Source organism: Astatotilapia calliptera, chromosome 23, assembly GCF_964374335.1.
Source record: "Astatotilapia calliptera chromosome 23, fAstCal68.1, whole genome shotgun sequence".
In the NCBI taxonomy this organism is placed as follows: domain Eukaryota; kingdom Metazoa; phylum Chordata; class Actinopteri; order Cichliformes; family Cichlidae; genus Astatotilapia; species Astatotilapia calliptera.
In genome coordinates, this window is record NC_137443.1 from 40,327,087 (window position 1) to 40,397,145 (window position 70,059).

Sequence of the window (70,059 nt, forward strand, 5' to 3'; positions counted from 1 at the left end):
ACATTTTTACAAACTTTTTTTTTGTCCTTGTCTCTAATATTCGAGTAATGATATCTGGTTCAATGCTGTAATTTTTTTTTTTTACTGTAAAATAAATATTGACATTTTCACAAATAAGGACAAACGTGATGAAATCTTCAAGCAAACAAATTTTTGAGGTAAGTTCTGGAGTTTAGCATATAATTACCACCACTTCATGGGTGATAGGTTTATGAGTTTGTCTCCATATGTGTCTACAGAGGAAGTCTTATGACTAATTTAATTATGTGGAAAAATTTGTTTAATTTCACATTTCTTTACATGTGCAAAATAACACCATGTTTGATAAAATATGTATACTGAAAACAAAGATATACATTTTTTTAAAGTTATTTAAACATATTTGTCACCATCTGTGATTTTAATAATTAATTTTACCTTTCTAGTATATCTGAGATTCTTAGAAGTAGACATATCCGTAGAATTTGGATGTTAACTAAAGTTTCAATTAGGATGCCTGAAATGTTAGAAGAGTTGTAGGTATCTACAGCAGTTCAATTGCTGATAGTAATTATTAATAACAATCGAACTTTGACTAATAAAAACTGGATTCTAGATGCTAAAATTGCATTTTAGCTTTTTCAACGTGGAGTTCTAAGATAAGCCATAAAATCTTTGTTCATACAGAGGAAAATTCTGATGCCACTCTGCTTGGTGCAATGAAAACAGCAACTGGGTGTAGAGTCATGTTGAAAACACGCAGTTCTTTGAATCTTTGGGCTGAAGGAGGGACAATACTCGGTGTATAAATGCTCAATCAACAATCATTTATTTGCATACAATTCAACAATAAGAGCATTAGAACGTCCGGATGGGAGAGATGCTACCAGAGGGTCAGGCACATGTCTCAAAATGGTGACGGGTTGCTCAGCTTTTTATAGTCTCTAGTGGCCCCCAGCTAGTCGTAAAAGCCAAAACATCACATTTTTTCTCTGTTACAGCGCCTAAGTTATGACCTCGGCAGTTGTTTCTCTGCTTTCTGTAAGGTGGGGGTGTGGAATGTGGTCTGTCTATCTCCCCTGTCTTAGACACAGAGTCTCCTGCTTACAACCTTCTCTTCATGATTCAACAATTAAGCATGTCAAGAAAACAGTGTAACACATTCCCAGCAGATCAAGGATACAGAGTGATGCACATTTATCTAATGAACTAATATGTGAATATGTTCTGTTAACTCAAAAGTATAATGAGAACTAAACTACATACAGATCACACACTCTATTTTAAAGGGTATAATATGATCTACAACAATATCCTAATTCAACTATTTTGATTACATCTATAAGGTAACATATAATAACAGAATAATATCACAATACCCTCTTTTGATCTCTCATTAAAGAGATCACTAATAACATGCACTTCAGCGTTGCAAGGTCCAGGTTTTCTTGATCCTGAGGCCCTCTGTCCCCTTTTGACGGGTGGACCATATGGGGGATGACCTCTGTGTTCACGCAGTTCAGATGCAAGCAAAGTTAGATTTACAACCATACCAGCAGTTACAGATGGCACTCCCATCATTCCCAATTTTCCCACAGCTTTATTTTGGTGCTCCAGTTTTCCACTCCCATTTTAATGCCCCCTTATACCTTTCAAATGTACTTAGACTAGAACCTCTGTCTAAGGAGCTTTTAACCTTTATTTTTATTGCTGCAGCTACCAGTGTCTTCCAGTTGGGTGATTCTCAGCTTCTTTCTTCGTCCTCCGGGGTTAGACCACCCTTTAGTCATTGCACAGTTCTGGGGATTATTGCGATTTCAAACAAGGATCTGTGTGTTTTGGGGTCACCGCCGTGTCCCCCTTTTTGCCAAGAGCCTCTCGAACCTCGTTGGTCTGGTGTTCCTGGTTTTCGCCAACCCCTTCATGGTTATTGCTGTGTTTGTGGGATCCATCTTCTCCAGGAGCCCAAACGTCATGACACTTGACCCCAGTTGCTGTCTCGGCAGTCCCTACATCTGTCCCTGCTGTGAAGGGTCCTCACATCTCCGGGTCCCCGTCTGGTGTCTGTTCCTTTCTCTGCAAGAGACAGAAAACCAAAACACCTCTCTCCCTAGCCTTGATAATCTAATATTGTTATCCATTGTTGTTCTAATGATTCAAATTTGGTTTAAAATATTATGTTCAGGACCTATTCTAATCATAATCTATGTGTGTGTAAAAGAAATCAAAAATTAGTGAACCCTTTCTAAGTCTAACACATTATAAGCTTAAGTTTTACCATAGCTAAATTATTAAACACAGAAATAACGTCATAAGATGTTCATAAAACCATTGTTTGATGTTCGGACTCAACTTCCCCCTTTTTGACACACTCCCATGTGTCACTTCATTGGAGCTAGACAATTAAAAGAGAAGGTTAGTGACATCATATCTGGTAACTGGTCCATCCAGAGCTGTAACATTTTGAAATGTACATACAACAAGCCAAACCACACCTTGGTCACACCAAACCCTTTCTGCCCCGAAGATGTCCAACACCATCTTAGTCTGGACCAGGGTTGTAATAGTTTTGCAATTTTCATCAGTTTTTACCAATTCTTTGCTAGTTTAGTGTAGTTTTTATTTTCTGAAAATCCTTAGTTTCAATTTAGTTTTATTTGTGTTTTGCAAAAATTAAGTGTAACAAAATCCCAGTTCCATCATATCAGTCATGCTCTTCTGGTTATCCTTGGGTGTTGAGACTAATAACTATTAACTCTTGCCGCACTGAGTGGTCCTAATTTTGGTTAAATTTAATTGATAACCTTTTGAAGGCGATTGTTTCACACCTTTATTTAGATGTCCCAGTCCTGTTGTCTCGGGATCCATCACGCTGCCTTATCTGGGGTTAGCTGTTTTCTGGGGATGCGGGTTGAGTGGGTGAGCTCTTCAAGGAGGGGGAGTGTGCTCCCCCTGATGAGGTCTTCTAGGTAAGCTAGGTTAACCTTCTTGTGTGAGCTTTTCAAGTGCACTTTAAGGTTAGTGGGACTTTTAGTTTTATAAATGTCCCTCATGTCCCCCTGATGACCCAGTATTTCATTTTTTGCACACTGTAGTACACATTTTAGTTTTTGCTTGTAGCTCGCATACTCTACTTGCCACTCCTCTAAGTCCTGATGTTTCTTAGAGAGGGCAACAGTACCTTTAAAATTATATCACACGTGTGGGGGTGTGGCCTTGCCAATTGTTTTGCCCACCTTTTCAAAATGGCTGGCGTGCCCACAAGGATATTTCATGGAAAAAGAAAGGTAAGCTTGATATTTATATTTAAAATGTTTTGTTAAACTCAGATTTTTATTTTATTCTTTTTGCAAGTACCCCTCCTCGGTGGCGAGAAACTGTTGGTGTGGTCAAGTGGGTGCTCTAGAAACAAACGCTCAGGACAGAACAGTTATCAGTCATGTACTTCCTACAAATTTTGCATATGTTTTATTTCATATTGATCCTCTGAGTGTAATGGTACATTTTAATTTGAATTTATCCAAACTAAACACAATATTTTCTTTATTTACTTTGCTCTTGTTCTTTTGCAGTGCCACATCCTATCAAATGTCCCTGTCGATTATATTCTACATTTAATAACTTACTATTTCAAGTGAGAACCTAAATCATGTGGACCAATGTTTATTATTGCATATCTCTATTCTGAATGTGGCCAGTCATTCATAGGTATTGTTCAATTTTGGCGATTTTCCTCTATAAAATTTAATTGACTTTTTACAGTGGCCTGCTATGGTTAATAATGACATGTTCCAGTCATGAGTGGTATCAAAAGTCTTCTCCACTGTAGCATTTGGCATTCCCAATAATATAACATGATACCTTAATCAAAACACAGCTAATATAGCACAGTTTTCTTAATGCAAACATCAGTAACTCAAAATCAGCAACCACAGTGTTAAGTCTGCAGTTCATACTTATGTGAAGCTAGAGTCTCCTCCTCCAGTCTCTCTTATCCTCCTGCTCCTGAAAAAACAAAACAAAACAAAGCGAAGCATCCACCCTTCTCTTGTCGCCCGGGTGAATTGTTTATGAATTGTTTATTGGCATTTACTAATCCTAAAGTGGGTGCAGTCATTGTCTCAGTATCAAGTCAGTCAAAACTTTTAGTCGTCAGTCCATCACAGTCCATTCACATGCATACCTCCATACACATTCATACCAGATGTTGCTGATAATGGAGTCTCACGCGCAACCTATTCAAGCCTCCATCACCAGCAAGATGACGTCATCATTTTAAAGGAAAACAATTCCTTGTTGTTTTTTGGGCCGGATTGACTCGGTGCAATCCTTTTAGACTCAGAACTTCTCAGTGTTCCCTATAAGTGAATTTCTCCCAAGCCAATTACAATCATGGAGAAGCACACTTTGCAACTGTTTTTGTAAGAATATTTCATAGCGCTTTAAATTTCAATCTTTCAGGCCTTGTTTAAAGAGCTGATTGTTAAATCATGAACTCACAAAATATCAACATATCACCACCGGTGGATCACACCTCTCAGATGTTTTTTCTCCAGTGCACTGTAACAAAAACGAAAACAGACGTAACCAACAAAACACTAATAACAATAACATAAACTAGGGCCCGTTGCAGACATGTCCAAGCATAAAACTATCCCTCTCTCGCTTACGAGAAAGAACACAAGCCAAAGCTCACTGATAAAATCAAGCTAGCGCTAAACAAAACCAAACAATCAACCAGAAATTCACAGGAAAATTTTGCTTCCTGCCGGGACAATATTGTGTGGGAATGAGAACCTCAGGTGCCGTAACTCCTTTTGTTCCTCCTTGAATTAAAACTCAATCACAGAAAATGCGGTACTCCGACCTAAAACTTACACTATTAATTCATCAATTTCACTCTGTGCCACTGTTCCTCATCAGGGCTGTGTGAAGCACAGCAAAGAATTCAGTCAAGGCCTTGAGCCATAAACAGACATCACGCACAGACATTGTTTTCATAACCAAACCGTTTTAGAGCTTATTCCTAAAATCTACATAAATGCCTTCTAGGTGACATATAACACATTCTAAGTCATCAATGGCTCCTCATAATAATTATGCATTGGGATGTTTGTGTGCAGCATTTTGCATATCAGCATAAGCAAAGCATTCTTCATTGCATCAGCGTGTATGTGTGTGTGCGTGTGGATCACTCTTTATTGCACAAGCGTGTGCATGTGTATGTGTGTGCATCACTTCTCAGTGAATCAACATTCCCGTGTGTGTGTGTGTGTGTGTGTGTGTGTGTGTGTGTGTGTGTGTGTGTGTGTTTGTGTTCATCACTTTCCTGTTCTGGTGTTCTGGGTAAACCACGGCCTGAAGCGTGCCCTGGGGTCCTGCCCCCCCCTCCTTTTTCAGTTTGTTTGCGACCATTGCTGCTGCTGCTCAAAATTCAGTCCGTCCTGGTTCTGACCCCAATTGGGGCAGTCCTTTCTCCAGTGTCGATGTTCACCGCAGGTGAAACCTGCATCTTCTTCTGTGTTTTTGTCCATTCTGAGGTGCCTTCTGTCCTCAGTTACTCCTCTTGTCTCGGTCACGCCCTTTTTCGCCACCCGATCATCCGTGTTGGTCCATCACTGTCCTGCACAGTGTGAATGCAAAGTTATCAAGGTCAGCATTCTTTCGCTCGGCCTTACTTTTCATTCGGGCTTGGCGGGCGTCTCGTCACAGCTCTGTCAGCTGACGCAGTCTGGGAATTTTCCCCCGTGTAGTGAAACGGGCCTTAGGTTTAGTGCTCTCCGTCTCGGCTGCATGAGATCACATTCCTGCAGGTCTGTTGACATTCTCAGGTCGTTGTTGTGGGTCCAGCTGTTGCAGCATTTGGTCAGTGTCACGTATGGGGGAGAGCAGGAGTCCAGTCAGCCTCGGCTTTCAGGGCCGGCAAAGCAGCCTGTAATTAAATATGTATAGAAAAAACAAAAACAAAACAAAACAAAAACAAACAAAAAACAAAAACAAACGAACAGGAAAATGTTGTTGTGTTGGCTGTGTTATTCAGAGGGGAGGCACACCGGGACCAGGCCCTGTGTCAGCCTTCTCTCCCCCTTTTTTTTGTTTTTTCTCTCCCGATATAATCAACTCCTAACCCACCAAGTTGACAGGACAACACAAGTACATATTAAAATTCTTAAGATCATGTTTAAAAACCCAAAAAGGAACTTTCTTTCATTCAGTAATCACTTTTATTAATCAATCAACAGAAAACATGTCACAATTTGAATCTTTTAACCACTAAATTTGTTGTGTCTTGCCTGGTTGGTTAGACCAGTGTTCCTTTTTTTTTTTTTTTTAGTTAAATTGTTGTCCTGCAACCCAGAGGGTTTCTTTGTCAGTAATGTATAGACTTCATCATTTAAGTATGTTAATTTTTCTTTAACCTTGCTGGAAAATCTTCACGTGTTCATGAGTGTAAGCTGTTCCTTCATTGCGTGTATGTGCATTTGTATAAAAGCAGGTTAATTTTATCTTTTCTCAAACTACGCGTTACCTTAAAAGGAGCCTTTCTCTCAGATTTCTCTGCTTGTGTGTGTTTTTGTTTCACCTTTTTGTTGTGATGCTCCGGACGCCTTCCCAACCTCCACAAGTCTGTTGGCCCCAGTTTTATGTGTTAAAACTTCTCTTAATTTCTCCTCTAATTCTCTCCTCGCTGCTGTCTGTTTCACAGCTGCTGATTCGTGCTGGGTGTGGTTCCCATTACCTATAATTTTGCTTCGGCCGCTGTGCTTGTGGGGGCAGTTGGTCCAGGTCCGCAGCTTCCTGTATTAACACACTAAGAGATTTATTTAATTTCATTTTCATCACTGTTAAACAGATACGCAGGCAACACGCCTACCTTGACAGCGTAAACTGTACGCCAGTCTCCCAACACATTCCTCTCTGTACTCCTCCATAATTCTCCACTGCACACCTCTTACTATCTCTCCTTTTTATTTTTATTACACCACAGAGTAATACACCCAATTATGCCCATCTATCTCTATGTGGCTCCAAATTCCCTCTTTATTTTAATTTCACACTCGTCAGGGGACAGGCACACAACAATTTCAACCACTGAAACGAGGAATTCAACCTTTTTATATTTCTTTACTAATCTAGACTCAACGTTTGTTCGCAAAAATGTGTCTTGTTCTAGTCCGGAATAAATGAGAACCCGTGATTACACGGCCGTTCCAGTGTTATATCCGTAGCTATGCGGGGGCCCTCACCTCCCCAAGTCACCACCTCGGCACCCGGACGCCGCCGGTCCTGGCCAAGCGTCCCTGGACAGGAGGGTCGCCACTCCTAGGGCAAAGGTCCACAGGTACACTAGGCATCAACGTTTGATCCTAAAAATGTGTCTTTGCTCTAATGTCCTCCTAATCAAACACATTAACCGTCACTGTCACTGTGTTCACGCTTCACACTCCACACAAAACACACTCAGAGCGCGTCTCGCTCACACTCTCACTCAGTGCGCGCTTCACCCACAAGACAGCACCCAGAGCGCGCCTCGCAGCTTCACACACACTCTCACCCAGAGCGCGCTTTGACACTCACACACAACACTTTTCCTCAGCGGGAATTTTACACAGAAACCTCTGAGCTCAACTATTAGATCTTCTTAAAGCACACTGCACCATAGACCAAAATACCCTTTTCTCTGCGATTATGACCGCCACCACGGGGCAAAGTCGCATCATAAACGTGATGCTTGCATCCCCGAAGTTATACCTGACATCATAAACCAGGTGTTGCTCTGTACTTAATTTTTACTTTGTATTATGGCCGCAGCCCTTTATACTCGACTGACGCCACAAACCACCGTCAAAACCTCTCTCAAATGTACTAAAATTAGCACCAACCACTACTGCACTTCACGGCCGCACCACCGGAACACGCCGTATCATAAACCAAACCTACGGACGTGTTTCACTCTCGCGTTGCCAGCGTCCAACTGCACCGTGAAGCCAGCATCTGCTTGTCCTTAAATCAACTTCTATTTCATAGCCGGCAAAAGCCAGGACGTCACTGACACCATAAACAAAATAAACAAACCTCGACTTCAATGTACTGAACTTATGGCCGCGTCTTCAGAAGAAATTCTAACGTATTATTGCTACAGAAGCCAGTATTAGACAAAATTAAATGTGGAAGGTAAAGTGGCTGCAACTAGCTCAACGTAGTATCTTATTAGTTTCTCGGTAGAAGCAGTTTACTGCAACTAGCTCAACGTAGTGTCTTATTAGTTTCTCGGTAGAAGCAGTTTATTTAACACACTGGAATTCAGCCTCAACTTATGTTGTTAGTATCTTGCGCCAAAAACCAGACACCGACAAATTTACTGTGAAAATACATGTGACTCAGTGAACAGATTAATTTGGAAAGCCCAATATGCACATTTGGTATTTATAATACAACAGGCTGTGCTTACCTTTTTATATTTGGACCGGTCCTCTGTTCACCTCGCCTCACGATCTCACCAAAGGCCAAATCTACACCTCCTCAGCACACCAAAGATCCGGGTCACACGGCACCAAGTTGTTGAAAACACGCAGTTCTTTGAATCTTTGGGCTGAAGGAGGGACAATACTCGGTGTATAAATGCTCAATCAACAATCATTTATTTGCATACAATTCAACAATAAGAGCATTAGAACGTCCGGACGGGAGAGATGCTACCAGAGGGTCAGGCACATGTCTCAAAATGGTGACGGGTTGCTCAGCTTTTTATAGTCTCTAGTGGCCCCCAGCTAGTCGTAAAAGCCAAAACATCACATTTTTTCTCTGTTACAGCGCCTAAGTTATGACCTCGGCAGTTGTTTCTCTGCTTTCTGTAAGGTGGGGGTGTGGAATGTGGTCTGTCTATCTCCCCTGTCTTAGACACAGAGTCTCCTGCTTACAACCTTCTCTTCATGATTCAACAATTAAGCATGTCAAGAAAACAGTGTAACACATTCCCAGCAGATCAAGGATACAGAGTGATGCACATTTATCTAATGAACTAATATGTGAATATGTTCTGTTAACTCAAAAGTATAATGAGAACTAAACTACATACAGATCACACACTCTATTTTAAAGGGTATAATATGATCTACAACAATATCCTAATTCAACTATTTTGATTACATCTATAAGGTAACATATAATAACAGAATAATATCACAGTCACAAACATCAAAAATTATATAAAAGGTATACACTTAAAACAATTATCAACATACAAGGAATATATACAGAAAGAAACAGTTGGGAGTATGATTACAAACAAATATTAATGGTAAAGCGACTGATACTTGCACGTTTCTACTAAACACTGAAAGGACTTGTCATAGTTATCCACGTACATATTTTCTACACCTGTGCTTTCAGTGTTAAATTCACACTTCAATTTTGAAGAACCCGTAATTCAATGCCCAAGGGCACTTAAGCATGCAGACTGGAGCAGCCAGGGATCAATCCACCAACCTTCTGATTGGGCAATGACCGGTCACCGGCTCTACTTCCTGAGCCACCTCGGGAATACTATATGGTAGCTAATACATATGTGAACAGTAGTGCAAATAGGTTGAGAGTGAAATAATAATTTACCGGCAAAAGTGATGACAGAAAAAGTATTAGAGTTAATGTGGTAAGGAACAGTTAGAATATTATAAGAACACCGTGTTGTGCGTTTGCTTTCAAATGTATTGAAAAACATAACATGTATTAAAATTTTCTTGAAATGCACTCAAAACACGACCGATTGAAATGTAGAAACGTTCTAATAGAAACGTATTGTAATAATAGCTGACAAAGTTACAGGACTCTTACAGTGGAGTTTCCAGTGATAAGTAAGGAGCTATTCATATCAATGATTAATACTTTTGCTAATATGATGCGAATCGTAGATATCTTTAATAAGAACTGTTAGTCATTACTCGACAGAAGACAAATGTTACAGCCAACAATTTCCATAAAAGCTACTTCTTTAAAGTTATACGGATTTTTCATGCTAGGAACCATTAGCTCTACGTTTGTTGTTAACGGGCCTCATTCGAAACGGACCGGCTTCCTTTACCCACAACCCTCCACCTTAGCTCAGTCCTTCCGACTTCCGCCTCAGCTAAGAGCCGAGGTGAGTAATTTTTTCAGAAACTATAATTCTACAATCCAGCACCATCCTATGCTATTAAAGCCACAGAAACGTTCATCCATCGTGTAATAATGTTTATTAGTACTGTATTTGCTGTTATGTGACCATTTTGATGTTGCTGAATGTTTGTAAAGACACTTTAAAGCGACGAAGGAGAAGCACTGGAGCGGTTTCTAGCTGCATGGCTGTCCATGTTCTCCACACACTGCTGGAGTGTTTGTCACTCAGAGCTCAAACATAATACCAGCACTACAGTTATTCTTGTAACGTTTATGTCATTAATTTTCTTATTTAAGCTACATGTTGGCTTGAGTAAGTAACGCTAGCGCGAGCTGTATGCTAGCGTCAGGCTTTTCTTCGGGTGTCGAGCTTAAGTTGTGTTGAAAGCGGACTCAAACTTAAGTATGCGTGTCTTTTCCCCCCTTCTTTCTAGATGGCCCCAACAAAGAAAGGAGAGAAAAAGAAGGGGCGTTCAGCCATCAACGAGGTGGTGACCAGAGAGTACACCATCAATGTCCACAAGCGCATCCATGGAGTGTAAGTACTGCTGGTGTTATGCCAAAAAACGATTTCCGATATATCTGTTTGTATGTTTAAAATATTTGCTTATGGTGGTAGGCTGTATAAAGCTGCATTAAAGAAGGGGGTCATACAATAAATAAAGAAATTACCTTACTCTTTTATGAAGCCAGGCCTTTTGGGCCACTGAAAACAACTTTATAGATCTGTTATGTTGTATTTGTTGCAGTTTCTGCAGTCCTCTTGGTCACATCTGTTGAAAAAGACACTTTTAATCTCAATGAGAGTTTTTACCCAGATCAACAACGGATACCTAAAAATCACTTTGCCAAAAAGCTGATCTGCTTCTATCTTGTGACAGGAATATTGTTCCTGGCTCAAAATGACTTTTATTGTTAATGATATAATGTTAGAAAGCTCAGTAAGTTATTAACAACAGTTTAAATACCGATTGAAGATTAGATTAAAATATATTAAAGCGACTGCAGTGTGGCTTTGTTGTGTGAGACGGCTGTGCACATGAGCACATTTTGTTTGGATGCACTAAAAGCAATCAGTCCTTTAACTTATTTTACATAAATCTGAGCATTTTAGTAATTCATGAAATGTGTTATATAAGAGAAGACAGAAGGATCAACGTTAGAAATTCAAATTATATTGGGTCCCCTTGTTTTCCTGAGCACACAATAAAGCAGCGCACATAAAAACGAATAATGCCTCTCTATTAAAAAACAAAATGACATAAAAGCTAGAGACAAAGGTAGTTCAGTGAATAGACAGTGCTTCTGAGTGCTAATCTACAGTGAAAGGGAGAAAATGATCAATGAAAGAATTTCATTTTTGAAAAAAAAACTTCCACAAACCAAAATACCCTTTACCTGTTAATCTTGTCTGAGAAATGACAGATCCTTCAGCCACAAAGAAAAAGGGGACATGAGGATTGGGTGAATTTGAGTATTTTGTGCTCTACAGAAGATAACATCAGGGGAACGGACGGATCTTCAAATTCCAAATTAAAGTGTCTGATTTGTTTGATGAAAATCATTTAAAAAATAATAATAATCACACTAACACTTGGACAGCCTGGGTCATTTTTAAATTATTTTACCTAGAATAGGTCTAATAGGAATAAGTCACATACATTTAATTTGTCAGTGACTGTTATCTGTCGCTCAGTGCTGCTGTTCACCCAGTGTTGGCATGCTGAGAAATACTAATCAGGCTCTTTTCTGTTGTATTCATATTAAAGTTGTCCCTTTTTCATTTGCAGGAGCTTCAAGAAGCGTGCTCCCCGCGCCATCAAGGAGATCCGCAAGTTCGCAGTGAAGGAAATGGGAACTCCTGATGTCCGCATTGACACTCGTCTCAACAAGGCAGTGTGGAGTAAGGGTGTGAGGTGAGCTGGTGCCCTCTTCAGATTTCAGCAGCTTCACCCTATTTGCTTTTATGGGTGGTTTGCACTGTGTCCGTGTTTATTCTTACCTTAAAGTCATTTTTTACTTTCCTGCGTATTTATATGAAGGGTTAAAGTGTGCAGTACTGGCTGTCAGTAAGCTCCTGTCACCACAGTGACTTTAGGAACTGCTATATGTCAGCGTGTGCTTTAACAAGTTAGGTTTGTACAAAAAAAAACAAAGAAAGCTGTAAGAAACATTCAATTAAAATTCTATGCTCAGGTGTGCTGTTGCCATTTTTCAGTCATTTTTTTTTTTTTTACTGGTTAGTTGAACTAGTGGAGGTGTTGGTCAGCCTTCTGTGTGCACACAACTGAGATTTATTGGACATAGAGCAAAAGTTGTGCTTAGAAATACAAGATTGTCGGGGAACTTGTTGATGGCTCCATTGCTTTCAGCTATTTGTGATTCACTTACGTCTATGTGGGAAAAATCGAATTTACCATATTTCTGTCTGTGCTGAAAGTAGGATATCTGAAGGTTTTCTAGTCTGTTTCTCAGCATATGAACAAAAGAAGAGAGGGGAGGTGTTTTTCACTGTTGTGGTTTGCTGTCATTTAATATCTCGATGCATTGCTTAAGATTACACAGGAATTAAAACTGCATGAAATAAGAGTGGCAACATCCTGTGACTGTAGCAGTTAGTAATGTCCCAGCTAATCATTTAGCTTCCTGGTGTTCTTATGTGTGCGTGCGTGTGTCACAGGAACGTCCCGTACAGGATACGCGTACGGCTGTCCAGGAAGCGTAACGAGGACGAGGATTCCCCCAACAAACTGTACACCCTGGTCACATACGTTCCTGTCACCACATGCAAAGGTAAGCATGTTTCTCACTCACTCTCAGGTACCCGTGGAAGTAATGATGACATTTTCTTAATCGTGTCCTCTCTTTTCCCCACAGGTCTGCAGACAGTCAATGTTGATGAAAACTAAAAGTTGTCTCCAAGTCGAATAAATGGAAATAAAAGGACATCTAGTGTTTCCTCTTGCATTTCTTTCTTTTGTCTTTTTTTTTTTTTTTTTGCTCATAACTGAAGGTTTGATTTGAGATTTGTTATGGATTAACGATGATAATTTTAGGCTAGCAAAACAGTCAAAGTTTGCAAAAATTAAATGAATCTTTACCTTGTTAATATAACTATTTATAATTAGATGTTTTTAACCTCCTAGGACCTGGTGTCCACATAGGTGGACGTCACATTTTGGGTTGTCTAGACCAGAATACTAAATTTTGCTCTACGAGGGCTCGATATCCACTTGCGAGGACATTATACATATGTGCATCTCATTTTTGTCACAAACAAAAATCGGTAAAAAAAAAAATCTGTCAATTCTTTGTTTTTTACACTCATCAGTGTCCCAATATGCCCCCAAATCAAAGAGAAATTAAAAATGCATGCCATGAAATAGTTTGGGTCTTAGGAGATTAAGTATAAGTAAGAACTGTCTTTGGGGTTTGATGCCCTCTGTTTTCAAGTAAAGCAAAATTACTTTACTATTATTTGGTTTTTTAGATAGTAAAGCTCCTGATTGGTCATTGAACGCTACCACTATGACAATACAGTGCTGATAGTTTATAGGGGGAAAAAACGGCTGGATTTATTGGAGCGTGCTGGGTGGTGTTAAGAATATTGTTATGATATTTAATGGAAAATGAATTAGGTGTTCAATTTCTCTGAACAATGGAGTCCACCTGCTTGATGGAGTGGAATATATTTGATTTAATTCGAATGTAGAGATATCAACAAAGTAAACCAAGTCGTCTCTTGAGGACGGTTCTTTTGACAGCTCCCTTTGGACTTCACAACAGCAGATTATCTGCCTCCATCTCACCTTATCTTCATGTCCTTCATTACATCCCTGAACCTCTGTGCACTTTCTCTTTTCCACCTGCGTGGCAGCTCCACATTCAACATCCTTTGTTTGGACAGGCGCACAGAAGGGATCGTGGATATATGGAACAATCTCAGTCTTGTCTCTCTTTGTCTCCAAACTGCTCAGTCTGAGCTTTGATGTAATCACTAGGGGTGGGTTTTGATTATCGATTAAAACTGATTCTGGCTTGGATAACGTAATAACGATTCATTAAAATCCTGAATCGATTTTTAAATATAAATTTATTTTGCCCAAAACGCCAGAATTTCTACAACCACCAAACAGCTAAAACAGTAAATGAGTGCACAAAACGCGGACCCGACGCATCCGAATCGGTGAGAATCCGCGGCCTTTCTCACCCGACGGCACATATGCGGACACGGTCATGCCGCCTAAGAATGACCGTCGGGGCTCACTGATTTCGAAGCGTTTGTGGCAGAATTATTGGAACAAGTCTGCCAGAGATCAGTAATATCTTCCCCACTCGCTGTCTGAGGAGGGTGCACAGTATCCTGCGGGACCAACATCACCCTGCGCGCCACCTTTTCCATCTGCTGCCCTCAGGGAGAAGGTACAGGTCTATACAGGCCAGAACATCCAGACTGGCCAACAGCCTGTATCCACAGGCTGTGAGGCTCCTGAACTCTCTGCCCCCCTCTCACGGACAATAACCATATCCAACTTCTTAATAGCAATGAACTGGTCTGCATTGGTGCATCATATCTTTATTCTCTTCCCCCTCCTGCCCCCCCCCCCCCTCTTTCTTAAATAGATAACTATCATATCTGATATCATATCTCACAGTACAATAATATTGAATGGGTGCATTGTTGTATTTTGTCATGTTTCTCAGGTCTTTGTCTGAATTTCTACGAACATTATTGCTAAGGATTGTCTTATTGCATTGGAGTCACACTGGGTTAAATATGTACACTTGGGTTTTAAGAGGTATTTATTATTTTCTTCTTTTTTTGGGGTTGTATGGAAGCCCCAAACGCAATTTCATTGTTCTTGACAATGACAATAAATAAATAAATACTAAAATAAATACTAAAAATACTGATTCTGGTCATTACCAATGTAAACTGTAGCCTCTTCATCTCTGCTACCTCCAAGGACCTGTTCCTCTATATTTGATATAACAGGTGGTTCTGAAACTATGGAGCATGGACAACCTGGGGAAAAATAATGTAATTAACCTAAAAAAAAAATATATATATATATATATTAATAAGAGTTTGTTTATGCTCTCGCGTCATTATATAAATTAAAATGTGGTGTTTCGGGTGTGCTCACGTCAGATCATCATGGCAGCGCTGCCATGCTGCCGCTAAGGGGAGCTCCATTATTTTGTCAGCAGTTGGACGTGGAGAGGACTGGACGCATCAGCGGAGACGTTTCTATGGGATCGTCTAACGGGTTCTCTGGAGTTTGTGCAGCTGCGAAGTAGAACTACAACTTATCAAAAAGGTAAAGCCACGAGGCTGATTTCGATTTTGGGCCGTGTGTGTGTCTGTGCGGTGAGATTTAAACTGGTCTAGCCGAGAAAACAAACGAGCACGATTTAAGTTGTCTGCTTCATGTCTGGGAGGGACAGATGTGGCTAGCTGGTTAGCTAGCTGACCAGTTAGCTAGCTGCCTGAAAGCACCACTATTTAGATGAGCTGACACAGAGGCTGAGAGCATTGCCGTTAGTTTTTCTCCGTACACGGTCGCTAGCCCTGAGCTGTGTAGTTATCACTTGTCTTGAATCGTTATGTAGGATAGCTCACCGTTAAGACATACGATTTAACAGGTTAGTTTTAGCGCCAGTCAAGTCCTATCTCCATTACGTGTGTGTGTGCGTGTGTGTGTGTGTGTGTGTGCGTGTGTGCGTGCGTGCGTGCTCAGGTGGGAGCGTCGCTCGCTGTTTCCATGGCCGTCGGCTGATGTGCGAAGCGATGCGGCACTACTGGCTGCTCATCGGGGCTTGCGGCTGGGTGCTGCTAATCCTGATGTTTCTCAGCAAGTTCATCAGCTTCAGAGCTGTTGATGGTAAGCCACTGGACCTGTTACGGTGATAGCTACAGGCGGGAAATCCCAGGAGGGGGGATTGTGATCAGTCCCATTTGATTTATGTGTTTGTTTGTTTTTTAGATTACGGAGAGAGAGCTGGAAGTCAGAGCGGGACAGTACCAGGCACTAAGGAGGTGGTGAAACCCATTGGGATGTCCAGCCCTGAAAAGCAATCTCCAAAGTCATCAGATCAGGTGACTATTTACTGATTGCTAATTATAACTAATCCATGCCATTGGCCTTTTCTCTCCTCTACATAACTCTAAGTTGTGTATGTTTCTCAGCCTACAGCAGTACCCACAGTGGCAGATTGGCAGTCAGTCGCCCAGAAGCGAATCGAGCTGCTCTCGACAGTGTGTAAGAACAGCAGCCTGAGAAATCTGACACACGTCTCCATCAGCAAATTTGTCCTCGACCGGATCTTTGTCTGTGACAAACACAAGATCCTGTTCTGCCAGACGCCTAAAGTGGGTAATACACAGTGGAAGAAGGTCCTCATTGTACTCAATGGTAAGTATGGACAGGACGGAGGTAAAAGCAGTGCTGTTCTTTTTAATTTCATGCCTATTTGTTGAAGTAGTTAATTTAGATGAGGAATTATTATTATTATTATTATTATTATTATTATTATTATTATTGTTGTTGTTGTTGTTGTTGTTGTTGTTGTTGTTGTTGTTGTTTGCAGGGGCTTTCCAGACTGTGGAGGAGATCCCAGAAAACCTTGTTCATGACCATGAGAAAAATGGCCTCCCTCGCTTGTCGTCCCTCACTCAGCAGGAAATAAATCACAGGTGTGCTCGTAGTTACATTGATAAATGTGGACTTATCTGGTTGAAGTAGTCAAATGTACTTCCTTAAATCAAAAAGCAAAAATGAAGCAGCGCTGCTTCTTCTGAAAGATGCTGGCACATAGTGTTTGCGGCTTACGCTAACGTTTATCTGCCTCGTACCTCAACAGATTAGACACCTATTTCAAGTTCTTCATTGTGAGGGATCCCTTCGAGCGCCTGATCTCTGCATTCAAGGACAAGTTTGTGAAGAACCCCCGCTTCGAGCCGTGGTACAAGCACGACATAGCTCCGGCCATTATATGGAAATATCGCAAGATTCACCGCAACAATGACCTCGTCGCCTCCGGTCTCCACTTCGAAGACTTTGTTCGCTACCTCGGCGATATGGAAGGCCACCGGCGTATGGACCGGCAGTTTGGCGAGCACATCATCCACTGGGTGACGTACGCAGAGCTGTGTGCGCCATGCAAAATAAACTACAGCGTGGTCGGCCACCACGAGACGCTGGAACAGGATGCCCCGTACATCCTCAAAGCGGCAGGCATCGACACACTGGTGACCTACCCTGCCATTCCTCCAGGCATCACACGCTATAACAGGACCAAGGTGGAGCACTACTTCTCAGGCATCAGCAAGCGAGACGTCAAGCGCCTCTACGCACGCTATCAGGGCGATTTCCATCTGTTCGGCTACCCAAGCCCAGACTTTCTACTGAACTAAGGCAATTAACACCGACTAAAAGACATGTTTGTTTTTTAAATATATAAACCAGCTTTGATTTGCTGCGAGTGAGTTGGACTGTAATTAACAGTCAATTCTTTCTCATGAATGCAAACTGCTGCCTAATATTAAGACGTTTAACAGCGTGTTTGTGCAGATAGAAAATGTAACCGATGAGCAAACATAGGTGCAGGATGGGGTGTGAGAAGTCGCCATAATGACACTGAGCAGTGAATAACCACAGATTCTATTAGGTTTTTGTTGGTGATGCTGAGGGGGGGCGTCAGCATCAAGGTCAAATGTATGGTACACATCAAGTGGAGAACACGTTTGTAATATTTATGATTAATTTGTTCTCTGTAATTTTTTTTATATGTAATGCCAGGGATGCAGGACGGTAAACCCTGTAACGTAGCTGTTATGTATGGATCGCCTGTTTCATTAATGGATGTTGCCATATGCTTCAGACAGCATCCTTTTCAGTACCTCTTCCTGTAATGCCAGATACAGGCGCAGTAGACCGCGTGTGTCCGGGAGCACAAAGATGTGAATATAAATCAAATGATGAGACAGTCGTGTTCTCGTGGATTTCAGAATTTCCTTTTTTACATTTTGAAAGCTTTTTTGTTTAAACGCTTGGTTTCTCACATATCATAATGTGGAATCAAAATGAAGCCCTGGACTGTGTTGTGCCAACTACTCCAGTTTTTCAGCCTTTACATTACACCTGATGTATATTTAGCTGTTAATGCTTTCGGGTCGTTGAAGGAAACTGGCACTGGATTTTTAAAAAGGCTATTTTTTTCAATTTGAAATGTACTATGTAAATGTCCTTGTCTTTGGAATTCAACATTTCTATTATGTGTTGCTATTTATAATATTATTAACCCGCCGAGTAGTGGCACAAGAGGTGTCCCAGTTGTAAAAAACAAACAAACACTGCTGCGTCTCTGCAACCTCTGGGTGACCTTTTGGACAGGTGGTTGTGTTACAAAGACGACATGGCTTGTAATAAACTTGCTGGTCAGTTGTGTGTTTCTATGTTTGTTTTCTTAAATATTGCTCAGGTGTGCATTTTACTATTATAATAGCTGATTATTTTGGGGGGGGGGGTCACCACAAGCTGATCCACTCCCTCCATCTCATCAACCCTGTTCATCTCCTCCTTCCCTGAATCTTCTCTCCTGCTCTGAAGCTGATGTTGCTGCAATAATGTCAAACATCCACAGGGGGGGCAGCAGTGTATTTAAAAGTGAGTGCTTGGTGAAAGAAGCCACAAACCTCCTTGAACCCTTTGAACTTAAATGTCAGCACACCAGTCTGTTGAATTGACATTTAAGCAGAGGGCTTTAAGGGCAAAACAAATACTTCATAGCTGTATGCAAGCATCAAAGAGGCTCAGGGCAAGGACAGGAGTTTGCATCGTCAGTGTCAAATATCCAAGCTCACACTGTGCAAGGTGGATTTAAGTTGATTTACACAGAGCATAAGCTTCAGTTAAGTGTATTAACCCCGAGTGCCTCAAAGCTTTGTGGCTCGCGTGTTTGTTATACGTTTGTCTGCCAGGTTATCTCTCCCTCGTGCTGTCCGACTGGTTGGTCCTGTCGTTCCACCATGGAGATAAAGTTTGTTTGAGCAACAGATGAACGCTCCATTGTGCAGCTGTGACAAGTAACAGCAGCTGCTGGTGTTCACACAGAGATCCAGGGTTGTAAAAGTCCTCAGGAGTGTCGCTGTGTGTATGTGGGTTTTTTTTTAATATGATCTGTTTATTTAGCACTGCTGCAGTTTAAGTGTGGACCATATGAATCACATTCGTTCATATGGACAGCAGAGGTTAACCTAAATCAGTGAAGTGACTGCAGGTTTGCTTACACTCCTTTGACCAATGAGTAGCCTGTTGGTTGATCTTCATTATTTGGCTGTACAGTATATCATTATTTCACCTTAGAAGCCAGTGTTGTGCATGCAGGCTCCAGTCATGGTGAAATTAAGCTGTTTTATTACAGGCTGCTCCCTGGAGTACACTTAGGTGCTGCACACGCACACAGCAGTAGCATCACTCCCGAGATTGCTCACTTGCCACACCCATGATTACCAATATTGACACTGAAGTCTCAGGCGCGCATGTCCATATGGATGCTGTGGTGGGGGCTCTACTCCCCTGCCTGTCTCTGTTTATACCACCTGTCCTTCTGCTCATGCGGCAGAGCTGCATAAACACCGGGCCTGCAGGCTGATGGCGGTTAGCGGGGGGGGGGAGTTCATTTAATATCACCTCGGTGGTCACGCTTGATGCACCGAGAGCCCAGCCCTGTTTGTCTATGTGCAGCCGACCGGCTTCCTGTGTCTGTGCGGCTCTCCGGCAAAGCTGGGAGAGCAGGCGAGCAGCGGAAGTGTGGGTGACTGACTTTCAAGTTAAAGTGTAGCATTACACCCTTGGAAAGCAGGTCGATATGTGATCATTCATCACGTGTTTACTTCCAGGAACCAGTTTAAGAGGTTTTATAATGAGCATTGCCTTAGCAAACATTACACAGCTGTGTGAAAGTCTTGAGCCAGCTCTCATTTCCTCATGTTTTGCTAGAAAAATTAAAAACTTGATGCAGTTATCTATTGAAACATGCGCAAGCATACTGGTAAAACTGTTAAAACTCCAATTTCTGCAAGTGCAAACGTTTAACTATGCGTTTAATCAATTAAATACCTTATTATAAGACAAAGAAGAGCAACTTTAACACTATTTCTCAGATTTTTACAGTATGACTCTTTGAGTAAATTGAGACAAGAAATGTGTAAAATTATAGAAATTTGTCACTTAACGAAGTTAGTAGATTGTGAATGGCAATGAGGGAGGTTTTACATGTAGGAAAAGCAGCAAAAGTCCTAAATGCCCACCCTTTTCAAAAGATATCCAGTGGGCCAAATTGGGGTCTTTGCCTGGCTGATTCTGGCCCCTGGGCCTTATGTTTGAAATCCCTGCAATAGATGGATCAAGGAGGGCCAGATGCATCCAGTGTCAGGTCTTTGTTGAATTTTCTCCCCCATTTCTTAATGAAACAACTTTCAGATACTGATCATCTTCTGCAGATATATAAATATATATATTTTAACCCTGCTATGTTCTCTGCCGCCATCCACTTTGTCCAGTTTCCTCCAAGTTTTAATAACACACTTCACACTATGCAGAGATATGCCAACTTTTTGGTGAGAGCTCATACTCTGCTATCTATCATTGGTATTTTTTCATGATTCAACAAAAAAAAATGTAAATAAATGATGTGTTTTTGTGACAGGCTGCTAGCAACAAAGTGCCTGAAGATACAATTTAAAATGCGTGCTTTGCCATTTGTCTGTTGTGTGTAGACACAACGCTGGTTCATTTCCGGAGTTAGGTCAGTGTTAAGTTGATAACATAACAACAAACATATTCTTCCTCTGAAAATGTTTCAGTACAAGGACTGGGTTGAAAGTGAGTGAGTGAGAAAAGCAGCCAATGTCCAAAGAAACACATTGAAGACCTTTCGGAAACCCAGAGAACTGTTGCTTAACACCACTTTAAAAAATTATAAGATCTCTTTGGAAGCACAATGTTCTTAAAATAAGTGATGAGTCAAGACTTTTGCACAGTACTCGATAAAGTAAAAAGGCTTAGCAAGTTAAAAGGGCCATAAAAGAAGGGGTTAATACCCTTTTTTTCTAACTCTAAAATAAAATGAAAGTTTTTAATGAACAAAAATATACAAACAAAATATAACAATAAAAAATAAAATACTAAATAAACGAAAAATACAGATGTCTCAAATTAAAAACAAATGAGTTATGAATCATTATCGTAGATCATGCTATTAATTCTCTCAGTTGAAAAAATGAAACCATGAAACCATAATTACGCGATGACGAGGCTCTGCTCACTCAGCACTTTTTCCTTTGATACTGTGCACTCATGTTTTTACACAGTGTGTTTACACTGTGGTATCACTGCGTCCACCTACACTAAAATCCTCAATATTTCCTCCTCCAGTGGTTAAGGTCTTATGAGAATGCATAAGCCATAAGGTCATGTGAAAGAAGAAAAATATCAATTTTCTTCCTTTCTCACTGTAATGTGTGGTTTCCTGTCTTTATCTAAGCCACTGTGTTTTGAATTATTATAGTTTTGGTTTTTAGCTTACACAGATGCTCTCAGTGGCACCTACAAAGTAAGCTAAGTAAGGGTTAAGGATTATTTGGTTGTTTATTTACACTTTCTGATCATGCACGTTATTTTCTTTCAATCAAAGAGCGTTTTTTTTTCTTCTGAATTTATTTTATTCAGAAATATATACTACAGCATAATGTAATATTTGTATGTGCATTCCAAATTTTATTTTAAATATTTTTCAAAAAGAAAAAAAAAGTAGAATTCTCAAAACGATTTTAAAAGTTGTTTTATTTTTGAAAGCGCTCGCCGGAAGTAAGAGTTACCAGTCACGTTTGACTCCAGTGGCAGTAACTGAGAGAGGAGAGCGAGCAGGAGTCCGCTGCTGCCACCTCAACATGGAGTAACGAGAGCTCAGCGCTTACTGCTAAGGAGCGGATCCCAGAGAGAGGAGACCCCGGCGGCCTCTGCTGTAATTTATCCCCCGAAGTCCCCGCAAATGATTCAGCGGACACTTTTTGCGAAGGCGAAGGAAAGCTCGGCTTTTATTTGAAAGATGGCGAACGACTCTCCAGCTAAAAGTCTAGTAGACATAGACTTGGCTTCATTGCGGGTGAGTGCTGCTGAACCGAGCCGTTGTTTTTTTAAATGTTTTCAATTTATATATATATATATATTTCCTCTTCAGTTTGCTTTGATTTTTATTCAACCCTCCGTCGTTCAGTGTGACTTGTAGTAGCAGCAAGTTTGAGCCTGCTCTCCTTGTTAGAGATGAAGTATTGAAAATGACCGCTGAGCCATAGCGAGGTGTTGCCAGTGTCTGCTTTTCCTTTGTTCGAGATGCGTTTGGCATGTAGGGGAGACCAGGACGCAACAGCTGGCTCACAGTGCACAATGTTGCTTGGACGATTTTTTTTTTTTAAATGACATTACTTTAAATTGAAACACCTTTCTGCCTTTTTCCCCTCTTTCCAGGATCCAGCTGGGATATTCGAGCTGGTGGAGGTAGTTGGAAATGGCACCTATGGACAAGTATACAAGGTTGGTTGGAGGCGCAGTACATGGCCTGTCCTGTTTTCACAGTGGAGGCTCGGCACTATGCTTCCCCCCCTTCTTATCAAACCAGGGAACAAAGAAAGTGGCATTAAGCACGCATGGGTTCTAGATGCTATTGCACCACATTGTGGACAGTTAATATGGTAGAAAGTCTTTCTAGTTCATTGGTGTGATTAGAGTCTGGTGTTATTGTTAACTGTTCAGCTGGGAAGTAGGGGTGTGAGTGAGTCAATCTGCTCTGATGCATCACCTGCCTTTCTAAAATGTAGGTGGGGGGAGAGGCAAGCGTGGAGTGTCACAATCCTCATGGCCTCACTCTAGTCTGCAGCACCATCATTTTTTTCCCTTCTTCTAATTAACAAAACCAAATAACATATCCCGTTCAAATCCGGACTTTCTTCCAGTTCAGTGGATGGGAATCCCTCTCTGTGGACCATCTGCTCTGGTGTCACATTTCCCTGCTGAAAATTAACATTGCTGCTGTTGACAGACATCTCCAAGGAGGGACAGCGAGACTCAGAAGACACAGATGTGTTTTTTAGTGGCCCGTGCTGCAGCACAGCACCCTTCATGTGCTGTTGTAGTTGCAGCTGGTTAATCAGATCCATTAGCATTATGCAGACTACCAAAAAAAAATCACTTTCCTCATGCACTAAGCTGAGTATTTCATTCTGACAGCCCACAGTGCTCCACTGACCTGCATTCAATCTCCTAGCACGCTCCACTCCCAGGATCGCCCCCGCCTCAGCTCCCAGAGCAGATCCATCTGTGTGCATGTGAAGCCACACCTGAAAGCACCCCTGTGCAGTGTAAAAGGAAGTGTGATGCATGTGTGCTGTCTTCCCACCAGACTGCTTTGAGCTTGACCTATGAGATGGAGAATTTGTGCGTCTCCCTCTTCTTTTATTATTATTATTATTATTTTTTTGGGTCCTCTTTAATCTCTTTCTCCATTCAGTGTCCAGTACTAATTCTATTTGCGAGAGCTGCTCTATAGGGGAATGGAGAGCATGTACAAGAGTGGGCTGTCAGATTAGCTCGCGGTCGACACACAGACGCAGGGGCCTGCACAAGATAAGCCAAACTGCCTATTAGCGAAAGCATGGCTAATGCTGGAGCTCTACTGCTGCAGCTTCCTGTTGATCAGCTGTCGATCAGCAGCCTGGCTGTCATGTTAAAACGGCACGAGCATGTGGCCTGTGAGCATGTGCAGTGGGACTGAGGCGCTAGAGGAGGAGGAGGTGGTGGAGGGTGTAACTGGTAGAAGAGCAGCTGTCCAATTCCAGACAGAACCTGCTCACCGCTCTCACAAAGCTTAGCTTGTCCCCTCGCTCTTTTTGGGTCTCCCAGTCAGTCAGATCCACAGAAAGGAGGTGTTTGTCTGTAGGGTTTCAAAGTCGGACCCACTGAATAATCACAGCAGCCCCCAAGTGAAAACGGGGTGGAGATTCTTCTCCCTCTGAGGCCTTTGCTGCTTTGTCCAGCACTTGGTCACAGTGTGCAAGCGCGCCCCCCCCCCCCCCCTTTGTGTTATCTTATGAAAAAAAAAATGTGACTAAGCTTCTTTACTCTGATTTTGTGGTGACTTTTAATTCCTTTGAGAGCTTTGCTTTTGTGGTTTTTGTTCCTTTTTAGGCAGATTATTGGGAGTAGAATGTCTGCTCTCCATTAAAAGTTGGTGTCAAGCGTATCCATGCATATTTTGCATTCATATCAGTCTTCTGACAACCTTACAATAAAGTGATCGTGACAGTATCCACTCTAACCACCGAGTCCTGTCTGATATTGATATCTGATATGTCATTTTAGAGCACAGAAAGGAGGAGGAGGGACTAAAATGATTTGTTTTAGTTTTTGCCAGATTTCGTGGTTTTCTAGTCCTCATTTTACCAATTTTACATTTTTTGACCTTTTTCAGGCTGGTGCTTGTGTTAAACAAGAAATTTGTTTGGTGTAATGTAGAAAGATTTTCATCACTGGAAGGCATAAAATAAGCTATATGAGTGTGATAATAACACAAAGTCTTGTTTTGACCAATAGCACTTAAAATGTATGCATGGCACTTGTGCTGTGTCCTCCTACTTTCAGCTTTACGCTTTATCCTCAAAGATTAATGGAGCACGCTTTTTCTCTAAGACCCAAATTGCCAAGTCAAGGTTCGTGTGGCCATGCTGCGTTGCAGTGCTCTTTGCCAAGAGGGCATCCGTTGCCACTGGAGAGATGCCAGATTACAGTTGCTTTTGAAAACACAGCACAGCAGTTTTTGACTGAAAGCCATAATGAAAATGACTTTATAGCTAAAAGAAAAAAAATAGAAACCTCTTTAATATTGCTTTGACCAACAAGCTGATTGGAATGAAAGCCTGGACCTCCAAACAGATTGAATGCACTTAATCTAACTTGATTCATAAATTTTATAAATAATATGGTTGTGTACTTTAGCTGAAAGGCCAGCATATAAATTATAAATATAAATATTAGTCCAACCTGTTTGGTTTTATTTGGAGTTTAGAAGTTACAGAAAAACAAACTGTATAAAAAGATGGACCGTCTGTTACATCACCCCAATAGTTTTTGAAATTCAGTTTTAAAGCCTTTTGCTTAGAATTATTGCCTTTGTGTTTTGGTGCCAGAAATCACCATATTTCAATGTGTTTAGTGCTAAGCTATCAGCTGCTAGTAAGTTTGGCTAGCGAGAAATAGAAATTGAGGGGGGGGGGGGGGGTCTCCCTTTTTCTGTGGACATTTTATACAATCAACTGCACAGTGTTGTTGTTTTTTTTGTCAGACTATAGCACTACAAACACATAAAAAATAAAGAAATTTATATATATTATTTTGCTGTACTGTATGCATGAGTAAAGCATGTAAAATGCATGTATGCTAGTCTGCTGAAACCATAGCGCTGCTCCGATTTCACTGTATGATGCCCAAGTATGGCGCCAATAAAGGAATCTTCATGTTATCTTATATCAGATAAAAAAGCCCCAAAAGGCACCGACTCTACAGATAAACTAACTTAATTAACTTCTTCATACAATTCAAATGGTGAGTTGAAGTTAAATGTCTATATAGCTTTTGTTTGTTTAAATAAGAAAGCTGCTAATGTGTTGAGTTTCATGATGGGCATTTGTTAAGTTGTTTTTTTTCCCTATGAGGAACTTTGGTCTTTTAGAGACAGCCTCAAGTGGTCATTTAAGGTACTGCAGTTTTGTCACTTGAGTGCTGGATGTTGTAGCTCGCTCAGAAACCTTAAAATGAAGTCCTTGCTTTTGTTTAAATTCCCAACACAAATTAGCTTAAAACTGTGCTATTAGCCAGTTCTGGCATGTCTAAAGAGTTCTGTCGGTCATGACCCATCGTATAAAGTTTGTAGTGAATATCCAGTCATTGTGAAGGCAGTGTAGGTCTGTCGCACCCAATTTATCATTAGTTATGTTAAAGCAATACACACTGCTTTTTGCAGTGCATGATGAGAGTCTCACTGAGCTTTTCTCCCTCTTTATCAGTTGGCCCTGGACCAGCTGGCTTAGCAGACCTGCTTCTGGATATAAGTATTTAAAAAAAGGGAGAGATAGTAGAGAAACTCAGAAAAAGACATGATTCTTCATATTGTGCATGGTATGTGGGGAAGATTCTCTCTGCTCTACAGAATGGCCATATATAGTCAGGTCTGAGGCAAGGGGCCCCTGCTGACCTGCCTGATGTGCATCCATGGGATGTGCCAAGGCTGTGCCACCAGTATTTTCACACCACCATGTTTCATGTGGGCAAAATCCATGTTGGATGTGGTGCGGCAAAATCCATGTTGGATGTGGTGCGGCAAAATCCATGTTGGATGTGGTGCAGCAACATCACTTGGTGACATCACCGTGATGGTCACGTGGCTGAATACTGGGGGGGGGAGATCAAAGAATTGCAGGGATGATTTCATATTTGCATATGCACTGCATGAAACAGTCATTTCTAGTCCCTCACATTTCATTTAAGGGTATCATATACAGAGGGCTGATTTTTGTCCAGGAAGCTAATAAAAGACATTACGATTTTTGAGCCTCAGTAGTGCTGTCCTTTGTTTTCTCCCCTGACCTCTGGGGCAGCCTCACCCCCTTCCCTCAGAATAAGAATAAGAAGCAGTCCTCAGGGGGCTAGCTATGTGTGAAGGGTTGGAGCTGCTGCTGAGGAAGGAGGAGAACCTCTCATGGAGTCTTTCATTGCCTACCAGCCACAGGGGGAGACTGATGTTTACCTCGGGGCTAACCTGACTGGTTGTTGTTGGTAATTAGCTTAAAGAAATGATGAAGTGAAAGATTGGATTTGGTTACAGTTGAGATGATTGAAGCAGCGACTATCAGGTCACTGTAGATGGATCACCCTGAAGTTAAACTGGAGCTCATCTGGCTTCAGGGTAATCTTCATCAACCCCTGTGCTGCTGCCTTTAGGGTAACCAGATTCACTAAGAGAGCAAGGCAGTTTGTCCAGTCTTATCATGACGAGTTCCCAGTGGTAATCCAGTATTAGTCCACCCAGTATCAGCAATATCAGTTTAATCTTTAAGACCTGGAAATTTGAATAAAAATTGTTTATTTGGCAAGATGTTACACAATTCTAAGTCAAATTCCAAGGATTTGGAAAAGCTATAAAATTTGAATATTATCTATTGAGCAGCTTGTAAATTTTTGTGAAAAATTGAAATTGCTTATGAAGAGAGAAATTATAAGACTGGTTAGCCCTTAAGTCCCGATTGTCATTTCCAGAAAATCCTTGTGATTATAATTTAATATGTAGGAATGCGGGCCTGCGGCTATTCTGCCAGTCACATTGAGTTAATGAATGTAGGACAAGTGATGGCTGGTTTTCTTGCAGGCCTGTGGGTTCGATGCCATAGCTGGGCCTTGTGACAGTGTCTAATTGATAAGTGCCATATAGGGCTCTGTGGTAAAGGTCCCGGGAGCTCGGCTGCTGATTGGCCGTGCAGCTGTTAGGTCAGAATCGGTGGGCGTTGAAGGCCCTGCGTGATGAGTGAAACATTTCAAACCCGTATTAAATTGGTGAATATGAGATCCAACACACTCCTCTACTCTGCATCCTCTCTATCTGACGCTGTGTATCCCTTATTGTCCCCATCTCCCCCACAGTGACCCTCTCTCTAATGGGTGTCACAAGACTTACAGTGTCCCCTGACTCGCCACACTGCCCGAACAAAACTTTCAGTGTCTGTCTGTGTGTATGCGCGTACGTGAGTGTGTGTTGCTGTCTGTGTGCAGCTCATTGAGCCGCCTCATTACTTGAGTGGTGTTGAGATGAGACACAAAGGCGCAGGCAGACGAGACAGCCTCTTGCCTGTCTTCCTCCAGCGCCTTTACATGATAGCTCTTTCTCTTCAAGATCTCTTGTTTTAATGCTCTAAATCTTTCTTTTTTTTATTTTAACTTAATGGCTCCCAGTCATCCCACATTCAGTTGACGCTTATATAAAACCTTCACTAGGACACTTCACTGTGTGAAAACTGCATATTGGCAGGTGAAGAGAAACAGAGCTGTCATTTGCAGCCTTAGTCTTCGGTGCTTTCACATCTTTAGTGTTGTCGAAATGTACAGGCAATGCGTTTTTAAGCCTTTGCTGCAGCAGTGATCAATACTTGTCCTGTCACATCAACTGGCCTCTTGTTTCAGACCATTACTCAGCTTTCTGTGTTTTTGCTCCTCTTCTCTGCGCATTCCTTTTCACCTTTTCCATCTCCCGGCTTTCCCTCCTCATCCCTTCGCTCGCGCACTCCCCTCTCTGCTTTCTCATCTCTTTCTGTGCCACTTCCATCCGTGCTTCTCTGGGGAGAGCTGGGCTCGGAGGCAGCAGGGCCGAGGCTTTGTGTGTCTCTGTGTGAGAATTGGGTCAGTGTGCTGGTATGCAGCAGCAGAGCCCGGAGAAGCACAGGCAGCTCACAGCCTTACATGTCATGTGCTGCTTCTAACGGCTGATGGATCATTTTTTCCCTGGAATTTATCTGCAGGCAGAAGTCTTAATATATGTGTGAAAGGTACATGGAGGCTCTGACTTTTGTCTGCCCACCTGCTCACTCTGCTGGTTCAGATGTCACCTTAGAGCTTCTCATGACTTGAGCAAAGACTGAGGTCATCCATCTCCTCGGTCTTAACATGGGTAGCCTTTTAAAAGCACTAAACTACCACTGCAAGCAGTTCTCTCTCTTCCCTCACTGTGTGAACTAATAATGTGAAACCAAGTTTGTTTTGCACCCGCATGGCTAATTAGAGAGCATGTCGCTCAATTTCAGCACTAGGTTGTGCAATGGAAGGTGGAGCCATTTTTATCTTTTTGGCAAGTAGCAGAAGTTTGACCTGGTTATAAAGCCAGCCTGTGTGAAACTAATTGCTTTGCTTGATCAGAATAAACAGATTCTAGATATGAATATGCAGGATTTGTAGGAAAGATGCACTATTTTTGGCAGCAGAAGCTTTCTGGCTTCCATTTGTAGTCTAATAACGATCAGCCAGGGCATCAACGAGCAGGCTGTGGCTACATTCAAGTACCAGCGATGTTGTTTGCTGAAATGCATCAGACAACCAATGACTGCTCACAATTTAAAAATGGATCTGCATTCGTAAACAATTACTGGCAGAAGAGGAAATCTGAGAACAGGCAGCTTCTAATGGAAGGCCTGGAAATTGGCTGGTACTCCCAGTGCAAGTGGACAATCCAGGCAGACGCCGTACTGATCTGTTCTGGTGAAGAGAGAGCTGAGCGTAAAAGCGACGCTGTCGAGTTACCATTCAAACTATGATCATGGGCTCCGGGTAGTGACTGAAAGAATGAGGTTGTGGATACATGCACTGGAAATGAGTTTCCTACAAAGTGTGGCTGAGCTTTACCTTAGAGGTAGGATGAGGAGGTGGGTCAAGGACTCGGAGTAGACCTGCTGCTCCTCCACATTGAAAGGAGCCGGTTGAGGAAGTTCGGGCATCTGACTATGATGGTTCCTGGGTGAGGTGTTTGCGGGTATCTCATACCAGGAGGATGCACCGGGGCAAACCATTTCTCAGCCGGCTTTGGACTTGGTGTGCCCTCCTGGATGAGCTGAAAGATGTGGCTGGGGAGAGGGAAGTCTGAGCTTCTACCTGTGTGACCCGAACCTGGATAAGCAGTAGAAATGGATGAATGGCCATTCAAAGCTTTGGATTCAAAAGGAGCCCCCTAACCCCCCTTCAAGGTACTACCAATGGGAATAGGGAATACTGTTAGTATACATAGGTCTGGGTGAGAAAGGCAGTACTGTCCAAAAATTTTGAGTTGACAGAGAGGACCTCAAGAGAGAGGTACAACAGTGAGTGTCTGCCGCCATCTTGACAGAGACCAGAACAAAAGACAAAATAAGTAATGCTTTTACCACCCCATCATATACAAATTAACTTACTCTCATTGGTAGTCACTTGAATTGCTTACTTCAATGTTAATTTTAACTTGAGACCCGCCTACTTTGCATCGCTAATGGTTATTTTCTGTCGTCGCTGGATCTCTCAAGGTCTGGTCAGCAGGCTAGCTGATGGGTTCCCAGGTCGATCTTACTTTAATGCGAAATATGCAGGGAGGCAGAGGTTCAGGTCAGTCTTGTGGAAACCAGTACTCCCCCTTTGTCCGTACTGGCTCTGTAGGCGGACCGCTAACAACACTGCTGAGCATTGCCGCTCATTTCTGTCAAGTGAAAATCCACCCAAAAAAACATGAATCACTGCTTTCCCAACACTGGTCTTCAGCTGGATTTATTAGTCTCCAAAACAAACGGAGCCGTACCTGTAATTGTGAAACATCGCAGACACTATGACAGCGCGTGAAGTGTGTGTGTGTTCTTCACATGGCTTGTGAAATAACGGGAAAGCCCATTATAGCAGCTCTAAAGCAGCTTTCCTTATCGGGTTTCTTGTGTTGAGTGAGATTTCTCCACAGCGTTGTTAATGGAAGCCCTTATAGTGGAGCATATTTAGTTTTAGGGTAGATTTTTAAGTTAATGTCTTTGGCTCTGAAGGCAGTAAGTCATTCAGTGGTTTTAGTGCTGAGCTGGAGGGTTGCCAGGAACTCATCTGGCCATGGTTAAGAGGAGCTGTGATGGAGGAGTAGAGATGGAGGCCAGGGAGGGCTGAGTGATAGCTGAGTGCCTCAGATAACCCCTCCACAGCCACACCTAGCTGACTACTTCAACGGGCCCTGCAGTGCCTAGCTGCAGGCCTCCTCTGATCAACCCAAGTCGATTCCCATCCCCAGCTTTGTACCATGGGCTCTACTGCATGACTGATTGGAACCGATCAGCTGAATATTGATTTATTCAATAAAATAACTTGAGCCTCACCGGCTGTCTGATTAGTTAGGAATTACTTAATATATTTAATTACTATAAATTTATAAACAAGACATGTTTAAAGACTAGTTTCAAGCCTATGTAGGAGCTTTGGGATATTAAAAAATAGTGGAAGTTGACGTGTGGTCAGTCAGTTCTGCTGTGAAGACATGAGGCAAACTGTCACAGAGCGCATTAGAGACCAGACAGCATGTAACAGTTTATGATGTCTGTTGCTAAAATTGGGTTTAACTTAAGCAGAAGTGTCTCTGTTGCCTTCTTTTTGGAACCCCTTGACAAATTTTTAAAGGGAGTGATACTTCTATACATATCAGATGATTGTGCATTTGCACAAGTTTGTAAAACTTACTCACTCCCAACTCATCCCATACTCAATGGTTTACCCCTTGAAAGACTGCTGGGAGTAACCTTTTGAAGCGCTTTTCTGTACAGAGTGGTTTCTGTCATATTTCAGGCTTGCTTATAGACCAAAATGACTGGGTATGGATCAGAAGTGGGTGAGGGTGGTCTCTGCCTATGCAGCTACCCTTGGGAATACCCAGAAATGATTCTAATGGTCTTCAAACCACGTCTTTGACATACACCGAGGTGTCAAAACTTATCTTTAAGGGTACAGGCGACGTCATCAGATGTCGTCTTTATGAGGGAAAAGTAAAAAAAAACAAACAAAAAACTTTCATTGCCAAGTAAGTCTAAATAACAGCGGATCAAAGTTGGCGTTAACAGTTAGGACACTCACTGATGACGTTAATCGCTCACCTCGAAACAAAAAGATGTCCCGCCTGGTAATTATTTTATTTATTTTTTAATCTTTGTGGGATGTCTTTCACTCTTTCACAGTAGAAAAATACTCTTCAGACTTCTGGCAAAATCTCATATGTAGCAAGCCTGCAGAATTTTCTTTGCTCCATCCACTGAAAGTGACAATACCCCGGCAGACCTTATTTACCGCTGCATTTAGGGACCTATTAACGTCAAATGGACTAACCTGCATGTTGAAAATGGTGCTGAAAGGGTACCCAGTGCTTTAAATCTTGACACGTAAGACTCCTGACGAAGTGTCGCCATGTGATGAGTTGACTCAGAACAGGTTGGAGTTTGAACATGTCTACAAGCTGCACTTGGTATGACTAAGTGCCTGCTAAGCCCTTGCTAGACCAGTTCTTAGAGCTTATTTTTTGACAGTGCTTGTAAGAATACCCCAGATTAAGAAGAGTAGTTTTAGGATCTGTTGCATAGATTTGGTGACATCCTTTTTTTTTTTTTTTTCTTTTTCTGAAAGCCTGTTTATTTTCATATGTGCTGATTCATTTCTGTTTACTTGTGCAACATAATGTTTAACCCCAAAGTGTTTTCACAATAAGTGCATGTTGTAAGAGGATAAAGTCAAAACTTGGAGCTTGACTGTAAACCAAGCACTCCTCTCATTGCTCATGTGCTAATGATGTGTAACCCAGTTGTGTTGTGGTATCAAAATGCAATAACCTTGTGGCTTAGATAACCCTCCCAGAAGCTGGAAAAAAAACTTGGATTTATACGACTAGGAATTTTAGCTTGGCTGTCATAGTTTTGTACACATTCATCAAGGCGCTGTCAACTGTAAAACTGTACGAATTAACAGCTTTAATTTATTAACAGCCAACGAGGGAGATTAACTGCGTTGTTATTGAGTTGAATGTATCCCGCAATTATGCGGATGGTCTTTGTGGAAAATCCAAATAGCATCAGATTTATTATTATTATTATTTATTTTTTTCATCCCCTGGATGAAAGCGTCACAGCGTTGGATCCAACAAGTTGTCTTTGAGAGTGAGCTCTAATGCTAATGGGAGAGGGGCTGCAGAAGAGCCAAAACACAAAGACGGTCTTGATTATTTTTCTCCTTTCTGCTCCTTTTCAGTGTTGGTCTTGTTTGTGGTCGGTAGTTAGAAACAAAGTTCGTGACTCACGCAGTGAAATCTTCCTGTAGACATCCAGGGACCCAGTGCATGTTTGGCTCATTTCTCAATTAGCTGACTAATATGTTACTGAAGTCACAGGATGGATACATTTTTATTGTTTCCATTATAATAAGGTGGTAACTATCACAATAGTACACTGATTAATCTCCCAGTCATTTCTCAATGAACCAATTAGTCATTTGGTCTGAAAATGGAGAAAAATGCCTGTCAGGTTTTCCCAGAAACTCTTTGTTTTTAAGAAGCTTTAAACAAGTATTAACTACATAAAGATTTAACAATAATACAATCTAAGATTCAGTTAATTATGTTTGACTCAAAAATCATAATCATTTAATGTCGACTTTTTCAGTGCACATGAGGCATGAGGATGACTGCGGAGTTCCTCGGCTGCACCTGTAAACTAGCAAAACAGACTGCATGTGCACGAGGAGGTGACTGCTACAATGTCAGCCTCTGTTGTTTTTGCAGAGGCAACCCCTGGGATCAAAGTGGAGAGGATTAAAGTCATTGTAAAGTGTCCCTCTCATCGCCCCCACCTCTCCTGCCCAGTGAAAACAGAGGGCCCCAAAGCCTGCATAGCTTTTATTGTCATAATCCATACAGTTTCAATTGACTATGGAATGCACTGGCTAAGATGACGACGGTGGTGTCGGCAGGGAGGCTGCACATATGTGTGTGAGAAGCCGTTTTCTCTGTAGCCATGCACAAAGACTGTACAGTGAATTGACACGTGTGTCCGGTACATTGCAGCAGTGGTAGGCAGAGAGACAGAGTATCACTGCAGTGGAGAAGGGGAATACCCATGTGGGTCAGCTTCCAAAAATGTCCCATGTTTTATCTCGTCTCAGGGTTGAGGGGAGGGAGGGAGATGTAGGGAGGCCACTATTTTGGTCCCTTTGTTTATGTAAGGAGTGGCAGTAGGGTGCTGGGAGAGCAGAGAAGTCTGGGAATGTCGGGGCTTCATGGCTTGGGAATCGCATGTTTCTGTTTGGTGCTGTGTATATCATAGTTTTACATGGGCTGTGGGATACAAAAGACTTGAAACTGCTTTCTTTGATAGGAACAATCCAACTCTTGATCTCAGTTCCCGTGTGAAATATATGGTAAAAATGGCCGTCAAACATGTAATTTAATTAGATACAGTAATTGAAGTGCTTGTATTGGGGTTGCAACTCAGGAATTTTTTTTATTTTCTATATATTTTTTTTAAATAAGTCATTGTGTTATGTATGAAAATAGCAAAGACTGTATAACGGAGGACATGCAGTGAGTTGTGGACTACTCGTTTAATGGCTTTAAAGTTACAGTGTGTAAAATATCTCCACTAGATGTCAGACTGCAGATTGCAGTTAACTTTGTTACTTTTTGCCCTCCCAATTCAAGCGCATAGTCCTGGCTATGGTATCTGTTAGGGGTGGGGGGGAAATCGATACTGTGTAGTATCGTGATATTTTGTTTGCTAATAATGTATCGATACAGGGACAGCAGAAATCGATATTTTGTTACAAAAAAGGTTTCTGTGCTCTGACTTCAGAGCATGTTGATCCTTTTTCTGAGCAAGAATCCTGACATTCCTTCACTGTCCAAATGTGTTTAACTTTTTTTTTTGGCAGCAATAAACATGACAGTTTACTTATTTTAATTTAAGACATGTTTTATTTTAATTAAGTTTAAAACTTTTTTATTTAATGTAAAATTATATTTTGTTTTAATTTACTTTCAAATTCTTCAGTTGCTGAAGGGGCTGCATAGGTTTCATAAATTGCATAGTTCAGAATAGCTATAATTGTACCAGATGGTTGCATTCAGTTAAGTTGGACTAGACTGTAATGCAAACCGTTCAGTTTGTCAACAATAAAACTGACTGAAATGAGAGAAGGACTGAGTGCGAGACTTTGATATTAGATAAAATGAATATTGATAAAGTTTACCTTTATGTACAGAATCTGAATATCGCAAAATATTTTTAAAAATTGCAATAATATCGTATCGTGCGTTAAGTATTGTGATAATATCGTATCGTGGGATGTATGGTGATTCCCACCTCTAGTATTTGTAGTGAGTGTAGGCTGTCAGGCTGCTGTTTACCTCGTGTCTGTTTGTTTACTCTGAAGGAACCTGTAAAACATAACAAAACGAGTCTGATACAAGTCAAACAAGCTCGCTTCTGACAGCGATCCTGAGGTGAGTTGTTGAGGATATCCTGTCAGTAAGAACCGCTGTTGTTTATGCTGTTGGCTGGCGTTAGTGTTTATTAGAGAGAAACTGATATTTTTAGGATACTTGAACCTAACATTAGCTAGCATAATGTTAACTTATAACCAGCTGCTGCTGACTTCAGTTCAGGAGATGATGTCTGAGGATGGCATTTTATCCAGAGCCAGTCATATTCTCTTTTCTATTCGTTTTTGCTTCTTTGGTGAAGGAGACCTCTTCTTGAATGATAAAACTAAGTTATGATTGTTCATACATTGAGTTTGGAGATGCAAATGTGAATTAAAATTTGCCTCCATGGTACACAAATGCCAAGAAGCTCTCTTCACTTCCACCTTTGGCGCGCTGCTCTCTCTAGCCACATAACTAAATTGAGATTATGTGCAACAATGTCCATCTCGGCCTCTGTATTCAAGATGGCATTACAACACGGTGACTTCCATAAACTGATGCCTGCTCCAATATATTTTTAACACATTGGAGCAGGCAAATGTTTTGTTAATTGATGCATTATGAGAATGCATCAGTTTGTTCAGTTACACACTTATACCATTAGTATGTTTATCTGTTTTTTTCCTCTATTAAATAACCTAATAAATGGACTGACTTTACCTTTTTAATCTTGTTAAGGCCTCAAACGAGTAGTCTTTGTATCCTTTGCGTTTTGGAAAATGGATGTGACCATATTTGGACAACCAAAGAGCCACCTGTCACCAAATGTGGATACACCAGTTAATTTATAAACCAGTTCACCACCTGTTTTGAATGAGTATATTGGCTATAACTAAAGCTTTTTTTTTTTTCCTTTAAAAAAAACCCAATTTAAATAGCAATGTACAGCATACTTGATAAGACCACAGTGACCTTTGCCATGTGCTTGAATGCTCATATGCTTTTGTTTGTTGTCTTTGCAGGGACGACATGTCAAGACTGGACAGCTGGCTGCCATCAAGGTCATGGATGTCACAGAGGTAAGCCTTAAATGTCACCCTACATATACTTTTAAATCAAAAAGATAGATTTGGCGCAACATAATGGATTATCATTGGTGTGCTAAAAATGCTCTTGTGGTGAAATGTAATTATACTCGAGTCTGGTTAACATAAAAATCTGCACACATTCCTCTGGAACTTACGTCTGAATATTTAGAGGTTGCAGAGGAGAAAAAGCCCCGCTCTGTAATGAGTTGTCTTCACTAATAAACAGCAGCAGGGAAGGAGTAGAGGCAACAGGATACTGCTTAATTTTAATTAGATTTTTTTTTTAGGTAGCTTTGTCATTTAGCAGCAAGCGTGCTGCCCTCAGCTGTGGGAGGTCCCATCTGCAGATGAGAAACAACCACATATGCACACATGCAGAAACGCAAGGCAGAAGGTTTGAGGGGAGCAGCGAAGACCAGCAGGGCTAACCACCCACACTGTGTTGGTTATGATGAAAGCAACATGGGCGTAAAATGCCGGACCCATCCTGGAGCCCAGTTTGAACGTGTCGCGCGCAACAGCCTAGTGTTCATCATCTTCCTCAGAGGGGATCACAGCCGACAGCCACGAGCTGAATTTTCACCGGTGTCAGGACACGTTTACTGCTTTGTGGATGCAACATGTTTCTATCCTACCGTCACACAGTCCTCATCAGAAGCTCAACAGGAACTGGTGATGCAGCTCGTGTGCCCTGACATGCCTTTTTGCCACCCCTCACGCGCGCTTACGTCACAATGAGTCAGAGTTACACTCTCGACTGACTTGTTATCGTGTGGGAGAGAATGGACCAGCTGTTTCCTGATGTGTGTGAAACACTAGGTGTGCCTTTTCAGACGTCTAGTCACTCACTGAGAACAGGGAGTCACTCGTCACGAGAAGCAGGTGTCCACTTCACCTAAAACCTGCTTGACTGTATTTTTGTGTTTTGTTTTTCACTGGTGGCCCTTTTAACGTCTGTCTTCAGTCTGTTTATGTGTGACTTTGGCTGTATTTAGTGCATTACAGTGACTGTTATTAGGTTTAGCCTGCTCTGCTATCTTCCCTTGCTTCTATCATGACATAAATCATTCTGAGATTAAGCCTGGTTTTTATTACCTGCGCACAAACGAATGACTGTGCACTCCCATTGCTATTAAAGTGCCAAAGCTCACTAACTGGTGGACCTCACACAGTGATTTTTAAGTCAGTTTGACTGAGTTAATTAGTAGGCTTCAAACGGTGCTCAAATAATGACTCAGTTTGATCTGTTATGACTGTACGGCTGAAATATTCAATTACGGAGCTTCAGTTAGATCTGTCAGCTATTTTTCTGCTTGTTATGTTTCAGCTGGCCCGTGTCGCGCTTGACGTCCTGGCTGTTGAGCTCATCTGCAGGCACAGAGGTTCTGTGCAGGGTCACTGTGACCCACATTCTCAAATCCAAACAAGTCCTCTTTTCTGCAGCTATACAGGCCACGAGCTTAAAAAACGGATGCTTTTCCATTTTGACGTGCTGTTTTCTGTTAAATTAAAAGGATTTCTACTCCTTGAATGTGCAGCGCTTCTTGACATAAGGCCAAGGATGTTTCTGCAATTTGGGATCCAGCAGTTACACTTTAGCAAACACTGTACTGGATTTTAATTTGTGAAAATGTATTACCAGGCTATCAAAGACAAAGAACATGGCTAACTGTTTTGTCTTGGGGGGGGGTTTCACCCCTGGAGATTTAAAGATGTTTTAAGACATGAGAGGAAACTCGGCTGGAGTTTCCTCTTTGTTAAATCCTTGAGTTACACTTTCTAAAGATCTTATCTTCAAGCATAAATTAGGAATACTGGGTGTGGCCTAGTGCCACAGCATCTTATGTGTGTGCGTCGTGCGCTGACGTATTGCTCGCCTTTGCCTCTCTCTCTCCGACACGCATCACCATATGATTGTCTCTCCCACTCAGTCGCCATGTGACTCGTGGCAGAGAGGCTTTCACAGTCGGGAGTGTGATAATCCAGCAGCTGCGTAGCAGAGAGGGGGTACACGGGGAAGGGAGGGTCAGAGGAGGATGGGGTGGTGGAGGGGGATGCGCACAACAGAAAGGCTTACGTCAACTCAAACGAGTCATGCAGCAGCAGCGTGGCTGCCTGTAAAGACGGCCAACTGCCATTTTGCTGTGTGCGATGCACTCACACCATCCAGCGTAGTAACATGCACACACAGCATCACCTTTAAATCGGCTGTAACACATTTTGGTGCAGAATGCTAATAATGGAAATGACAGGATATACAAATATCTGAAGCGTGCACACACTGCATTATGCAGTGGTAATTTTGTGCAACCACCCCCACCTTTGTACTCTTGTCCCCCCACTCCTCTCACTCTACTTTGTAAATAATAGGCCATGTAACCATAAAGCAAACCACTTGCAGGCTGATCTATGCATGTGTTCAATTAGTGCATCACTGTTAATCTGTGTCAAGTTGCTACAGGGTGCAAGTGGGGAGTTTGCACTGCAGCTAGTTCTGACCTTTTTGTGAAGAAGCGATGGCGGCAGGTTTGCTCCCGCTATCTGCAACTAAAGGTCGTTTGCAGCAGAGATTAAACGCTGCGTGATCACTACATCTGCTAGTTTGATTTAGCTCTTTCGCGTTAATCCCTCAGAGTTCCCTTTAGGTTACGTTTAAATTTTAAAGGCGCCCATTTCCTGTTCCTGCTCTTCCCTTAAGTAATCCTACACCCATTAAGTAATAATTTATTTTTTTTCTCCAGGTGAAGGTTCATGGCAGAGCTTTCTTTCCAGCTCTGTGGATAATAGCCGCTGGTTGTTGTTGTAGGTTTATCTGATGTGTCTAACGTACAATGCAAATCATTCATGCAACAGTAATCCATAAACAAAGGACTCATTCCTCGCTCGTGTTGCATGAAAAGGCTGCAGCGATGTTGCACCAGGGAGCTGTCACGCGTCTCGACACTTGCTGTGACACAAAGTGTGGAAGTGAATTGATTTATTTGTGAAATGAAACGTTACTCGAGGTCAGGTTATGGTTAAAAGGAGCCTACACGCCACATCGTAAAGATTTTTTTGGGGCAAGGCCAAACGCCCTCTTTTAATGTGCACCTGTGTTTGTTTGCTTGTCTAGGATGAAGAAGAGGAAATTAAACTGGAGATCAATATGCTGAAGAAGTATTCCCACCACAGAAACATAGCCACCTACTATGGTGCTTTCATTAAGAAGAGCCCTCCGGGACACGATGACCAGCTATGGGTAAGCCCCTCAAATCCAGTGAAGACATTTAAAAAAAAAAAAAAAAAAAAAAATCTAAAGACTGTAGCGCTGATGCTCACTTCTTTTACTAGCCTTCCTTTTTTATTAACTTTCCAGAACTAGGCGTATTTTAATTTTAATATATATTTTTTTTCATTGAATTTGTCTGTTTTGCAGTTGGTGATGGAGTTCTGTGGTGCTGGTTCCATCACAGACCTAGTGAAGAACACAAAGGGGAACCAGCTGAAGGAAGACTGGATTGCCTACATCTCCAGAGAGATCCTCAGAGTGAGCACATTCCCCCGCCCTCTTTTTTCCCCTCTCTTCTCCTCATTTCTCTTCTCTACCTTCTTTCACTAATATTGCATCTCCTCTACCCTCCTCAGGGTCTCGCCCACTTACACGCCCACCACGTCATCCACCGTGACATCAAAGGCCAGAACGTGTTATTGACGGAGAATGCTGAAGTTAAACTAGGTGAGTGACTGAGTTTTCATATCTTTGATACCTTTTGATCCAATAAATGTCAGTGTCAACTTTAACTTAGAGATTCTCACTTGTTCTTGCCATGCAACACAAGACTCTAAAACATCTATAAAGTGCCCACCTCCACAGTTTCGGACGAACTAGTTTCTCAGGTGGCCACTTGAGGCAGGCAAAAGAATCAATTTTTATAAACGGGCATGTTAAAATACCAAACTTTATAGTAGTTATAAACATGTGTACTGAACGGTGCCAAAGACAATTTTAACCAGTGGTGTAGATTTTAATATAGCTCAATATCATGAATTCCAGTAAGATTTAAATGTATCTATAGTTAATGGTTCCCATTCAGTGGTGCTTAAAACAGTTTAAGTTGTCAAGTTTGCACATTTTGTTTTAAGTCTAGATTTTGCCAGCTACGGTGAATTACAGATGCAGCTTGCTAACCAAGCTAGCCAGTAATAGCTACATCTACCATTGAAAAGATTATGCTTGTGTGTAAGAAGGCTGAAAGCTATTTTCTTGAAATCGAGTCTTTGAAGATGATCGTACAGCGTTTAACTGACTGTCTCCGCTCCTTATCTCTCCAGTGGATTTTGGCGTGAGTGCTCAGCTGGATCGGACAGTTGGAAGGAGAAACACCTTCATTGGGACACCTTACTGGATGGCCCCAGAAGTCATCGCTTGTGACGAGAACCCAGATGCAACATATGATTACCGAGTAAGATTCCCCAACGTGTCGAGCGTTCAAAACCTGACTTCCTGTAACCGCGGAGGCGCATTATTCTTGTGAATGGCTTTCTTATTGGGCGTTTTCTTCTCTCGCAGAGTGATCTGTGGTCCTGCGGTATCACGGCTATTGAAATGGCTGAAGGAGCGCCCCGTGAGTGCCTGTTTCTCTTATCATTTGTTTTTTCTTGATCTTTTAATCCTCTTGAATCTTTAACTTTTTTGCACCGCTTCTTTCAGCTCTTTGCGACATGCACCCCATGCGTGCACTCTTCCTCATTCCAAGAAATCCTCCTCCTCGGCTGAAATCTAAAAAATGGTGAGCACCACCCGGAAAGGACGTTTTTACTGTTTACGTATCTGTCCTATATAATCGCCTCGCTGCCCTGCAAAATCCTGACACATTTACTCTGAGATATTTTATGCGCAGATTTCCTTCTGTTCTTTTTATGTGCATTTTGTTTTATGTCAGACCTTAGCCCAGGCAGCTACAGAGACTTAAATCTAAGAGCTCAGCTTTCCCTTAGTGCTCTGCTGCTGACTCGAACATCTGTGGTACACCTGCTCTGGCAGGCTCAGGCTCTCCTGGCACTCGCACAAACACACTGGATCGCTGCTCTGGACTGCACTGCAGAAACATCTCAGAGCTCGAACGCTCTAATGAACTGGCTCTCGTTTTACATTTGTCTTCAAACACAAATCGCTGTTTTATTTTATACTCCACCCCTGTTTCATAAAATATCGGTTTGATTTGCTGCTGTCGCAAGTGAATCTGACGGTGCTCGGCAGCAGGTGCAGTTGTGATAATAATTTCACTCCAGCGTGTAGCGTTTTTCAGTTTTCGTGGAGTATATGTAATGAAAGGTTCGATGCTGCTCGTCTGTGTGCATAAACCTCAGTTTTTGTTGCGCTGGCGAGTGTCTGGTGAAGGGGAGGGAGCGCTGTTAGGAGTCGTGGGGCGTTTGCAAAAATGTCTGCTTCACTTTCTCGTTGCATGGCTGAAATACTTCTGTTTCTGATTCGCTCTCTCAGCCTTGTGTTGTTTCTCTCCCCCAACTCGCTCACAGGTCCAAAAAGTTCTTCAGTTTCATCGAGAGCTGCCTCGTGAAGAATTACACGCAGCGCCCACCAACAGAGCAGCTGCTGAAGCACCCCTTCATCCGAGACCAGCCCAACGAGCGGCAGGTCCGCATACAGCTCAAAGACCACATCGACCGGACGAAGAAAAAGAGGGGCGAGAAAGGTGCGTGTGCTTCTCGATTATCATGAAAGGCTGGAAAAGTGTAGGATGCATAAGCTGTGAGTGACTGGTTTTTGTCCTTGTGCAGATGAGACGGAATATGAGTACAGTGGCAGTGAGGAGGAGGAAGAGGATCCTCCTGAGCAAGAAGGAGAGCCCAGGTATGTTCTACACCTGTAGCGTTTCCCTGAAAGGAAACAAGTGCACCTGCTCAGGTGGAGGCGTTTCACAAAGCTCCAACCTTTTGTCTCTTTCTTACACCGATACAGCTCAATTGTCAACGTGCCAGGTGAATCTACTCTACGGCGTGACTTCATCCGCCTGCAGCAGGAGAACAAGGAGAGGTCGGAGGCGCTCCGTCACCAGCAGCTCCTCCAGGAGCAGCAACTCCGGGAGCAAGAGGAGTACAAGCGCCAACTACTGGCAGAGAGGCAGAAACGTATCGAGCAACAGAAGGAGCAGAGAAGGCGGTTAGAGGAGGTAGGGTTTTGTTTCGACTCGTTGTGTCGTTTGTTGTGCTGTTTTTCGGGAAGTTTTTACCCTGTTTTTAATTTATTTGCCCCCCCCCCCCCCCCCCCCCCCCCCACAAATACCCCCACAGCAACAGCGACGCGAACGGGAGATGAGGAGGCAACAGGAGCGCGAGCAGCGTCGTCGCGAGCAAGAAGAAAAGAGGCGTATGGAGGAGATGGATCGTAGACGTAAAGAGGAGGAGGAACGCCGGCAGGACGAGAAGAGAAGGAACGATCGTGAGCAGGTCTGTTTCTGAAATTACTTTTACTGCAGTTAAAGCCAGCGAAACACAAAGTGAATTGGTGTGTTGGTTCTGTAAAATGAAGACATGAAGCTCAGGGGTTACTTGATGTATTTATCGTAGCGCAGCAAAGCCAAAACATCCCTCTTATCTGTTTTAAGATGGATTTTTAGGGTTGTGCTTGGTGCTTATTTAAAGAGACATGCGCAGCCTTGATGGGTTTTCTTTCCTGCTGACAGGAGTACATCAGGCGCCAGCTGGAAGAGGAGCAGAGACACCTCGAGATGCTCCAGGAGCAGCTGCTCCGTGAGCAGGCCATGCTGCTGGTCAGTCGCACACAAACACTCAGCCTTCTTATTATATCACAATGTCCTTTCACCTCCATAACCTCCAAGATATGAAAATGACTTATAAATCTATTTATATCTCCAGGATTACAGCTTTTGATTTAATGCATTTTACTGACTTTTTTTTTTAAATGCATGAAATTCTCAGGAGTTAGGCATTGAGTTGCTTGGATATTATATGTACTGAAGTTTGACCAGGACAGTTAGGCGGAGCCAAAGGTGAATAGGGTCCGGATTTTTGTTTTCCTCTCCTTTCTTCCTTTCATTTAAAGGTGCTGTTGAGTCATTGTAGCCCACTAACACCAGGAATCAACCCTGATCACTTTCATATTTAGTGATGGTGATGTCTTGGACTGTAATGTTTGCAGATGCGATGATGTAGTGAGAGTAGGGACCAGGTGGAGGTATGCATTGGAGACGGGGGGAGGCAGATGATCCACTGTGGTGACCTGGAAAGAGAGCAGCTAAAAGAAGTTCAGTTATTCTAGCTCACTATGATAAAAAAAGGTTAAAAAACAAACAGGAAAAATATTTTAGATTTTAACTTTTACAGTATTTGCATACGATTGTTTATCATTTATCAATAACAAATGTGACTTTTTAACTTTAAGGATATTTTGTTTTAAATTGGAAGACATTCTAAGCTTTTTGCAAGTCTGTCCTCTGCACATCGTGAATGGGTGATGTAAAAACTGTAAGGAATGGCAGTGGATCAGTGGTATAGCTAAATATGTCAAAGCGTATGAGTGTCTCCAGGTAGGGAGTGGGGTTTTGCTCTTTTGCCCCACCCACCCCGCCCTTCTCCACCCTTGAAACACACAGATGCATGATGGACGGACATGTGGATGTCATCAGGAAATGCTCCACAGCGCGGCTTTATTTTTAAATAGGTGTTTGAGTCGTTTACACTGCAGAGAAATGTGAAGAAATTGTTCTTTCACGTGTTTAATAGTAATTATGATTCGAAGAGACAAGTTTGTTTTGTGTGCACAGCACAAGTCAAACATGACTAAGAGTCAAAAGAAAGATTAAAGAGACGACGATCACCATCATAGTCTGCCTCTGTAAAGACTTGTTGGGCCAAACATGGCCGCTGCCTCTTCTCTCCACCCTGAACCAACCCTACGCTCTGCGACAGGAGTTCAAGTGGCGGGAGCTCGAGGAGCAGCGCAAAGCCGAGCGTCTCCACAAGCGCCTGCAGCAGGAGCAGGCGTACCTGCTGTCCCTGCAGCACGACTCCAAGCAGCAACCTGGCGACAAAACAAAACTCCCATCAGACCATAGTAAGCCGCCACAGGCTGCCACTCTGCCCCCTGACAGAGCCCTCGCCACACTCCCACAAGCTCAGGTCCTCAACTCTGCCGTCTCTGTAGCGAGGGGCGCCTGTGAATCCTCCAGAGCCCCTCAGACGATCCCTGCAGACAGCAGTAAATCCCAGGCAACAGGGCAGGAGAGGACTGATGAGAGTTTGAGCCGGGTCTCAAACTCCCCCAGCTCCCTTCAGACTGAAACCCCCTCTGACTCTAACCCTCCTCAGACAGAAAGCTCGGAGCCCGACAGCGAGCCTGTCAGTCAACCTCCTCAGCCTATCAGAGAGGTGAACCTCCTCCTCGGCTCTGCCTGTTCTTTCCACCTTCCTCTTCTTGCTTGCTTTCACACAGCCTCAGTGGTTATGATGATAAAGGATTGTTTTCCTCCCCACGTACTTGCCTGTTGTGGGTGTTCTGGTCCAAAGCAACAACTAACATGTTACAGTGCCGGCGCTCTCAGACAGTCATCCTTTTGAAGGAAAGAAGTAGGGGGTCCAGGGAGAACCACGGGCTCACAACTGACCTTTTTTTGTCCTGAATAAAACAACCTGCTCTCCTCCGCTGTCTCTTTGCTCTTCCTCTCACTTGCACTGTTGCTCGTCATCCATCAGGACATTGTCATCTTAATTTAAATTTCGAGCTGGCTGAACGAGAGAGAAATATATTTAAGGTCTAGGAGAGTTAGAATAAAGAAGCTTTCAGGGATTCCTCTTTGTCTTTTGACATCCAGTCTGATAAATTCTTCAGTGTGGCTGTGTCGACTCTGTGTGTGGACTGGGCCACTGCATGTGGATGACTGAGGCCCAAACTAACACGCAGGGGCACCGAAGCAGTGTCTCCGGCCTGCGTCATTAACTGCGATCTTTTCCCCCCACTGCATACTTAAATCCTGGGATGTTTGAAAGAGTCCCTCTCCTCCTACGTCTGCACATGTATCTGTGTCTGTATGGCTGCCCACAGTTGGCTTCAAGCATGTTTAATATCGTTGTCACCAGCTGTATGTTGCTGATCGTTGTTGGTTAAATGTAAAAGTTTCCCAAGAGACCACAAGATCAATTTTTCCCTGATACTCATCCCTTTTTTCCCCCCACCCTCTACAATTCCTCCATCTCAGGCCGACGAGCGCTACCGTAAGAACATTCAGGGCTCCCCTCAGGCTGCCCCTCCTCCCAAGCAGCCCCCTCTGCCTCCCCGCTCCTCTGAACCATTCTCCAACGGCGGCTCTTCGTCCGACGCATCTGCCATGCACCGACCCATGGAGCCTCAGGTAACTCCTTCCTCCGCTGCTCCCTAGCCTTTTCCTCCTCCTCCTTCATTCTGTCGCTGCACTGGATTTGTGTCAGTTTTCTCAGACATTTAGCCCACTTCAAATAAAGAAAAAAATAAAATAAAAAATAGGAGAAGGTGAGGCTGGGCAGAATGTGTGTTTGAACTGTGGCTTTAGACTGTTCACCTTTTTTGATTTCCCTGGGTATTATTTTTGTCCTACTGTTGAGACTCACAATAAGTCATAAGCACTTCAGTCAGCAGTCTGAGTAGTTTTAAAAAAACATGACAGGCTCCTGATATAGTGAATGAGTTCATCAATCACTGCCTCCGCCAGTGCTAAAAAGCCAATCATTTTATTTCTCGCCTTTGTTTTATGTTTTTCTTTCAAATGAGCAAATAGAGCTATAATTTACCCTCCTGAAATCCTTTTTGCACGCTCAGCGCAGCCTTTTTGCTGAATATACTGAACATATTCATGATTTCTCTTGGGCCGCTCTATGGCGTCATCTTTTTCCTACAAGAATGCCCATACAGAGATGGGTGTAGTGGTATTTGTGGGAGAATATGTACCTTTTACAGACTAAGCTCACAATCACAGAACAATTCAAGAACAGATCAACAGAGAAATGAGACAGTTTTGCCACTTAACCTCCTGAACTCTTTGATATTTCCACTTGAGAAGAGTGGGGGGGAAAAAAAACTGAACTCCAATTTATCATAACGGCTGCAAAACTGCATGACCAACCTTGGACTCTGTGGCTAAGACACTTGGGAGTGAGACACTTAGCCTCATCACCTTTTCAGAGTGAGGGTTTAAAAAAACTCCAGCACACGCTGACAGTTCAATTTCTGTCGAATCAACACTAACTTAGAGGAGAATAACAGCCATATAGCAGCCGTAACCTCTTCAGTAAATCTGCTGCACTTTGCAATCTTTGGGGGGGAAGGGGGGGGAGACATGGACCAGATTTGTGGGTTTTTTGTTTGTAAGCAGAATTCAGCTTAACTTTGCTTAAACTCATGTTTGTGTGTCTGAGGAGTAAAAATCTGTTACATTTGTTTTTTTATTTTTAATAAATTTGAAAGAAGCTTTTCTTCACTTTGAGGATTTTTGTGAAGAAAAGTGTTTTTGTTTTTTGTTTTTCATTTTTCTCTTCCTCAGTAAAGAGACTTTGCACATAAAAAATCTAATTGTGGGTTCACAACATGAATATAAAACAAGTACTGACGACAGTGGCTTATTGCAAAAGCAATTAGATGCTCTGCTTGCAGCAGACTTCTGCAAAATGCACTACTTGTGTATGTTACTCAGCAGAAAAGCTGGGATAGGCTGATTGCAACATAATCTGCCTTTGAACCTTTTTTAAAGCTCAGAAATTGTAATGTGTAATTTGGAATGACACTTTTGAAACAGAAGCGTCATATTTATCACACCGACACAGGCTCCTCTTTCTTCAAATGGTTGATTCCTGTAAAAAACAAAACGCCGACTGTAGGAGTGAAAAAGTCATTGTTTCGTGTTGTGCTGTCTGCCGTGTGCATGTGTACATTATGTAAAAAGCCACACGCATCTTCCCTCATGTCTCACTGTGTTGTCTGCTTGTTTCACCCCCTCCCCCCTGCTCTTCCTCTTCCTGACTCCCAAAAAGGTCCAGTGGTCTCACCTGGCTGCTCTAAAGAGCAGCAACAGCGCTGCCCCCTCTCCTCCTCCTCCACCCGTGGTTGCCCGCTCTCAGTCCTTCAGCGAGTCCGGCGGTGTGGCCTCTAGCTTTGCACAACTCCACCTGCGCTCCCAGGACCCCCACCATCACCACCACCACCACCCATCGCCTGCACGCACAGATCCCCAACCCCAACCTCCCCTCCACCACCCTCAGGCTAGGCTTGAACATCAGGCCAGCAGCGAGGAGGTCCCTCCCAAGGTAAGGTGCCGGGGGACGGCTGCCTTCTCCCCCCTCCTCCCACACCCAGCCTTCAAATCTCTCCTCCATCGCTCACTTCCTCTCATCCACTTTTACGTAGCATGCTGTTCAGCCTCCTCCTGGCTGTGTGCGTCTGCCTTGCTGCGTCTAGTCTCACTTGTTAACACTTAAAACTGCTGTGAGGGCGTATTCAAATGAATCAGAGCAACTTTGAATTTCTGGGCCGACAGATTACCCCATCGCTCATATTCAAAATCATGAATGAGAAATAAAACCGCACATTCCTCTAATCTAAATCGCTCTCATTGTGTTGTGGGGGTGTTCTGTTCTCTGCTCCGCTGTGTTCAGCTACGCCCTAAGATTATCTCTGTTTCAGTGGTCAAACTAGGACAGTTTTTAAATTCTTGGCTGATTTCCCCTTCAGCTTCAAATCCCAATGTATGCTCACTGAATTAGCATGAGCCTGAACCAGAGGATAAGCTCTCTTGTTTGATGACACTGTTTTCCTATTAGGTGATTGTTTTTAGGAACATATTGATTTGTGATGATCATCAAATACTTGTCTCCCAGGTACCGGTGAGGACAACATCCAGGTCTCCTGTACTGTCACGTAGAGAGTCCCCTCTGCCTTCACAGCCCAGCAATCAGGGCGGACAGAGGAACGCAGGCAGGTGAGTAAAGAGACCTCAGGCGTGTCTTACTTTTGGATTATGTGGATGTGGTCTAAGAGAGCTGCTCACATGCTCACACTGTTAAAAGTTGTAAAAGACAAAACAGTAACCCCTCCCCTACATAGGGGTGCCTCTCAGAATAGAGAGTTTCAGAAAATAAAAACAAATGGTAGAATAGACAGATTATTAAGACATAATATTATGACTGCTTATAATATTGCAGATTAATATTTATAAGTTGTTAATGTTTGCATATAAAATGCAAAAAAATGTGCTTTGATTTTGCGGTGATGTAAACTCCCACTAATCCAAGTACGCTCAAAATCACAAAAATATATGTAGCGTATCCTGAAAAGCGCAGGGAGGGTAGGGACAAAATGTTAACATATCACATGATAAACTGACAGTGGAGTTGGGTTTGTTTCCATGTGCTTGTTCTTCCTCGTCACAGTAACGTGGAGCAGCGTCCGCTGTGGGATCGAGTGGAGAAGCTGCAGTCCCGGCCAGGCAGCGGCAGCTCGTCCGGCTCCTCCAACTCCAGCTCCCAGGCCAGTCCTGGGGACCGTTTCAGGCCACGCTGTGAGTCCCCTGGTACTGTACTCGGCTACATCTCACTAACCCTACCGACTGCTTATTAGCAGATTAGGATTATTACCATAATTATACAAATCTGGCTCAAATGCCATCCTCTGAGCTTGTGCTTAAATAAGTTTTGTTTTTTTTTTGTTTTTTTGCCAATTAAAGCGCCTTTGCACATCCAGCTCTCTTCGGTCTCCCCTCACTAACGCCATTTCCTTTCATTTCCACAAAGCTTCCTCCAAATCTGAAGGATCGCCTCTCCAGCGGCCTGAAAACGTTTCCAAGAAACAGGATGAAAAGAATGTCGCCAGGCCCACTCGACCAGCTGTAAGTCCACTGTTACTCGAGTGCTGTTAAACTTGAAAATGAATAGGTGAAAACAGTTTTTCCCCACTTTGCTCTATTTTCCACTGCTCCAATTATCCAACCACCTGGTGTGGGAACCTTACGTGAATCCAATGCTTCCTGATTGTTTGGGTGGGGTGCCTTGCTTAGGGTGATGTGGTAAGCCTATTACCGGTAACTGAGATTACATAATCTCACCTCTGCTATGCCTGCACCATTGCTCATGCATTGCTCATGGCATTACACGATAAAGATTTCAGATAAAAGGCATTTGCTCCTTTTGTGGAGATTGGCTCACTATTTTATTTCTGCCTTTACCGTCCCCTGGCACCTTTCCATACGCCTCCACTTTTTTTTTTTTTTTTTTTTGCTTGCTCTCAAGAAAAATGCACAAGACAAAAGGAGGGTTAACCCTGCGCCGCAGCTTCCTGCTCCTAGATTTGAATGCAACCACATTTGAATGCAAACACGCCCCTCCTGTGTTCCCTTGTACTTGTCAGAATGGCTCGCGATCACCTGTTTGTGTTTGTGGATAAACTGTGGCTTGGAAGCACGGAAGTATACCCCCCCCCCCCCCTTCTTTTTCTTGCTCTTTTTACAAGCTTATGCGACTATATTATGACAAAGGGGCGAGGGAAAATGAAGAGGACAAACATGTTAAGGAGGACGAGGTGAAACACTCATTTAGGCCACAGAAAGAGGCTCTTTAGTAATCTGACATTCCCCCATACAACATGCTGCTTACTTCACTGTTTCCTAGAGGTCAGACTACATGAAGGTTGTTTAAAAGATGGAAAAAGACGGTACAGGTTTGTACCCACAAGTGAAAGAGACGAAATAGAAACACAAACAGTTCCTTGAACCAAGGAGGGATTCAGATTTCAGACTTTCTACAGTACGATTTCCTGTTGTGCCTTTTTATTTAAAGTGGACCTAGTCTGCTCATTTCAGACTCAATATTTGTAGTCTTGAAGTCTGCCAGTGTAGCTTTGTACTTTTAGCTGTTCTCCCTTTTAAAGCCAGCTTTCTTCTGATTGGCTGCTCCTCCCTAAGCAGGATGTTTGAACAGTAGGTGGGTGGAGCTTCTGTGTGCCTTAGATGAAGATAATGGGTGGGGGGGAGGGTATCTGTGCACCCTATGACATCATTCAGCCAAAAGGCACAATGGGTCCACTTTGTGTGCTCAGTCTATCATATTGATGCGTTGTCTGGGCAACCTCTGTTATGGAGGGAGTTTTTAAACTTGGAGTGTTTGTCCTCTTTGGTGCAATTTCTTTTTGTGCTGAAAAATCTAAGCCAACTAAAAATTCATTAGTATGAACCAAACAGGGCCATCCAGAAATGGGACCACCTTAGTGGTCTTAGCGCCGTTGCTTCAGGCCGAATGCAACTTGCACCAAAGCGGAGAAATGGACCTGAGCTCGCAGGTTGACCTGTCAGCGCGTCTAAAACCTTCGCTGCTGCTTTCAGGACCTGACAGCGCTCGCCAAGGAGCTGCGCGCAGTCGACGATGTGCGACCTCCTCACAAGGTCACAGACTACTCCTCCTCCAGTGACGAGTCGGGCACGACCGACGAGGAGGACGAGGAAGAGGTGGACCAGGAGGCAGGAGAAGAGTCCACCTCAGGGGCCGAGGACTCCAAAGCTGGGTAATACACCTGATGCCTCTTTTATTAATCAGTGCTGCATGGCTTATCTGCATGACTGCTGGTTTAACTCTGGTCTGGTTATGGGACATCAGATATCCCCATGGCTTCCGCAGGAGAGTGAGTAACGGCGAGACGGAGTCTGCTAAAACCATGCTGGTCGAAGACTCGGAAAGCGAACAGGCAACCACACCCTCCAAGGATGGCACACTGGTCATCAGACAGGTAAGAAGGACGGGCCGGTGGTGCCTGATTTTGACCGATTGGTGGTGCTGATTAGGACCGATTGGTGGTGCTGATTAGGAATGTAGTTTAGAATTTTCTCTGTCCAGCGTCAGTGTTGTTTTAACTACTCATTCTCCACAATTTCTTCGTTGTTCCTGCATATGATCATGCCATTTCATAGGCTTTCACATTTGAAGATGAATAATCTTAATATGTCAGGTTGCTACACCAAGCAGCAGGCTAGCAGCCAGACACACAGCTCCACCTTCTTTCCCACCTGCTTGCTTGAGCCCAAGTGTGCCTGTTCTTGCTTCCAGAGCACAGCTGACATAAAGCGGTTGGTCACTCTCTCATCTTCCTCCCCTTCCTCGGCTGGCCACGGCCAACCCCAACCCCCTGGTCGCGGCCCGCTAGAGAAAAACGGCTTTCCGGGCCGCATACACCACCTACCAGACCTTATCCAGCAGAGCCATCATTCCACTTCCTCTTCCACAACCATCCCTTCCTTCTCCTCCTCCTCCTCTTCCACCACCACTACCTCCTCCTTACCCTCATCATCTAGCCATGCCAGTCCTGCAGTATCCCCACAGATCTCTTTGGACGAGCTCACTGCCATAGAGGTATGTCCCCATCACACAACTAAGGGCAAACAGCTGAGGAGTGGGCAGTAGAAAAAATGTGCAGACTTTTTGTATAGCTTAAAAAAATGGTATCAGGTTTATTGTGACGGCTATAAAATGCAAACCTCCATCTCGGTCTGTACACGTCAGCTGTCCATTCCTGGGTTGCCTGCCCTGCATCCTCTCCTCCTCCATGTCCTGCTGGCTTCACACTTCCTCTTCTCTGCTCACTCTTCACTCAGCTGGTTTGAATCTTCTGAGCTGCTGCAACCTCCTTTCCCCTCCCGCACCTTACTGCATTACACTGTGCTAACACTGGCGCCTCCTTGTGGCGCAACGTGCTCATAGCATGCAGGAAACTAAAGCCCGAGCTTCTTGGGATTTGTATGAATATTTCTAAGATAAATGTCCCATTTATAGAGCAGCACTACCTTGCAAGCAACTTGCGTCTTGGGTGGTGGAGTATCCTTGTGTGTCTGTGCTTCATTAAGAGCAGCTTTTTTTCTTCTCCTCTCTAACAGTTCACAGCAGCCTGTGTTTGGATCACTTAATGTTTCCTTCAACACATTTTTTTCTTCTTCTTGTTGCACATGTTGTTTGTCCTCTGACATATTTTGTGCCTTCACTAACATCAAAACAATTAACATAACTGCACTTAATCTTTTTCGTTTGCTTTTTTCCCGGGGTGGGTGGTGGGGGGACTTTGTTCCCAGTTGTGCTGTAAAAATGTGGTTTTGAAGGCATTTAAGCTGGATGTTGTTTAACGAGACCCCAGAGGTAGAGCTATAACTCATAAGCTCAAACCTGAGGGGCCTCTGCTGCCGTTTAAATAAACAGTCGTTCTTAGGAATTACAAATCACTGTAACAAATCAAGTTTGATTCATGTTTCAGCTCGGTGCATTTTAAGTTATTTTATTGGGAATGTTTTGAGCTCTAGGTTTTCTAAATATCCGATATCTCCACCAGTCGCAGTCGGAGAGCAACTCCATGTCCAAACACAAGTCTTCCTCCTCGTTCACTCCCTTCATCGACCCGCGTCTGCTGCAGATATCTCCATCCAGCGGGAGCTCCCTCAACAACATGGGTAAGTCTGGATATACAGCCCACTGCAAAAATGCATCTTCAACACTAATTCCTCTCTGCTATCTGCAAAGTTAATGTGCACTGCCTCTGCTTTCCCTTTCCAGCTGGATTTGGGCAAGACGGGCGCCTGTCAGATCAGCTGCGGTCCGACCCATCCCGTAAAGGCTCGGTGGTTAATGTCAACCCGGTCAACACTCGTCCACCGAGCGACACCCCGGAGATTCGCAAGTACAAGAAGAGGTTCAACTCTGAGATCCTGTGTGCGGCACTCTGGGGTGAGTCAACTTCAAAAATATGGAGTTACTGTGATGCCCCACAGATGGATAAAAACATATCAGCAGTGACGTATGTTTGTGCCTGTTGCTCTTCCAGGAGTAAATCTGCTGGTGGGAACAGAGAGCGGTCTGATGCTGCTGGACCGAAGCGGTCAAGGTAAGGTCTACCCTCTGATCAACCGTCGACGCATCCAGCAGATGGACGTCCTAGAGGGACTCAACGTCCTGGTGACCATATCAGGTAGAGCACACGTGCCAACCAGAAAGTCTCGATTCAGATTCATTTTTAATCAGTAAAGTTTTGGATAGATGGATTTTGTTTTTGTTTCCTCCCTCCTGCAGGCAAAAAGAACAAGCTGCGAGTGTATTACCTGTCATGGCTTCGAAACAAGATTTTGCACAATGACCCTGAGGTGGAGAAGAAGCAGGGGTGGGTCAATGTGGGCGACCTGGAGGGCTGTGTCCACTACAAAGTTGGTACGTTTCCTAAAGCTCAGATGTAAAGGAAAAAGGAAATGGTGCCTTGAAGGGAGAGGGGGCATAAAAGGGCTTAAAGCTGAACAGCTTAGAGCTCAGAGGTTGCTCTGAGGCTCAGTATAAGATAAATAAGGCTTATTTTGAATTTTGAATCATGCAAAGCTGCTCTAGCAGAGTCCAAGAATTAAAAAAAATATCCACATAGATCACCATAGGAGCCATCACCCATGATTAACTCGCCACCTACTTGTTATTCCAGTGAAGTACGAGAGAATTAAATTCTTGGTGCTGGCTTTGAAGAACTCTGTGGAGGTCTACGCGTGGGCGCCCAAACCTTATCACAAGTTCATGGCCTTTAAGGTAAGCATGTTCTCTAACAGGTGTCATTCTACCTGCAGGTGGCTGACTGCTTTCAGGCTGACTTTCTTCTGACTTTTTTCCTTTAGTCTTTTGGTGACCTGGTGCACAAACCTCTGCTGGTTGACTTGACGGTGGAGGAAGGTCAGAGGTTAAAGGTCATCTACGGTTCCTGTTCAGGCTTCCACGCTGTGGATGTGGACTCTGGTGCCGTCTACGACATCTACCTGCCCACACATGTATGTGCGAACTGATGCAGACTGATTACGTCTTGTGTTTTGCATTTTCTAAATTTGAATTCAGTTTTATTTCTACAATGCCAAATCATAACAGTCGCCTCAACTTTATATTATAAGGTAAAGACCTACAATAATGGAGAGAGAACTCCACAATTAAACGACCCCCTATGAGCAAGCCCTTAGTGACCGTGCAAAGGACAAACTCCAGCAGAGCCAGGCTCAGTGAGGGGCGGCTATCTGCTGCGACTGGCGGTGAAGGGACTTTTTAAAATCTCTTACCTTTTTCCTCCATTTCATCCTCAGATCCAAACCAATATTCAGTGCCACGCCATCATCATCTTGCCCAACACTGATGGGATTGAGCTGCTGGTGTGTTACGAGGACGAGGGCGTCTACGTCAACACCTACGGACGCATCACCAAAGATGTGGTGCTGCAGTGGGGAGAAATGCCAACTTCAGTGGGTAAGAGCAAAGCAGATATTTCTCATCATGATGCCAGAGGTCAGAAAAATCTGAATCGCACTCTGGTATGCACAAAAACAACCGCACCGAGACCCTTTGCAGGAGGTGGTCTCAGTGTGGTTCCAAACAAACTATATTTATGGTGTGAACGTGATACGAGCCCACTCAGAACATGTTACAAGGGCTAAAAAATATCCCATAGCAACTTATGCTTTGTATTCTCAGTGCAGGTAGCTACTATAGATGCGCAAAGGTCTATACGGGCTAGCAACTAACCAAGAAATGAGTGTAAACTCTGTTTTCTCCCACAGCACCTTCTTCCTGTATTTACTTTTCTTCCTCCCACCCCAGATACGTCTGGCCAGTGAGCGGACAGAACATTCTCATGTGGCTTGCAGTGAAACATTTTGGTTTGCTTGGATTTTTCTGTGTGAAAACAAACCAAACCACAGGGAAAAGCTACAAGTTTACAAACTTATCAGCTGATTTGGACCAGAGTAAAAAAATCTGGAGGTGTGAAAACGCCCTGAGTGAAGAGGGCTGAAAAGTCCTGTGTTCAGAGACTTCTGATTATTTTACTGGGAGAAGTGATCTCCCAACTCTAAAAGCAATGGTGCAAATGATGCTGGCAACTTCAGTGTGCAGCAGAGTGAAGGTTCAACCTTCAGAATAAAACAATCAGATGTGAAAAGCCCAGCAGCAGCTTCACTTGATGCATTCGATTACACTCCAACAGCAGTCAAGGTTTCACTTGATTTTAGACACTTTTGTTTAATAGCTTCTTTTTTATCAATATGTAAAAGTATTACATTTATCATTAGAAGTATTCACAAGTAAAATGACACGTTGTTTGAATTTTTACAGCTTTTTTAACAGCTACTTACCCTCCTTTCCCCCTTTCTGTGCTTGTGCAGCCTACATTAGGTCAAACCAGATCATGGGCTGGGGTGAGAAGGCTATAGAGATCCGCTCAGTGGAGACGGGCCACCTTGACGGAGTCTTCATGCACAAGAGAGCCCAGAGACTCAAGTTCCTTTGTGAGAGGAATGACAAGGTGAAAACATCCTTCCTTTCTTCATCCCTCCCGTTTCTCTCTATACAGTGGAGATAAATGTGAGCACACCCCTAATAATATGTCAGGTTTTTGTTGTTGAAAACACAATACTGCAATAAATCATTTCAAAACTTTTCCACCTTCAATGTCACCAATAACCTGTAAAATCCAACTGAAAAACAAATCAGTTTTGCTGGTTACATAAGTGCACATCCTTTAAGTGATACTGCTGAAGAACCTTTAATCACAGCATTCAGTCTTAACTTGGTAATATTTGCCCTCTCTCCCATGCAAAAGTGCTCGACACTCAAGGCGCTTAACCCCTGGGGGGTCTTAGAAAATTGTGAGGTAATAGCCCTGCAATAATACAGAGAAACCCCAACAATCAGGTGATCTCCTATGAGCAAACACTTGGTGACAGTGGGAGGGAAAAACACTCTTAACAGTTGCAGTCTCAGGGAGGGGGGCCATCTGCCATGACCAGTTGGAGATGAGGGGAGGGAAACGGTGAGGGAATATCTTGTTCATCGCCCTCTTCAGGTCACCTCATAGATTTCTTTAACATTTTATTTTAACATCTACTCTACTATTACTAATCTACTGTTGGTAGCCTGGCACGACCACCAAACACCTTTTCACCCAGTGTATTCTTTCAATTTCAGGTCTTCTTTGCCTCTGTGCGTGCCGGAGGTGCCAGCCAAGTATATTTCATGACCCTGGGACGCACATCCCTCATGAGCTGGTAGAGACGTGCCGTCAGCCGATATGACAACAGTTACCTAAGCAGCGACCAACAGATGACTATTGCGACTACGACCGACGAAGACGTTTTAAAGCCCAAGCTGGAGAAGCATTTTCTGAGGCGGCGGCTTCCATTTCTCATGTCCTCGGGCAGCCAAACAACGGATTAGACTGTAATCATGAACAGAAGCTAGGGGTGGATATGTATTTAGAGGCGCCTGCAGGTTTTTCTTCCCCCCGCCAACCCCCGGCCTTGTTGCCTGACCTTCGAGCCGATCCCCATTCTCCTCCTCTCCCTCTGAGGAAGCGGGATCTGTTGCCTGTTGACGGTATATCTTTATGTCATAGTAAAACTTTGCATCTTGTAAGTGTATGACAAAATGTGTTTGTCCAGGGGGAGGGGGCAGAACGCTAAACACAGTCGTCACCGTATCAGATAAGACTGTGTTTGTGTGTGTGTTGCCACAGCTCGAATGTGTAGCTGTGTTTAATCCCGGTCCTGTCAGGTGTGTGACTACAACACTACGACTACACTTAGTTCCACAGATTGAACGGTGCTCGACATGTAAATCTTCTTCGTCTTCACTTTGTTTTCTCTTCCTTAACCTCCTGAAAGTGAAGATTTTTTTTAAGGGACCTCCTCGACGCATCCATTAAATACAGGGTACTGGATATGTTGGAGTTGGTGCATACTAACGTCGGACTCGCGCAGGTTTTTCAAGAACAGCTTTATCACGCCTCCTCTTGTGCTGTAGCTCATGTTGGACAAAAGTAGCCCTTTTTATGACGGCATGTTGCTTTGGTGTTATTAACTAAGGTAGTCCCAGTTTTTGTTTTTTAAACACACTGTATATTTTATATGTGACTTGCTGCGCATAAATAAGGAATGCAGAAATACACACAAAAATGAGTTTTAAAGGAAGAATCCACTATTCATCATCAAGAGCCTGACCTTTTTTTTTTTTTTTTTTCTTTCTTCAGGGGCTTTTATTTTGTAATGAAATCCTGGCTTTTCTTTTTAATCTGTGTCTCCTTTGCAGAACCTGTCGTTCTACTGGAAATATAGAAACACACACCGACAAAATAGACCCAGAAATGTGAGGTTTTAATACAAATAGTTTTATGTTTTTAAGGTGGATTTTTCCTTTAAGATCAGTTGTAAGTAGGGCTAGCATAAACTGTGAATTAGCAGGTTGCCATTAAGGTAGCATGGAGGCCAGTGGGCAGAATGAGGGCAGCATGTATAGATCTCACTTAGAGGAAAGGAGGGAGGGTCAGCTGATTGTCCTCCACCTGCACTGTTGTGACATTTTCACATCTACAATCATCTGCGTTCTGAAGGAGACTTCAACTTAATGTTGCCTTAGAGGAGTTTCCAGCAATTTAAACAAAAAAAAAAAAAAAACTTAAAAAAAACTAAAATCCACTACTTCAAAAGTGAAGACGTTTAGATTTTAGGGTAGGAACACTTTAGTCTGAAGCAGCCGTGTGACTCAATGTTGGACCTCATTTATTTTTATGTTCCTTCTGTTTTTTCTTGACGCATTCAGGCATGCCACATCCAATCGGGATTGAAGAGACGCGCTACTTTAACCGAGCTCCCATAAAATTTTTATTTCGTGCTCTTTCTTCCCATCTCACCGTCGGAAACCCGAACGACAAGGCGAGACTCGTTTGTCACTTCACATGAGACAGTCTCATCCCGCCGCTGAGTGTAGAGTCCATCCTGCAGCTGTGCTTCTGTGTGAATGACAGAGCTTCATAATAGGACTCTTTAAAGGGCGGTGCCTTCGCTGTCTTTAGGGGGAAGACCCGCTGTGAGGTGCAGAAGTCGCTTTCAGTCTTGTCGTTTGTGTAGAAAGAAAGAAGGCAAAAACATAAATGAATGAATCACATGTTCTGATAGTGTGGAAAAACCGCTCCAGACAGCCAAAACCATGTGGCATACTTTTGTGTTTTTAAACTCTGGCTTAGTTTTTATTAGTGTTGTTTCCAATCATGTGTAACCCTTCAGATAAATATGCGACTGCAGTGGTTTTATTTTAAATGCACACCTTTATGTTCAAAATGTTTACAGAAGCAGTTGTTAAACCGATGTGCATCGATATGAATATTTATGGTTTCTCCCGCTCCACTGCTCCTCTTTTGTATTTTGTATTATCCCTTTTTTTTGTACTTTCATTTAGATGTTTGTGTACAGGATTAATCAACTTTTGCTCACTTTATGAATAACCCAAGCCCACAGTGTCAATTTCACTGATTTCCTTTACATCCTCCTTAGTGCACTGTGTGCGTGAGTGTGTGCGCTCCTGGCTGTGTGGCAGCACGGATCTAATGTTTTCTACCTGCCAGGTGACACGTCCCCCCCCGGATGTCTCTCTACATGCCTCTAATTTATGTCCTCTCTGTGTGTACTATGGGAATTACTGTATTTTCTTGAAGGTTTTTTTTTTTCTTTCATGAATAAAATCAAAAGGAATTTACAGTGCTGCGTCATTCTTTGTAACATAATCTGTAAATATTTACTGCTGCATCAACAAATTGAAAATAAAATAAAAAGGAGACAGAAGTTTAAGAAATGCTGCTGCTCTTTCTGGGTCTGCGCTTGTTTAAGGTGGGACTAAATGGGGGGGGGATTGGAAATGACACACTACATTTCAAGCTACAGAGGAGGCTTGCCTGGCTTATCTGCATCAGTTGATTTTTAAAGTGGTGCACGTGTGACTGTCAGAAGCCACATAACTGAATGATATATGAAGCTTCATATGCAATAACTTTTTTTTGTGGGATGTCATCAGACTCTCACGTTGTTGTGGATGAATTTTGACCGCCTCTCACTGAGGTTTTAAGGTCCTGCTACAGCTGTTCAGTCAGGTTGAGGTCTGGACTTTGGACCACTGCAATAGCTTGATTCTCTTGTTTTTCTGCCGTTCTGTTGTAGCATTACTGCTGTGCTTGGGGATCATTGTCCTGTTGCATGGCTACATTTTGGACATGCTCTTAGCTGTCAGATAAATGCCCACATTTTGGTACACAGAGAAGTTCGTAGTCAACTCGGTGACGGCAAGGTGCCCAGGTCGTGCAGCTGTAAAACAAGCCCAAATGATCACCCCTCCACCACCGTGCCTGAGGAACTTATGCTGGTTTGTTTTGTTTTAATAGCCAAATATCTCCACTTCGGTTTCTCCTCACAACCCTTCCAAAAACCCTCTTTTAATGATGTATGCTTTGAACAGTCAAGCAAATATACACTAAAACAAATTATCCTAGAGTTGATTTTCAGCTTTTTCCTTACACATAGAGGTTTCTTCAGCTTCTGTGAATCATCTGATGATATGTATTGCGGATAGTGAGATATTCAAAATCATTACAATTTTACATTGACAAACATAATTCTGAAACAGTTTCAGAATTTGAAAAATGTTTTGTATAATGAACATCTGCCCATTTTTACTTGTGAGAAACTGCCTCTCTAAGAAGCTCTTTTTACACCTCATGCTGCTTCTCTTCAGTACCACTTACAATTCCAGCTTTTTGTTGCCTCATTCCAACTTTTTACAGATGCTGTGCTGCCACCAAATGCAAAATATTTCTCATTTCAAACATTTGATGTTTTCTATGTTCCATTGTGAATAAAATACGGACTCGTGGGGTTTCCAAAAGGTGCATTTTCTTTTTATCCACATTTCACACAGCCTGATAGCTTTTTGGAACTGGGGTTCCAGATTTACTCGAGTACTTTACTAAAGTACTTGCACCTTATTATTTTCTACTTAAAACGCTGCATTTTGCACTTCGCAGAATTAAAAAAAAAAGTACATGTTATCAAGCAGATTTTAAACGCATATAATGTTTGAAGGGAGGAAAATAGGACTTGCTAATAATACACGTTCACCGCAAGATGGCGCAATAATTTTAGTAAAGCGAGCCTCAACACTTTTGGTACAGTTTCCTGTTTAGCCTAAAATTATCATGATTATTGTTTTTATTAATTGTATGATTTTATTTTACGTTAAGAGAGGTTAAAATCTTCAAACGCGGCTGGTTTTCAGTTTGAAATGTATGCTATGTTGAGGGTCTTGAGGTAAGTTAGTTGCTAACAAACCGTAGGGTTTGTTGTTATATCTTATACCAGACAAACATAAGACAGAAGAAAAGTACACAAGTGTTGGTATAAGAAATTCTGCTTGTCTTTCTTCCCCTCGAACAGGCGGTTGGTTGGTTTGCTTTTATTTTGAAAGAGCGGCAGAGCGGAAGGCGCGTCGTTGCTCTCTTCAGCCTGACGCAGTTTGGCTGGGTCACGCTGCAGTCCGGCCGGATGTTTTGCGTCGCCAGTATGTGATGAAGATGGGCGCGTTTTAACGCCAAGCTTGTCGTGCGGCTCCAGCGGCGGCTCTGACCAGGTGAGAACCCGCCAACAGCGTCCTCAGGGCGGACTCGTTAGCCGGAGCAGCCGCAGGTTGGTGTGGGTGAGAGCTGCAGGGAGGTCGTGACGGTGTTGGTTTGCGGTGACCGTGCACGCCCCATGCGCGCTCCCAAACATCCATAATATAGTTTGTTGACTGTATCCTCTTCAACAGGCTGACAACGGGATGGGTGCTGCTGTGGGGTTTCGCGCCTTTTAGGCTGAAAATGGAGCTGATGCGTGTTTTTGAAATTAGCATTAAGGCAGTTTTGGGGTGAAGAAGGCCTGAGTGAAGCACAAGTCTGCTCTCTGGGGAATTCAGGAGGGAGAAGAGGCGCTCTTGTCTCTCCCTCCCACCTGTCTCCGCAAACTGACAGCTGTGCTGAACACTGGTTATAGTGGTTCAGCGAAGGGGTCGGACCAGTAGCAGTCCAGGCTTTGAGCCTTTGGATGGGGATGGGGGTGGGGGGCGTGGTGTAGGCACGAGCCCAACAGCTGTCTGTCCACACCCCGTGGGGCTTTTATTTAGTGAGCCCACTTTGCTTTCTTCTCACCATCACCCCTGTTTCCAAACTCAAAGTGTGTCCCTGTCACGTTTAAAGGCTATTCTGTATCAAATAACATCCTCGTGCATGCTGCTACACATGTCACAGTTTAAGAGGAAAGGTAATTAGCTGCTTTTTGGAAAATACTGCAGCTTCAGCAGTGATGTTTGGCCCTCTGACTCCACAAAGACTTCCTCTGTTCACTTTTCTGTGGTATTCATTTGAAACACACACACACACAGAGGTGATGACTTTTGCCATGATATCCTGAACTTACTCTGTACTGCTGGTGGTGCTGGCAGTGCTGAGTGGATGTGCAGAGGTCAGAAAGAGGTTACAAGGAGCAAAAGGTCTCCTTCTGTTGCCTGAACCTCGGTTGGATAGGAAAAGTGGACCACAGTGATGCACTGCACCTTCTTTCTCCCCATTTGTCATTTTTCCAAACACAATAGAAGATTAATCGCTTACTTTTTATTGTTTTTAAGTGACAGTGAATTGAACATCGCTGGATTTCTGCTTGTTTTGAGAACTTTGTTTATTGCACCTCAGTCAAATGTGGGATGTGTCTCATGCAAAGCCAGAGGCATTTTACTTTTTCATGACTAAAGTGGTTATTAAAATAGTCCCTGACTCGTCGCCCGATAGTTTGCAAGTCTTATCAATAAGGAAGTAAGACTAGAGCAGGTTGGACCAAACCCGGCAAGAATTAATTTCTGGCACAGGAAGAAGCCTCCCGCTGCAGCTCAGCTCTGTTGTGCTGGGTTCTCAGCGTTCGTCCTGCTGCTGCTGCAGTTGTTGGGAGCAGTGCACACCTGTTTGTAAGGACAGATGGCCCCCACAGAGAGCTCCTCCTGTCTCTGTTAGAGCATTTGGGAGCTGTGCAGTCGGTCAGCTGTTGTATGCATCTCTCCTCAGCACCCTCGTCTGACTCTGAGAGCTGACTAGGAGCATATTCTTATTTAATCAGGCATTTGTTTTCTTGTTGAGCCCACTAAAGCTGGGGGAACACTTATTTTAGTTGGCAAATTGGCTGAGCACACACACCGACACCACACCGCTTTCTGTTGCCTCTAAATACATGCTGCTACTTGTTGCTGCCAAGATAAATGCAGCTGGATATTTCAGCCTTATCTCTCTAAATTAATTTTTCCGTTGGCAGATGCGTTGTCCTCTGGATCGTACTCAGTTTCCACGGGTGTGGCTGCTGCAGCTTGGCTGCTCATTAGCCCGAGTGCTGTGTTGGCCCCTACGAAGAATCCAAAGTGAACACTGCAAATAATTCAATTAAACCTGCAATGATTACGTATTAATTTTATACCAGCGTACCAATTATAGCCAATTATACAACTACTTTGATTGTAAAGTGCAGTTGATTTTGTTATTTTTGATGCAAAAGTGTGAAATATTTGCTGTTTTGGAGCACAGATCTTGAATAAAACCAGGCAGGCTTTATGTAAGTTCCCATTAAGCTAGCAAAACAATTCTTAACCACTAAGACCTATAAAGGTGTCCTGTCAGGAGGCAACATGTGAGTAGCACATCCTTTAAGTCCTGGAAGTTGTTTTTGCAGCTCACCCAAGCGACGGCCTTCTCATGAATGCTAGAATTCCTGTTTTCCCATAAACGATCCAGGTGCACTGTTCTGACTCTTCCTATCTTATTCAAAAACTAGTGCTGCAGTAGCTTTTCAGATGGCAGGGATCACCCACATCCCTCAGGTTTCCTGGGTCAGTCTTTCCTTGCATGTTGGGAACACCCCACTACACCTGCTGCTAAACTGAATTTGGATAATGAATGTTCACCTGCTCCCTAATCTATCCCCCCAAGTGCTGTTTTAACAACTTTTTTTTTTTTAAACATTGGCCCTCTTCTTAATCACTAATATGAGTCATTAGTGTCACATAAATTTTGTGCTGCAGAATATCAGTATTTTTTTTTTCAGTCACATAAATCACAACCGTATTTTCATTTCATATTTAACATTTGTCTCGTGCAGTAATTTATTTAATCATTTATGCTCGGTCTTGGCCGTTGTAAGTCGTTTTAAGAAAAATACTTAAAAGTTTCTGTGAAACCCAAACCACTGGCTGTCTCTATTAGGTTGACATGACTAGTGGACATGCCTTGTCACCTCCCACGGTATTACATATCGACAGTGTTATTTATTTATTTATTTTGCTGTCAGTACTCTGTGTTGGTGACCAGAGGGGACAAAAAAAAAAGATCAATAGTGACACTGAGACGTTTGATTTTTTTTTTTTTTTTTTCCCCTGGCTTGCTTTGGTGCCATGCAGCACTCATGTTACAGCAGTACCTGATTATGTGCAGTTAGACAGAGTCCCTGAGGAGCAACAAAAACATGCAGTTGCTATAGAGTCTGCAGAAAATGGAGACAAAAGCTTCGGATTTGGAGGTGAAGGAGCAACTGTGTGTGTCCACCTTACTTTTATTTCATCATTTTAATACACAGGGATCAGCTGTGGGATTTGAGTTGCGCTACTTGGCTCGGATGAAGAGTCATTTGATTTAATTTTTTAAAAAAAAGTGTCCTAGATAAACAGCTCACATATTAAGCTGCACCATGTTCATCTTTGGCATATTTGGCATATTAATTTACACTGTTGTTATAAGCATCTGCCACTTTCACCTCTGTCCAGTCTGTGTGTCACTTTGGTCAGCTGGGTATCCATATTCAAGTGCATGGTACTAGACTACAGTGTATTGTTCTCTGCTCTTCATTCTGCCTGTTTGATAGAGGTGGGACTCATCAGACACTGATACAATATTATTGGGATTTTTTGCGATATTGATAAACTTTATTGCGATTTATCACTTTTTCTCACAAAGTTAAACTTTGTCAATATTTCCTTTTTTAAAAATTTAAAACAACTAAAGGTAGCCATTGATTTGGTTTAAAAAAAAAAAAAATTTAATTCGTTAATTTAAGATTTGTAGATACATGGAGGTTTCTGTCTTATTTACTACTATTAGTGTGTATTAAGTAGCAGCTTTTTCAAGTTAAGTGTATCCAGCGTTGGATGGTTTTTCGGTTGAGATGAGTTTGTTTGGCTAACGTTATTTCGGGATGGGCGTGTATGAGATAAGCTTTTTTTGTTGTTCAGTATTTAAATGTAGGGTCTTTACCTTACAATATAAAGTGGCTTGAAGCAACTTGATTGAATTGTTGAATTTGATGCTATATAACTGAAATTGAAATACATTTATACCAGTGTACAAGAAAACGTAGGCAAGTTCTTGTGTCATTTTGGGTGTTGAAGTATGTTGCTTTTCTTTAACAAATGGGATCCTCTACACGTGCTACATAATCATATAAAAGACAAAAAGGCAAAGATTTGTGCTCCTGAGTCATCGGCCTTAAGTGTGCCACAACAATGCTGAGCAGGTCCCCTCCTCATACTCACTGGGACATAAAACTTTTTGATGTCTCTCGCCCCCCACACACTTGTCTTTTTTTCTCTTTCAGCGCAGCCACACTCTTCTCTTTCCTCTTGCACTCTCTTAAAGGCCACAGCAGTCTTTCAGCCAGCCTTCAGCTTTTCTTTCAGTTGAAACCCCTCCTGTCACCACCACCGCCACCCTCCCCACAGCTCGAGACAAAGAGAGGAGAGTGACTGTGGCGCTCTGTAGCCAGGTGTTCTCCATTGCTGCCCGGGGCCGTAATAGCACCAGGCCTCACACTGCAGCTGCCCTCCCCAGCCTCCCATTGTGTAGCTCCATTGTTCAGCCTCCCACCCCTCGTTGATTCATCGGCCACACAGGGGAAGCCCTTTCAGGCCGTGGAGTGTGTGAGTTAGCGTGCGTGTGTGTGTGTGCCGGTGCACGTCGAGTACGCGTGCCTTGGGGAAACTGGGTGTTGCAGACATCTGCCCACAGCCACTCCCCTCCTCCCCCGCCTCTTGCCTCTGCACCTCATTGTAGGGCTGCTGCTTCTCCGATTGGTTAGAAGCAGCCACTCTAAACGAGGGAATGGCTGACATTGTTGGGTCCATCTGTTCTGCCACTCATTGTCCAACTTGCCTGCTTCTTCAGAGGGGGGAAAAAGACACACACACAGCTCTGGAAGACAGAGGCGTGAGGCTGGAGCTGGATGCTCTAGAAGAAAGAAGAAATCGATCTTGGATGTTGTTGCTGTTCGAACTTTGGGATTGGTTCTTTCTCAGTTTCACCTGCAGCGTTTTTTAATCGGCTTTTCAAGGATTTAAAGATGTTGAAATGAGCTAATCACATTTCCTCTCTTCATTGTTTGTTGCACTTTATTGGTCTGGTGAGTGTGATGGAGTTCCCTCCTCTCTATTATAACCTGACTTTTATACTGAAATTTATCTTCTGCTTGCTATAAAATAGAAATATTGGCTTTTGTATGACAGGTTGCTCCTCTAGAGCCTCACTAGACTTCCGCTGCGCTGCAGGATCATCAAAAAAACTGATGCTGGCATACAGGGAGTAACCTAGACTCCTTTAAGTTTTCAGAAAGGTTCGAGTCATTTATAATTCACAAGGGCAAATTCAGATTAAAGAGGAAAAGATGGAGCCTACTTTCTTTGTTGCTTGTGAAATATTGCTGAAAATGGATGCAACTTGCAGAACCCATTAGTGACTTTTTACCACAAGAGTATTTTTAAAAAGATTCTTGGTGTGCAGGATAAGAATTTTTAGTGCTGTAGCACCTGCCTAAACTTTGCTCACTTCTGCCGTCACTGCAGTTGTTCAGATTTGTGTGATATGTGTTGATATGAAACTTGATGCAGGAGGGATGGGCTTCCTGTGATGCTGGTTAAAAATATATATTAGTGTCACATTAGTGGATAAAACAAAAAAGTTTTCAGAAAGTTTTCTATAAGGTGCTGCCCTTAGAGAGAGAAAGTGTGTGTGTGTGTCTGTTTTGTGCAATGGGTGGGGGATACCCATTGCAGATACCGCGCTCAGCAGACATCTGTTGCCTTGTTGCTGGTGGGTAAAGTCTAGTGCGCCACCTAGATGCACTAATGCATGCACACTTTTTACAGTAACTTTTGCACTGTGCTGCAGACACAGGGGTCTACCCCCCACCCCCCGTAGTCCTGCGCCCCCTCTCAGACCGCCTTTCAAAATGGAACCCCCCCAATCCGCTGCACGCACTTGCACAAAGCGCTGCAAGGACTGTGTTACATATTCATTACTGGTTCTATCAAAGCCAGCAGTGGTGTGTGTGTGTGTGTGTGTGTGTGTGTAAGCTGATGTTTGAAAGATGCACTCGCTCACCCTGGAGGTTTGGAGATGCCACGATGTCTTTGGGCCGTTAAAGCTGGACCCGATTTCACATGCATTCGTCTGCAGAGCTCTGCCACACAAGAAGACTTTTAAAACCCTAGCTATGAAAAGACTTACAGGCTTTCATCGTGACTGTTCAGGTTTTTGATGTTAAGCAGCTCAAACTACGGGATTATGATTAGATTTATCCAGATTGTGAAAAAGATCAAATGAGGGTAAAGAGGTTGTGAAAGCAAAGAAACTTAACAGAACTAAAAGATCCAGAGTTATCTCAGCAGTTAATATCTTTGGGCCTTGGACTGATTTTTCATACAAAATGTTTTAAATATGTAATCTTGGACTGTGACAAAGCAGTTTTTTTTTCAGACCTTATTCGCCATGGTTTTCTTTCAACCTGTAGGCAAATTGCTCAATTGATTAATCATAGATATAATCACAGTAACTACTAATGAAGATTATTAGCAGATCCAAACCAACATGTCAGTCAATTGATATTAACAGGCAGTTTTGACTGGCCTCAGATGTATCAGCATTCAATTACAAGTTCTACTTAATTTTATTTATATGGTGTCAAACCTCAACAACAGTTGCCTTAAGGCGCTACAGTTATAAAGAGAAAAAAGTCAAATGACTGCCTATGAGCAAGCACTCGGCGACAGTGGGAAGGAAGAACTCCCTTTTAACAGGAAGAAACCTCCATCAAAACCAGGCTCAAGTAGGAAGACAAGAAAGTGTTATCCAATATGCACTGATATAGTTGTTGTTTTTTTTTTTTTCCTGAAATATAATTTTGAAATAGTTCAGAAATTCTGTCATCACATAGTTTGCCCAACAGAGCGGCGCTGTCTCTACCTCAGATCTGTCTGCAGCGCATGTAGCAGAATATCATGACCACTGAGTAAATCTTGTGAGTTACTGGCTTTTCTGCAAAATTAATATCCAATAATGCCATAATTTTTCCTTTTTACGTGTAATTACTGCATCTATGTATATTAAAAAATATCAGCAGATAGATCTGTATTGACCTGATATCGATCAGCAAACCCATCACAAGCTAGTGTACTGGTAGTGTGCCGGTCCCAAGCCCGGATAGGTGCAAGGGCATCCGCTGTAAAATCAAACACGTGGATCCACCCATTTGGTGTGATGACAGCTTGGTAAATAAGGGAGCAGCTGAAACTACCGGGTGGAGCTTTATTTATCAGCTGTCGCACTATATGCAGTGTGGGAGCCCATCAGCTGGCCTGCTGGCTTATCCTCTGGGGAGCCAGTGATTCAGGGCTACTGGTGTAGGTGGTGGATATCTGTGTTCTGATCACTGGTCATTGTTTCCAAATGGCCACAAGAACTACCAGATGTGATTGTTTAGTAGAACTTGGATTACAGTCGAGCAGTAACCAGAAAGCTTTCAGTACGGAGAACATTGTCTGATACCTGAAAACTGTATAAAATAGGATGGTATTTATCTGTTGTGTCATATCAATTTTACACTGAGGCAAACACTACTTTGCACAATAATATGACGAAGACCAGGAGACCTTTTATAGCTGTTCAGTTGTTTATTAGAACCAAGAATTATTTGTTTCTCTGATCCAGAAGGGTGAAAGAAATTAAACTGCAACAACAAAATGAACAAATGTAAAATATCAGCTATCCACTAAACTGTTATTATCTGTATGGGCTGAGGATTTCCTAACCTCTGCAGATATCTGTAGATAGACTATTAAATATATTGATTGCTCTTGATTACCCTCTTTAAGGCTATGAATTATTTGTCAGCTTTTGATTCATATGGAGATATAATAGTGGTAAATAATGAAAAAAAGAGACTTCAACAGTAAAAACTTAGGTGGACTGCTAGAGCCCAAGCCCGATAAATCTATTCCAAATGCCTTTATCGACTCCAAACTGTCCGCTGTGAGATCTTTTTAGAGTACTCATATTTTTCTTGTAGCGACACAGTCAACTGTTGAATATTTTCTAATATTGTTGTTATTCTGCTGCTGTCATTCACAGTTTCGCTTTAGCTGGATCTGTTAGTGTTGGCGTGGCTGACCAGACTGTCTGAAGTTATGCAGTGCTGATGTGATGCTCGCGCTTTAGATTAGCTGATTGTTAAGCCTGAGAGAAGATCATCAGTGTAGCTGATGAGCTGCAAACTCAGTCCCACTCTCTCCACGGCATTATGAGTCACCTTGGGTCGTTAGTGTGTTTGTGTGTGCATCACAGGGCACCATCAACACCCACAGCAGCTAATGCCAAGGTCCCAGTCCTAATCAGTGCTGCGGGTCTATTGTTGTCTTGGTGGGTTACCAGTGAGGCACACGTAAACCCCTCTGCCCCCTCCTGCAGCAGACCTTTTTGTAACATGTGTGAATTAAGGCGGGTCGCCGGCTGAACGCTGCAGCCTCTGTCTTGGCATTTGGATGGGAGAATGCTTTCAACAGCTGTAGCTTAGCAACAGTAGCTCAGCCACGTTGCTAGGCAGCCCTTTTTCATAAAATGCACACTCACTCCACCCCTTGTCTAACCGATCCTCCCCGTTCTACCAACAGCTTTAAGTCACTTCCCCATTTTCATCATTTGCTCTGCCCTGCTTGTCGTCAGGATTGTGTTCTGGCTTGGAAAAATTTTCAATTTTGTAGGTGCGAAGATTTTAAACTTCAAAGTAGAGTTCAGTCAGAATACATCAAGCTGCATATTTAGGGTCAAATCTATTAAAATAAACAAATAAAAAGCCAACTTTGTCCCAAATAAGACTTCAAGACTTCAAAAAGTTCATTTTTCACTTCTAAAAGCATTTTTGCCCTTGTGGAATTTCCCCACAGATTTCACCTCAGGATTAGTCGAAACTTTTCCTTTATTACAAACCTCTAAACCTTTATTAAACCTTTATTACAGATCAGACTAGTCTAACCTCAGACCTGATGCTCGAATACAACGCCCCGATTGACTTCATAGCCTTCAGTGTTTTAACGAGTGACCCCAGTGGGAAGAAGCATATGGGCCTTAATTACCAGGTAGAATGAGGAGGGAGAATAGTCCAACCGCCCTAGTTCACCCTCTGCCCCCCCAATAGATTAATGTGCTGTGGCGTGGTGCTATTAAAAAACACACACACACTGGGCCAGACATGAAAAAACGCGGGAGTCCATTAATTAGGGATAGAGGCCCCATCAGCTCTTTGTGTCTGCCAGCCTGTGCCTGACCGCGCAGCCAGTCAGATTGTTTTTTTTCTTTTTTTGTTTTTGGGCAGAACAGATGGATCCAACACTGTTAGCCGCAAATTCTAGGTGTAAAATCAGATTTCCATAAAATGACAGTCAGTGTGGACTTTAGATTATCATTATCACACAGCCTGGATGCAAATTCTCTTTTTTGCAAATGATTTCTCCCTGGAATTTCAGAGGAACTGCTGTGGTAGCAAATGCTACACTTTTCAGCCAGGGTTTTCATCCACGTATACGTTTAAGTAGGGATTTACCCAATTTCCCTGTT

The 70,059-nt window shown here is 42.8% G+C and overlaps 5 protein-coding genes across 20 annotated transcripts in view; all 5 read left to right on the forward strand.

Moving 5' to 3' along the window:
• The window catches only part of zc3h13 (zinc finger CCCH-type containing 13), an 11,314-nt gene extending 11,200 nt beyond the window's left edge, over positions 1–114 (forward strand). For all 3 annotated transcript variants that reach the window (XM_026158927.2, XM_026158929.2, XM_026158928.2), the window contains exon 20: positions 1–114. This exon is cut by the window's left edge and continues 1,662 nt beyond it. The gene's annotated coding sequence lies outside the window, so the exon portion shown is untranslated.
• Positions 115–9,420: 9,306 nt separating this feature from the next.
• rpl31 (ribosomal protein L31) lies at positions 9,421–13,101 on the forward strand. Of its 4 annotated transcripts, none has more exons than XM_080297399.1 (6): positions 9,421–9,532; positions 9,999–10,117; positions 10,569–10,672; positions 11,925–12,050; positions 12,815–12,927; positions 13,012–13,101. In XM_080297399.1, the coding sequence occupies exons 3-6, from the start codon at positions 10,569–10,571 to the stop codon at positions 13,041–13,043; spliced, it is 375 nt and encodes a 124-aa protein (XP_080153525.1). In that variant the 5' UTR covers positions 9,421–9,532; positions 9,999–10,117; the 3' UTR covers positions 13,044–13,101. The 4 variants fall into 4 exon arrangements, with proteins under 4 accessions (XP_080153525.1, XP_080153526.1, XP_080153527.1 ...); XM_080297400.1 differs by having other exon boundaries at positions 9,465–9,631; XM_080297401.1 differs by having other exon boundaries at positions 9,478–9,833.
• Positions 13,102–15,321: 2,220 nt separating this feature from the next.
• chst10 (carbohydrate sulfotransferase 10) lies at positions 15,322–18,581 on the forward strand. Its single transcript, XM_026158768.2, has 6 exons — positions 15,322–15,455; positions 15,876–16,019; positions 16,122–16,234; positions 16,325–16,550; positions 16,726–16,831; positions 16,999–18,581. The coding sequence occupies exons 2-6, from the start codon at positions 15,914–15,916 to the stop codon at positions 17,549–17,551; spliced, it is 1,104 nt and encodes a 367-aa protein (XP_026014553.2). The 5' UTR covers positions 15,322–15,455; positions 15,876–15,913; the 3' UTR covers positions 17,552–18,581.
• A 3,454-nt stretch (positions 18,582–22,035) lies between these two features.
• Positions 22,036–57,085, forward strand: LOC113015812 (mitogen-activated protein kinase kinase kinase kinase 4-like). Of its 9 annotated transcripts, none has more exons than XM_026158146.2 (31): positions 22,036–22,305; positions 22,668–22,733; positions 36,207–36,263; positions 39,385–39,510; positions 39,688–39,798; positions 39,897–39,987; positions 40,584–40,714; positions 40,822–40,876; positions 40,963–41,041; positions 41,790–41,965; positions 42,051–42,123; positions 42,232–42,442; positions 42,564–42,719; positions 42,956–43,042; positions 45,488–45,640; positions 47,292–47,564; positions 48,135–48,235; positions 48,687–48,826; positions 49,047–49,141; positions 50,630–50,808; positions 50,901–51,030; positions 51,348–51,650; positions 52,618–52,735; positions 52,839–53,009; positions 53,107–53,250; positions 53,352–53,486; positions 53,746–53,846; positions 53,933–54,082; positions 54,386–54,545; positions 55,460–55,599; positions 56,262–57,085. In XM_026158146.2, the coding sequence occupies exons 1-31, from the start codon at positions 22,249–22,251 to the stop codon at positions 56,343–56,345; spliced, it is 4,053 nt and encodes a 1,350-aa protein (XP_026013931.2). In that variant the 5' UTR covers positions 22,036–22,248; the 3' UTR covers positions 56,346–57,085. The 9 variants fall into 9 exon arrangements, with proteins under 9 accessions (XP_026013931.2, XP_026013933.2, XP_080153528.1 ...); XM_026158148.2 differs by having other exon boundaries at positions 50,922–51,030; XM_080297402.1 differs by having other exon boundaries at positions 48,687–48,814.
• A 3,518-nt stretch (positions 57,086–60,603) lies between these two features.
• LOC113016656 (putative ribonuclease ZC3H12C) overlaps positions 60,604–70,059 on the forward strand; it is a 15,626-nt gene continuing 6,170 nt past the window's right edge. The window contains exon 1 of one of the 3 annotated variants that reach the window (XM_026159640.2): positions 60,604–60,743. The gene's annotated coding sequence lies outside the window, so the exon portion shown is untranslated. Of the gene's footprint in view, positions 60,800–65,314; positions 65,576–70,059 lie in introns of those variants that run through there. The other 2 variants (XM_026159642.2, XM_026159641.2) reach the window with 2 other exon arrangements.

Excerpts from the sequence above, each read along its gene's own strand:
- rpl31 (XM_026159958.2), top strand. The coding sequence starts at position 9,992 with ATGCTAGGAACCATTAGCTCTACGTTTGTTGTTAACGGGCCTCATTCG. Across the intron at positions 12,051-12,814 it reads GTGTGGAGTAAGGGTGTGAG|GAACGTCCCGTACAGGATAC; the intron begins GTGAGCTGGTGC and ends CGTGTGTCACAG. Across the intron at positions 12,928-13,011 it reads TCCTGTCACCACATGCAAAG|GTCTGCAGACAGTCAATGTT; the intron begins GTAAGCATGTTT and ends TTTTCCCCACAG.
- chst10 (XM_026158768.2), top strand. The coding sequence starts at position 15,914 with ATGTGCGAAGCGATGCGGCACTACTGGCTGCTCATCGGGGCTTGCGGC. Across the intron at positions 16,020-16,121 it reads CAGCTTCAGAGCTGTTGATG|ATTACGGAGAGAGAGCTGGA; the intron begins GTAAGCCACTGG and ends TTTGTTTTTTAG. Across the intron at positions 16,832-16,998 it reads CAGCAGGAAATAAATCACAG|ATTAGACACCTATTTCAAGT; the intron begins GTGTGCTCGTAG and ends GTACCTCAACAG.
- LOC113015812 (XM_026158146.2), top strand. The coding sequence starts at position 22,249 with ATGGCGAACGACTCTCCAGCTAAAAGTCTAGTAGACATAGACTTGGCT. Across the intron at positions 39,988-40,583 it reads GAATGCTGAAGTTAAACTAG|TGGATTTTGGCGTGAGTGCT; the intron begins GTGAGTGACTGA and ends TTATCTCTCCAG. Across the intron at positions 53,251-53,351 it reads CGTCCTGGTGACCATATCAG|GCAAAAAGAACAAGCTGCGA; the intron begins GTAGAGCACACG and ends TCCCTCCTGCAG.